The 72,089-nt window shown below is 40.0% G+C and overlaps 1 protein-coding gene across 3 annotated transcripts; it reads left to right on the forward strand.

The window, feature by feature from the left end:
- Window positions 1-902: 902 nt before the first annotated feature.
- fgf1 (fibroblast growth factor 1) lies at window positions 903-52,170 on the forward strand. Of its 3 annotated transcripts, none has more exons than XM_031897741.1 (4): window positions 903-1,161; window positions 41,450-41,654; window positions 46,858-46,961; window positions 48,360-52,170. In XM_031897741.1, the coding sequence occupies exons 2-4, from the start codon at window positions 41,486-41,488 to the stop codon at window positions 48,552-48,554; spliced, it is 468 nt and encodes a 155-aa protein (XP_031753601.1). In that variant the 5' UTR covers window positions 903-1,161; window positions 41,450-41,485; the 3' UTR covers window positions 48,555-52,170.
- Window positions 52,171-72,089: the final 19,919 nt, after the last annotated feature.

Here is a 72,089-nt window from a genome sequence, read left to right on the forward strand (position 1 = left end):
TGTTATCCAGAATGTTTTGGACCTGAGGTTTTCCAGATAAGAGGTCTTTCCATAATTTGGATTTTCTTATACCCCCATAGCCTTCATTAGGCTATGATAGATTAATTTAAACATTAATTAAGCCAGAAAGGATTGTTTTGCCTCCAGTAAGGATCAAGTACAAGCTACTATTATAGTTTTACAGAGAAAAGGAAAATCATTTTTTTAAATGTAAAATATTTGCCTTGGCCTTGGTTTAGTGCTATATTCTAGCTTTCTTAAAAGCTCTAGACTACAGCTGCTAAAAATATTTTATTTGTAGTTGAAGGCCAGACAAACATCTTTTAATGTATATACAGTAAATCTCCCTGACTATACGTGATTTTTAACCCTGAATGATTTTTGAATATTCACATAATATTCACATAAACCATGCCCAGTAAAAACTGAAACCTGTTTGACGAGTGATGCCCCAAGCTGAAAATAGTGGCTTTGGAGGATAGGCAGCCACATGAGTTAATCTTCCTGGCTTTTATAAATGAGCTCATATACCCTTGGGAGACATTTATGTCAACAGTAAACATTTTTACCTGTAATCACACTCCATTTCATCCTGGCATATAATTCCAATAATGTCATCCAGGAAGTATAAAATTGCCTTTAAATTGCCTAGAAGAAGATCACAACCTTGTAACCTGGGAATATTTCCAATCTAAAAATATCCACAGTCAGTTGAAGGCCAAAAAATAAATAGTTTTTTTTTTGTTTTGTTTGTTATCCTGCTTCACTGTTATGAGGCCAGAGTCTCAGCTTAGCTTTACCGCAGCCTGCACTGACCTGCTTTGCCCAGTGGGAGAAGCTGCCAGGCATGCGCGTCTCTGTGCCAGTCGCACTCTGGGAATATTAGTTAATGCAGTTTAGCATTTGCACAATTTGCTGGACTTTAGTTTGAAATCTGACTGGGGTCCAATAGATATTAAGAGTGAAACAGATCTTAATGGCAGATGGGAAAGGATAAACCTACGCAACTGCTTGAATTCTCCCACACCCAAGGTCATAATAATATTCTGGAAATTGTATATTATCCTGACTGCAGGAGCACCCTTTCTTAAATAGCCAAGATATTACGAAGATTCGGGCCTAAAGAACACAGCAAGAAAGCCTGAAGCCCACAAGTCTGAGGTAAGCAGTGATTTGGGGTTTTACCAAATTAAATGTATATCTTATATAAAGTTGATGTGAATTATAGCTGTTGCCATATGCAACAACTGAACGGCACAGCCATTCCGGATATAAATAAACACAAACGGGGAGATGAGGAAATTGTATCCTGTTGTACAGAGATGTTTCATTTTCCCAAGGACATAAGAAATGCGGGACGGGGAGGGGAGGCAGCAGGCTGCAGGCTTGTGCAGATAATCTAATAATTAAGTAACCGGTACTGATCATGTTATTTAATGCTACATTTACATGAAAGCCTTTGCTGTGTATACTCCTTCAGTTTCTTAGAAAAATAGAAAATGCAGTGAAAACAGATAAAATAAGATGATGAACTGTGATTACTGGCACTGTGGTTATTTAGACAGTGACAGCAGGACTACCTCATATCTTATTGTTACAGAATTGCATTGCTTGTCTGTAAGTGAGAGCTCTATTCTATGGTTACTGGTTAAAGGGATGATCCCTATAAGTAAATCATGATCCCACTACTACACGAAGTAACAGTCATTCCCTCATAGAAACTCTAGTCTACAATGTTACATTTACTATTGCTGAGTGCAACTTGAGTTCATTTATGCCAGAAACACTGTTGTCTTGGCTGAACTTAACTTTACATTAAGTACAGATTTACCAAATCCAGAGTTTGATTCAGCATTCAGTTGAATCTCAAAACTTTTTAAAGGCTTTGAATTTGGGAGACATGCCCAAAGTGTCCATTAGAACTACATCAAAACTCCTAAAATAATATGACTTTAAAGCTCTGGACAACAAAAAAAAGCAACAATTTTTGAGCACATTTTCATTTACACACATTAATATGAATATGATGGTTCAGAATCCGTTCAATAATCAGATAGATCTTTTGAGAAGGATATGGCATTTGGTTGAATCCAAAAATTATAGATTTGGCAGTCAATAGTAAAATAAAACACAAAAAATAAAAAAGGGTCTCTACCCTTTCTAAATTGGGTGTGTAAGTTGGTCATAGAAGGCAGCTGAGCCTATAAATGTATTACTACCAAAAGCAAAATCCCTAGCTCAATACTCTCGACCAACAAACATGATATAATGTAATGTTAAATGCTAATAAAAACACATTTCCATTCTAATGCCCCAAACCTGGCCTCTCTATATTGAAGACACATATCAGATGTATCATTAATGTAGGCAATACCTATATGCAGGGAATTCCAACTTTCTAGAAATGGCCATGCCAATGACATCCTTAAGTGCACTCAAAGTTAAGGCAACAAATAGTGCAATCGGTCATTTTTGCACTTTATTCATGAAGAGGGAGTAAAGGGAGGCACATAAGTACCCCGGTGCAGTAAATAAGAGAATCAGATCAGACCTTTACTTGCATTAGGTGACTAAGTCTGTAGCAAACTCATTTGCTTAAACAAAAGATACATTATGCCTTCCATGTCCATTAAGGTAAGAATAATTAGAGAAATAAAAATAAATATTCAGACTAATATCAAGTAAATATTTAAAGGAAATGCAAAAGTACAATCACTGGGGGTGCCCTGTTAGGAGAAAACCGCCCCAGCCTGGGGTAGCTACGAGAGAGTGATTCTCTTCTTTCTTCTGTCTTTGCGCCGCTTGCACATGCCCAGTAGAGTGAAAAGCCAAACTTTAACACAATAGCCGCCTTTTTTACTCTACTGAGCATGCGTCAGCCCCAGGATTCCAAAGATAGACAACCCTGGGCTGGTGCAGTTTTCTCCTAACCGGAATACCAACCTGGGGTATAAGGGTATAAGCGATTACACCCCCAGTGACTTTCTCTTTCTCCTCTAACACGCACAAAACATTCTGTCAGATTTTCGAATGGAAGCATTTCTTTTAATAAAAGGTTTCCCAGCTGCTTCTGTTACAGTTCTACAGCAAGACTGTTAAGATACAAAGAGTTGTTTAATATATACATGACTCAGCTTGCAGCTCTCTTTCTCTGATGTTATGTAAAATAAGGCATTACTTGGTAGAGATGGCTCCATGGAACGATGAATCAAGCAGGCGTTATGATCTAGGTGGGTCTTACCGACAGCTCTACTCCTCCCCTCCCTTGTCTCTGTCCCTCTGATACTTCCTTTAAATCTTCCTATAAAGGACACTTGATCTACTGTACAATCTCTGCATCGCATTCCACAGGTAGGTGACAGCTTATTTACGTGACGGTGCTTTGAATACAGAATGTGTAAAGCAGATTTGGGAAATGTAAGGGTTAAATAAGGTGTTATTAGAATTAGAAAGCAAAAATGAATTCTGATTCCATTCTGAAACCATCATGGTGTTAGAAACTATTATTATAAATCTTTAGTTAAACAGCCCTGAGCCACAAGCAAAATCGTTCTTGGAATGTGGGTGCAGGGAAGCAGGGAGGGCTGGAATCCTGCTGGATGTTTATTGTCAGAAAATGGCTGCATGTTCCGGTGCTTACTGGTACATAGCCCTCCCTCACCTATTTGGCAAACTTTACAGATCATTGCAGACAGTTTTGCAGTTTAGATTTCATACAGTAGAGATTTTACATGTTACAGAATGTCAGGACTTTCTTATTTAATGTAAAATGTAGGATACAAGGAGGAGGAAAGCAAACCATGCCCATTTCTGAAGGCCATTCCCTTTTTAACATCACTAAAAAAATAAAAAACAGAGAAGGTATTACATTTTTAAGAGAAGAGCCCTAAATTAACCCCTCATTTGTTGTTTTTCGAGATCTCTGATTGAAAACATGAGACATGAGCCAAACCAATGGCATCATATAATATTAAAAAGGGGATTGACAGGAGCCTCAGAGAATGTTGATTATGGGTCTTCCCAACTTAGACCAGTGATGGTCTCCTGTTACTTGCTAGTGCTAGGGCCAGTCTTGCCCCTTAAAGTGGAACTCCAGCTTCCAAAACAAAATTTGTTAAAGGAGAAGGAAAGGTAAAAACTAAGTAAGCTTTATCAGAAAGGTCTATGAAAATACAGCCATAAACACTCACAAAAATGCTGAGTTCTCTGTCAAAAGATTTATTGTGTCTGTAATTCATGTGCCAGATACACACAGCTCTCTTTTCTCTCCTGCTCCCCCTCCCTCAAGAATGCTAAAACTCACCCCCCCCCCTTAGGAATGTGGATCTGAGCCAATCAGCAGGAAGCTGACTCATAGGGGCTGATTTACTTACCCACGAACGGGTCGAATGGAGTCCGATTGCGTTTTTTTCGTAATGATCGGTATTTTGCGATTTTTTCGTATGTTTTGCGATTTTTTCGGATTCTTTACGAATTTTTCGTTACCAATACGATTTTTGCGTAAAAACGCGAGTTTTCGTATCCATTACGAAAGTTGCGTAAAAAGTTGCGCATTTTTCGTAGCGTTAAAACTTACGCGAAAAATGCGCAACTTTTCGCGTAAGTTTTAACGCTACGAAAAATGCGCAACTTTTTACGCAACTTTCGTAATGGATACGAAAAACTCGCGTTTTTACGCAAAAATCGTATTGGTAACGAAAAATTCGTAAAGAATCCGAAAAAATCGCAAAACATACGAAAAAGTCGCAAAATGTTCGTTTTCAAGTCGGAACTTTTCCAATTCGGGTCGGATTCGTGGGTTAGTAAATCAGCCCCATAGTCTTACTAACTGAGCATGTTCACTTGGTCTGGGTCTCGGTGCAGGAGTGAGGCATTATGGGAACTTTCTTTACACAGCTCAGCGTTTTTTCTTCCTGTTTGGCTTCTGATCATCTGAACAGGAGAAATATGGGGAGACTTAAGGGCACTATTGAGACAACTGAAGGTATGCCTGCAGCTTGAGATTAACTCTTTATTAGCCTTTCCTTCTCCTTTAAAGAGCCCAAGACAACACAGAAACCCCTAATATACTTATCACTGTTCCTTCAGAAAGTGTGAATAAATACCATTTTTTGATGCTGAAATTCAGTTGAAAAATAGTCATTCTCTTTCTGCATCATTTAAAATCCTGACAGGGAAGAACAGTCTAAAACATTAATGTTACAAATAGTAACAACTTCTCAACAGCTTGCGGACAGGAAGCAGGAACTACATAACCCACAATGCATTGCACTGTGATCTTCCTTTCCTTAAAGGACATGTAATCCCCACACAAAACAATTTAATCAGTGAACAGCTTTCTTGAAATATTTCAATAACTGCCACTCTGACTGTCCAGAGGTTAATAGTAAGGCTCTAACATCTCCTTAATCACTTAGATTTCCTTCTCCTCCTGTAACCCACTCGGCTCCACCCCTCGGAAATTTGCTTTGACTTCTGGCTTACCAGACATGCTCAGTTGTTCTAAACTCAGATTACTAAACATGCCCCCCAGTCTAGCAGCCAGTAAAAAGATGGCATTGCTGGTTCCCATAAAAAAAAATTTCTCGCAACCAACTCTCCTGAGCTCAGCTCAAACAAAGCAGAACTTTTATCAGAGACAGTTGTGCCTGTGTGAGCCTGTATTCTTGATGAAATGTATGCTGAATAAGAGTCTGTGTGTGCATGCTGTTTGCAGATTTAAATGTTTCTGATTATGTATCAGAGGAAAAATGGCCACCGGTTGAAAGCCGCTATTTACTTTAGGAAAATGTGATGGGGTTAGCAAGCGGAGGGGATAAATACAGTACAAATGATGCCATTTGGGTGGGGGAGATGTGCCCAACTGATATACATTGTAAGGCAAATGTAGGCTTCACATGTCCTTTAATGACATAACATGAACAGGGAATTTGGGGATTTGGAGGATGCAGGCTAAAGACAGGCTGAGGACAGTCTACTTAGGTAACTGTTCCAAACCATATTATTTAATAGATATATATATTGCAAAATTGTTTACTTTTCAAAAAGCTTAAGTTGTGTTTGGGTAAAGTTCTCCTCTAAGCTGCAAAGTTGGTGCATCCTTTCAGTGTTTTTCAAACAGTGACAGATTCCTTTGTAAGAGTGTAAGTGGACTCAGGGGCATTGCTAGCGGTGATTTGATAAAAGTTTGCCCCAATTCTAGTAACTCATAGCAGCCAGTTAGCAAGTATCTACTGGTAACCTGTTTCTTAGCAAACATCATTAGTGCTATTTAAATAAAAGATATCCATTAATCATGCAAATTCTCCAACAGGGCTAATTGATGTGCTCTAACATCACTTTATCTGTATAATTATTTATTGGTAGCAACGTATTGCTGACTTATGCACATAGCTTCGAAATGGTACAAATATGGCAACAGGGTTGCTACTTGCCCGGTTTTGACCCAGACAAGCCAGTTTTAGGGAGGGCTGTCCAGGTCAAAAACAGTGCCCGTTTTTTCCAATTAGCGAAACTGGGCAGGACTCTTTTAGACTGACATGCCCAGGACGTTATCAGCCCTGCCCCCAACATCACCACTGTGATGTCACTACTCACCCCCTGCCTGGGTTTCCGAGAATTGGAAGGTGGTAACCCTATATGTCGACCTATGGTCCAAGTCCCTGTTAAAGGTTACCCATAATAGTACAATTGTAGTATTTGATACTTTACTATTTTTACGAGAAAATGCCCCACACAAGCTATATGTTGTCTGCACAGGAAGCAACTCCAAGTGCTGGAAGCCACATTGGGACACACTCATGCACATAATGTGCAAACTCCCCAGCTCACTCACTATGCGTATACGCAACTACTATGGGGTAGTTGATCAATCCAAAGTCACATACATGCAGAAATGAGTAAGCTTGAGCACTTGGTCATTGTGTGCATGTGAGTGCTCCCAGCACAGGCGACAAATGTGAGTGCTCCCAGCACAGGTGACAAATGTGAGTGCTCCCAGCACAGGTGACAAATGTGAGTGCTCCCAGCACAGGTGACAAATGTGAGTGCTCCCAGCACAGGTGACAAATGTGAGTGCTCCCAGCACAGGCGACAAATGTGAGTGCTCCCAGCACAGGCGACAAATGTGAGTGCTCCCAGCACAGGTGACAAATGTGAGTGCTCCCAGCACAGGTGACAAATGTGAGTGCTCCCAGCACAGGTGACAAATGTGAGTGCTCCCAGCACAGGCAACAAAACATTATTTTTCCCCCAATAAGTGGGGTTTGTAATAGCCTGCACCTCCACAATTCAAATGGTGAAAAGCTACCACAATGCATAATCTTCAGACACACTTTTCCCTGTTGTGGGAATATTAATGCCACAGGCTTCTGACCACAGCAGCTTAACTTACCAAGGACTGGACTGAAGTAAATGATTTTTGTAATATGCCTCTCTCTGGTAATAAATGGTAAAAAATAGCAAAGGCATAAATTGGGGTTTTGTAAAATTATTTCTATGTTTTCCTTCCATCAAGTAGGGAGGGGAAGCAGCTCTGGTTTTGCAAAACTGACTTTGGCTTGACAATGAGCCAGAAGTATCATCTCTGCTGAGGGCTAAACTGAAACCAGCTTTGTGACAAACTCCTTATCAGCACTGATTGCAGCTGCAATAAGTTACACCTAAAGCTGTCTCAGCTAATTTCTAATGGTTTTTAATGCTCTAATAGTTTCACATAGTGCTGATTATGATTTTTATTTTGTCACAAGTGTTTATAAGTTTTGCTTTCTGGGTCATGGGCATTGCCATTGCCAAATGTATGCACTGCTATACTGTATTGCAATTTCTTTTTATTATTCTGGATATGAGGATATTCATGTCACCTTTGAGTTGCTTTAGCCAAGGATGTACTCCACAGCCAACCACTCTGCACAGGCAGCATTCATTTTAATCTTTGTCTGACTTTACCACCCAAAGCTTGGAAAGAGTTGTTCTGAAGATTTCTCCTTTGTGGGGCCCCAGCAGATTATCTGACTGTGGACTGCAGTCATGACTGATAGAGTTCACAACTGATTAAAAGCTATCACATTTATATCACTCTTATTTTGTTGTTCCACCTCAGTGTCACTGAGAAACACTGGGTCCAGATGTACAAGCTAGCAATGGGCCACATACAGTAATTACCTCTGAAGATTGGTCTGGTTGGCAAAATTCTAGCTACTGCCCATTTTGACATGGGGTCATGGATTCTTACATACAATACGAAGTGGGTATGCACCGAATCCTGGGTATTGTTCTGGATTCGGCAGAATCGTAGCCATTTTTTGCAGGATTCAGATTCAGCCAAATCAAATAACCGGACCAAACCCGAACCCTATGTATAAAACAAAAATTGCCGTACACTGGCATTTTCCGCTGCATTTTTAGCCACCACTTATTCCAGGGCAGAAGGAAGCTGTGATCTTTTGTCACCTGATCTCCTCCCCCATCTCCCACGTCCCATGCCAGGTTTTCTGTTACTGAAGGAAGAAATATGTATACAATTATTTTAGAGTTTTTCTAGGAAAATATATTAAGTTTTAAAAATGTGGCTGTGATGTTAAGTGGGTGTACGGCAGTGAGGGAGTGGCCAAAAAGTGGGCGTTTCGTCACCAGCCCTTCCTATCCACAGACTTCGCTTTGGAAATCTTGTAACAATAGATAACTTCAGTGATGGTTTGGGTGACTTTTTAGCAAGGAAGGAAAATGCAGGGTTACTAAATGAACTAAGTTTATCCAGAGACTACCCTGTTGCCATTCTGGAGTCAGGAACAAGTTTTTTACCTCTCTGAAGCAATTTAGATGGGGTTTCATGCCTTCCCCTGGATCATCTAGCACCTAGGCAGGTTTCATTTGAGCAATAAGGTTGAACTTTATGGACTTGTATTTTTTTCAGCTGTAATAACTAACTTATTATCAATTGAAAACTAAATATTTGCATCTTAAAATAATATGAACATGCAACAAACATGGTGCTTTGAAAGCCAGGCATTCTCTTTGTCCTTGGAAGCTCCAAGAGAAAGATGGAAGTTGAAATAAATGCTTGAAGATGGGCTCCTAATTTCTGTGCAATCACTGGGGGTGCCAAAATGTTAGGCACCTTCCAATGATTGCAATCACTTAACTGATACCCAACCAGCGATCCTCTTCTGTCTTCATGCTGATTGAACATGCACAGTAGAGCAAGAAATTTAACAAAAGACTATCAGGGGCACAGGTAAGTGACAATCACTGGGGGTGCCTAACTTTTGGTACCCCGGTGATTGTACCTTTCCTTCTCCTTTAATACATCTAAAACACCTTGTGCATTTTTGTGCTTTGCACCTTGACAGCGCACAGAGCATGTGCTGTGAATCAGCAGAAATGATGATGGGGAGCGACTAGGGGCATCTTTGGAGGCACAGATCTTCCCTCCAAAGGGTTGTGGTGGCCTATGATGGTACGGAGTCCCACAACATAATGTGCAGCATTTCTACCCTACTTCTTTTTTAAGCTTTGGTTCCCCTTTAATGGGTAATCATTGAGTGCAGAATACACTTGATGGATTATTCTTTAGATGAGATATCCAAGAAAGTTGTTTCAGCTATTGAGTTACATTTATAGGCCTGTGCATTCTCCATGCTTCATGATTTACATATTTGTAAATCCTTAGCAACTCTTATGCCATACCCTTTGGCTTTTTTTAAGAGAGTGATAATAAAATAAGAGAGACAATAGGGGGTTAATTTACTATGCACCTTTTTGCACTTTGCTTCCTACCCTGCACATAAATGAATTGCCATGTGATGGGTGGGAAGGACAGGACTGCCTTCCCTTGTATCTGCATAAAGGATAATTTCCCTAATAACTTGATCTCCTAGAAATTAAACTATAGCCTGTGTATGTGCAGACTAGATGTTTTATCTCACTCATTGCACATCGACAGCGAATCACTACAGAATCCAAAAGCTATAAAACAGCTAGTGTTGGAATGAAAGATATTATTTACACCTATGTTTTCGATCTAAAGGCATTTTATATATGTAATTTATCCCAGTATATATATCCTATTGTCTTTCACAATAAAGCACTTTCCAGCTGGACCCAGCCTTTTCCTCTCAGTTGGATCAGGCTCAGTCTTTCCTGATAAATGGCCCACCCAGGTTTTAGTATTAACAGTGACCTTCTCCCCACCTCACAATGCACAGCTCAGTCCAACAGACACTTCATTATGCTCAATGGGTTTTATAGAACATTACAGATGTTATACGTAAGCAGAACTCTAGTGAGAGAAAAAGCTAGCGAGCTGTTATATATATTATGGAGGGTTTTATTTTTAATGAAACTGGGAAAGCTGCATGACCTATGGAATGGTTACGAATGAAGCGTTTGCCAGGAAAATAACTGTTGCATCTAAATAATGAGTCAGCTGGGTAGAATATTCTTGAAAGTTATTAACAATGATCTGAACTAAAGAAAATCCTCCCACTTATAGTTTAGCATAACTGTAGAACTGCAGAGAACAATTTAGTTGCAGAAAGTAAAGTAACAGACTTTTTTGTTACGCCTGGTCCAGCACATACAGTATGAGTAAGTAGACATGTAGAACTATTCCAATCCTCCCAGCAAATTTCTCTTAAGAGCTCTGTCACCTAATGGTCCTATTTGTTTGTTGGTCTGGGTCTTTATGGTACACTGTATTTCTGGTTATTCAAAGCCCTGAGCAAACAGCAGTGCCCAAGCTGTTATTATGGCAAGCATTCTCTTCATGGTATTTATACCTCCTATTTTAGTGCTTAAGTCCTATGTTTGTTGGCAATGTGTATTTGTATCATTCTTTATGATCTTTTCTGCTACTGAAGAAAATCCTGTGAGATTTCCCCTTTTATAGCTACAGGAGTCCTGTGTTTCCGCTATATGGGAGAGCAGGTACACTATAATTTGGCATGCCTCCACCCAGGGTCAGGGCAAACTGGGCTGTAATACCCCATCCTGGAAACGTCTCTGATCTACAATCACACACAGAAATGCAGGACACTGTTCCTATAACTTGCATACAGTGTGCCAGCCAGGAACAACATAAATAATGCAGATTGTTTGGTCTCTGAATTGCTGGGTGATCCACACTTATGTGGCAGTTTCTTCAGAGCCCAGAGAAGGACTTTCTTTGGTTTTCCGTACCCTGAAAAGAGCTTGCTTTGTTCTTTAGAGCAGTGCTGTCCAACTTCTGTTGTACCAAGGGCCGGAATTTTTCCGACCTACGTGGTGGAGGGCCGATAATGGAAGCCAGTTTTGACCACTCCCCTTTTTGAAACCACACCCATTTGAAACCACACCCATGTTATCACATGACCATACCCATATTAATGGTTGTAGTACAGCAAAAACCTGCCATACTCTGCCTGCCCTACCCTGCCTGTGTGTGCCATACTCTGCCTTCCCTACCCTTCCTGTGTGTGCCATACTCTGCCTTCCCTACCCTGCCTGTGTGTGCCATACTCTGCCTTCCCTACCCTTCCTGCGTGTGCCATACTTTCACTGTGTTTGCCATTCTTGGCTGGTTTGTGCCATACTCTGCCTGTGTGTGCCATACTCTGCCTTCCCTACCCTGCCTGTGTGCCATACTTGGCGGGTTTGTGCCATACTTGGCCTGTGTGTGCCATACTCTGCCTGCCCTACCCTGCCTGTGTGTGCCATACTCTGCCTTCCCTACCCTGCCTGCGTGTGCCATACTTTCACTGTGTTTGCCATTCTTGGATGGTTTGTGCCATACTCTGCCTGTGTGTGCCATACTCTGCCTTCCCTACCCTGCCTGTGTATGCCATACTCTGCTTGCCCTATGATGCCTGTGTGTATGGCACACACAGGCAGCCTACAGTGACACAATGCTGGCACTGCTCCTACAGTCTGCACAATAACTATATATTAAAAAACTTTTTAATTGCAGTACCACCTCAGTATATGTTCTTTTTGTAGTGTGCAGGGATTATTTGTGGGTACTGCTCCTGAGGTGTGAACAGGGGAACAATATGGGTGATTACAGCCTGAGCCTGAGGTGTGAACACTGCAGGGGGTGAACAATGCAGAGATTAAAAGGTGTGAACAACACAGGGAATTACATATTTAAACAATACAGCCTGATTACAGCCTGAATCTGAGGTGAAAACCATGCAGGGGGGGCAGTTAATCATAGTACTGATACCATTTAAAGCTTACACAAGAGTAAGCCATCAAAGCAGCCAGACAGGTGGGGGGCCACACAGAGGGGGGCCCGCGGGCCGCCAGTTGGACAGCACTGCTTTAGAGCCCTGACAAGCACTACCTTCCCTTCCCCACCCTAAACAGAGTGTGCTTTTCTGCCACTGGGCTTTTCTACTGACTTTTTACATACAGTAATGTCTGGGACCTTATAGCACCTTTATCTCCCTTTGCTGCTTCTCTGTCTCCCAGCATTTCCTCGGCAGGCCTTCCTGCCTGTCAGCTCACAGCTCTGTGGGGACTGCACTCCCTCTTTGAACAGAATCAATGCAGAGGATGTGACACAGCTGTGAGGATATTCTTGAGAAGCTTTAACAGAGGTCTGGGCCTACACAAAAACCACATATGATAGAATTATAGCCAGGCTTTCACCATGCTTGTTTTTGTAGATGAAAGTTGTTTATAATTATAACTATATTGAGTCACTTTGAAGTGTGTTTACAGCCCAAAGAGTACATTAAATGATTCATTTCCAAGAAGACCCACAAACATTGCATCACTTGTTGTCTGGAACATGTTATCTCCGAAGATGTACTGATATGAACGAAAACATTGGACAATGATTGGTTGAGATATTAAGCAAGCAAAAACATTGGACATTGATTGGTTAACATATTGGACTTAGGGGAGCTGGGAATAATATGAAGTGAATTTGGAAGACTTATGTACAACCTATTGTAGATCTGTGTTCCCCATTGGTGCATTAAAGCTTATCTGCTTTATCAGTGTCCAATGTCCTGGTGGAAATTTGTAAGGAGAAGATTTTCTCCCACAATAAAATGCCTTACACAAACTACCTACATTTTTTTTAAAAAAAATACTAATAAACTCATTTCCACAAACGTCTGACATTTACTAAGTCTGAACTGAAAAAGTCTGAGCGGGAAAAAGTCGCAAAACTGCAACTTTTTTGAATTGCGGCACCGAAACCTCTACTTTTTCAAATTGTTGCACAAAAGACCAGCGTCTAAAATCTGAAAACAAAGCAAATAAGGATCATCCAGGGAAGGGACATCTGCAATCGTCTTCTACTTGACAACTTCTACAAGTTCTTCATTGACGTCTATGAGTTTTAGCTGCTGAATTGTCAGATTTGGTTTTTAGTGGTTTTGTTGCACAGTAAATTTTTTTAGCAACTTTTATTGCTAAAAAATCTGAAACAGAAAAAAAAAATCTAACCTTTAGTAAATGGCACCCTTGGTGTTGCCACCTGGTCAGTATTTTACCAGCCTGGCTAGTAAAAAAGATGTTTAATCCAAATTTTATTAGTAGGGAAGAATGATAAATAAATAGGAAGGCTAGTATTTTCTTCCAAAAAAGGTGGCACCCTTACCAACGTTAGCTGTGAATTTTGTCATATATATGGCTTGGGTTGTGGGTAGGGTTGCCACCTTTCTAAATTAATTTTACCGGCTGTGAGGGAGGGGGGGGGGCAAGCAAAAAAGGGGAGGACAGTGACGTAACAGGGGCAGGACAGTGACGTAACAGGGGCAGAGCTATAATGCAGGAGCAGATGGAGGACGAGTTATGCAGTGGCTTGGGGGAAAAATGTGGGCAGATCAGGGTCAGGCCAGGCGTTCATCTTAAGGGTATTACAAATTTACTGGCAACTACATCGCTGGCTAATTTGGAATACTAGTCCCAGCCTTGGCAGGTATTTTATTTTACTGGCCAGGCCAGTAAAATAAAGGCCAGGTGGGTTTGGGAACCTCCCTTTGAATCTTTTGTATTTTGTTTACTGTTACTAATCTGTCTTTAAAGGGAAAACTTCTGTATACCCACCTTTTGCACATAAGATAATTCAATAAAGCTTATGTAGAACAGGTTCAATTTCAACATTACCCCCTCCCCCACCTCTCCCACTCCTTATTGTGTTTTAAGGTAATGGATTCCTGACCTTTTCTGCTTCCATGGTGGGCTGTGCACAGATTTTCTGGAAAGCAGGGAGACTTAAAGTCCCAGAATCCATAACATCAACATGGGACAAGGTGTGGGTGGTGTTAAATGACTCTGGCAACCCAAGGGAGGGTGGGGAAAATGACCTGTCATAGATGCTTTTCTTGCATTCTGAGGAATCATCTATATGTATTGTGACACAGTCACTGGAAAGAGCCTGGAAGGAAGGTACATTCTCCCAGAATGCTCTATAAGACAGCAGGTGGGGGTAATAATAGAAGCTTTATTGAAACAGGCTGGGGGAGCCAGTGCAGGTGCTGTAGTCACTGACACCTGGTGGGATGATAAATGCGACTGGGCTGCGAATTTAAATGGTTATACACTTTTTAGGAGGGACAGAGAGATTAAAAAGGGTGGAGGGGTTTGTCTTTACGTAAAGTCAGATTTAAAGCCATGTAATAAAGACATTACCAATGAAAACGTCGAATCTCTTTGGGTAGAAATTTCAGTAGGGCTGAAGGTCACAAAGAAAATGATCATTGGTGTATGCTATAAACCACCCCGTATAGATGAGGGGGATGAGGCCCAGCTATTGTTGCAAATGGAGGAGACTTCAAAACTGGGTCAAGTTGTTGTTATGGGGGACTTTAATTATCCGGACATTGACTGGAGTAATGGGGTGGCTAAGTCAGAAAAAGCTAGTAGGTTTGTAAATATGCTAAATGACAACTTTTTATTTCAGGCAGTTCAAGAACCCACTAGGAATGACGCTATTTTGGACCTGGTGATTTCTAATAATAATGAACTTATCTCTAACATTTGTGTGGGTGAGCATTTGGGGAACAGTGATCACAACATGGTCACCTTTGAGATAATGCTGCAGAGACAGCTCTATAAGGGAGTAACTAATACGCTCAATTTTAGACGTGCAGACTTTGCCAGTATAAGGGCATCTCTGCAATGTGTCAACTGGGAAAGGCTTTTCATGGGGTTAGACACAGAAGGAAAATGGAACATCTTTAAAACATTGCTTTGTAGGTATACACAACAGTATATCCCCCTTGTAAGCAAGGAGAGGCATCGCAAAGCAAAACCTTTATGGCTGAATAAAAGTGTTATTGTCGAGGTTGGTAAGAAAAAACGTGCTTTTAAAGCATTCAAGTTAGCTGGGACAGCGGAAACTTTCATCAGGTACAAGGAAGCAAATAAAGCATGCAAAAAAGCTATCAAGCAAGCTAAAATAGAAATGGAAAGGGATATTGCAGCTAGGAGTAAAAAGAATCCTAAATTATTTTTTAATTATGTGAATAGTAAAAAAATGAAGCAAGAAGGGGTGGGAACTTTATTATCACGGGGGGGTACGTTGGTTGATGAGAACGGGGAAAAAGCTGAAATTTTGAACTCTTATTTTTCATCTGTCTATACATCTGAGGAGCCAGATAATGAAGGCTTCCCTTGTAATATGCCCAGTTCTAGTAATTTAGCTACTGGCGCGTGGGTCACTCGGGAGGAAATTCAAAAGAGACTTGAACATGTAAAGGTAAACAAAGGTCCAGGGCCGGATGGGATTCATCCCAGGGTATTAAATGAGCTGAGCGCTGTGATTGCCAAACCTCTTCACGTAATTTTTCAGGATTCATTGAGGTCTGGCATGGTGCCAAGAGACTGGCGGATTGCTAATGTGGTGCCGTTATTTAAAAAGGGATCCCGTTCTCAGCCTGAAAACTATAGGCCTGTTAGTCTGACATCAGTAGTAGGAAAACTTTTGGAAGGGGTAATAAGGGATAGGGTACTTGAATACATTGCAGTTCACAATACTATTAGTTTGTGCCAGCATGGTTTTATGCGTAACAGATCTTGCCAGACTAATTTAGTTGCCTTTTATGAGGAGGTGAGCAGGAACCTTGATGCTGGAATGGCAGTTGATGTCATCTACTTGGACTTTGCTAAAGCGTTTGATACAGTACCTCACAGAAGGTTAATGATCAAATTAAGGAATATTGGCCTAGAACATAATATTTGTAATTGGATAGAGAACTGGCTGAAGGATAGAGTACAAAGAGTGGTGGTAAATGGAACATTTTCTAATTGGACCAGTGTGGTTAGTGGAGTACCGCAGGGGTCAGTCCTTGGGCCTTTGCTTTTTAACTTGTTTATTAATGACCTGGAGGTGGGCATAGACAGTACTGTTTCTATTTTTGCTGATGACACTAAATTGTGCAAAACTATAAGTTCCATGCAGGATGCTGCCGCTTTGCAAAGCGATTTGACAAAATTAGATAACTGGGCAGCAAACTGGAAAATGAGGTTCAATGTTGATAAGTGCAAAGTTATGCACTTTGGTAGAAATAATATAAACGCAAACTATCTACTGAATGGTAGTGTGTTGGGGGTATCCTTAATGGAGAAGGATCTAGGGGTTTTTGTTGATAACAAGTTGTCTAATGCCAGGCAGTGTCATTCTGTGGCTACTAAAGCAAATAAAGTGCTGTCTTGTATAAAAAAGGGCATTGACTCAAGGGATGAGAACATAATTTTGCCCATTTATAGGTCCCTGGTAAGGCCTCACCTTGAGTATGCCGTGCAGTTTTGGGCTCCAGTCCTTAAGAAGGATATTAATGAGCTGGAGAGAGTGCAGAGACGTGCAACTAAACTGGTTAAGGGGATGGGAGATTTAAGCTATGAAGTTAGACTGTCAGGGTTGGGGTTGTTTTCTCTGGAAAAGAGGCGCTTGCGAGGGGACATGATTACTCTGTACAAGTACATTAGAGGGGATTATAGGCAGATGGGGGATGTTCTTTTTTCCCATAAAAACAATCAACGCACCAGAGGTCACCCCTTTAGATTAGAGGAAAGGAGCTTCCATTTGAAGCAGCGTAGGTGGTTTTTCACGGTGAGGGCAGTGAGGTTGTGGAATGCCCTTCCTAGAGATGTGGTAATGGCAGATTCTGTTAATGCCTTTAAGAGGGGCCTGGATGAGTTCTTGATCAATCAGAATATCCAAGGCTATTGTGATACTAATATCTACAGTTAGTACTAGTGGTTGTATTTATAGTTTATGTATGTGAGTGTATAGATTGGTAGGTGTGGGTTGTGGGTGCTGGTTTTACTTGGATGGGTTGAACTTGATGGACACTGGTCTTTTTTCAACCCTATGTAACTATGTAACTATGTAGTCACCACCTGAAAATAAAAAGCTGAGTAACTGTGAGGAAGCAATAGCCAGGAAGCAGGAACAGGAAGTAGCAAATTTAGAAAGCAGTAAGGAACAAAGTAACTTAGGTTGAAAAAAAACATCAGTCAAGTTAACTCCTTATTTCTATATAGCCCTGCTTAACTGCTAGTTAATCCAGAGGAAGGCAAAAAAACAAACAAACTAAAGTCTCTTCAATGTGTCTAAGATAGGGAAAAAAATCCTTCCTGACTCCAAGTTGGCAATCTTGATATCAACTGAGCGTCATGATTTCACATTGCGTCAAAACAATCCTACTGGGTAAAAAATTTCTCTTATATTTTTCTCTGTAATAATACCTATGTAAAATTTCTATGTAAACAGTACCTATTCCTTGATCCAAGCTAAGACATAATTAATTCTTATTGAAGGCAAAAAAATCCTATTGGGTACATTTAATGAATAAATTATTTTTAGCAGCCGTAAAGGTCAAGAAAACTTTAACTTCAACTTTAGATACCAACATTAGAAAGACCATTTTCCACAGTCCACTTTCAAAGATTTATATGTTCCTTGTCCATCGCGGCTGCCATTTTGGATAGGTATACATTATAAAGATGACAACTAAATGTGAATGCCTACTTGATCGCTGTGTGTTTGCCCCTTCCGTGTTTTGCGCATTACTATAGCAACCGCCAAATATGGTTGCTATTGGTGTGTGATCTGTAGTGGGAGGGGTATGCAGGTTTTTTGTTGGTGAGTGCTCCTGCTCTGAAAGCGCGCTCCCAAATACTTTCTACTGCACATGTGCTGCTCAGTGGTCTTTTCAAATGTGCATGTATGCCGGTCCTGGTCTTGGTGCAGGAGTGTAGATTATTGGCGTTTTTTTCTATGCGGCTTCTGATCTGGAAAACAGGCTGAATATGAGAAGAATTTAGGGCACCAATTACAGCACTGGTGGTATGCTCTAGATGAGGATTAACTCTTTAGTACCCTTTCCTTGTCCTTTAAGGTATGGTGAACCATTTCACGTAACAATCCCTTACGCAGAAACCTCATGTTCCAAGCATTCCAGATAATAGAGCCTGTGCCTACCAGTTTATTTGGTGTAGCCAGTGTTCCTATAACACACTGTAACTATTTCTATGTGATCCCTATTTCCTATACACACAAACATATCTAATTTATTTGGTTTTACTTTACTTTTCTGAATATATGATATATTATTGTCTGACACACTCATCAATATATGAGTTGCCTTATAGCAGTTTTTTCTAAAGGAAATGTTTGGGTAACTTTGTAAACACAATATTCTACAATGAAAAACAAAAAGCTACATGCAGAACCATGTTTATTTACACACAGTGCAACAAATGCCCCTTTCCTTGCATCCATTGCTGTCATGTGCAACTCTGTGCACCTGTGGAACGGAGTAAAAAAGTGTTGTAGCTGACTGCAAATGCACCTGCTATGAAAGAGGCAGCACAAAGGTATGTTCTTGCACACTTCATTTACTGTAATAGAGCATCCGGGGGAGCAAAGTACAGCCTTAAATAACAAAGCACAGTGCTCTGTACCAAACACCCAATCTGTACTATGCAATTTGTCAGCCCTCGGTGATCCAACACTTGCATCTAAGCTCTAAAATTACACATTATCTGTGAAGCCATATTTAAGGCAGTATGCCTTGCAGTTCTACAAAGAACACACAAGATGGCACTGTTTTAACATCATTATGTCTCCTGTTAAAAGAGTGGTTCTGACTGGGTTTCACTTTTGAGATGAAAAATAACAAAAGTGAAAAGTAATAAAGGTGTTAACTTTATGAGCTTAATAAGATAACAATTGTAGCAGGATTTGGGGTTTCAGCTTCATTGTAATCAGCTTGAAGAAGGTACTGGAGTGTTGAGATTATCATTTCAGTTGGTCGATAAAATATTGTCCATCTACAATGCTGGGATTACCATTTTAGTTAGACAATAAAATATTGTTGTTACTTTTCACTTTTGTTATCTTTTCATTTCAAAAGCGGTAACCATACACTGGTCCAGTAACTTCACAAAACTATTTAATGCTTAAATATGCTTAATGCTTAAATGCATTGTAAAGATTTGCGCTCTGGATTATACATGATAAAGACCCCTTTGTAGAATCTAAGCCATGTCAGACCAGTGTCTTACAGCTCTACTCACCTTTAATGGCTGCCTCCATGGCTACACAGCAGCTTATTTCTATGAATGAAATAGGTATAGGATCTATTATCCAGAATGTTTGGGACCTGGTAGGGATCCCCATACCTTTAGTCTGATAAAGTGTATAATTTATATAATATTTTATATATGGTGTGAATACACATAAAACTTGAATCAATTTTAATGCACCCACACTTGAACGTGCAGTTGTAGATGACCCTTAAAATAGCCCTATTTGTTAGCTTCATCTGAAATTACGTTTGTAGACACTCCAGCACTAATGCTGTTGGAACAATGTCATGCCACAAGGGGTACAGGGTAGTACAAAGAATGGGCACTCCAATACCAAATATTAAAAACTGCAATAGGAGCAACGTGATACACCTATGATAACTAATTAATATGTATTTTTCAAAATGCATCAGTTAATAGAGCTTCTCCAGCAGCATCCTGCATTCAAATCTGTTTTTCAAAAGCGCAACTGATTTTTTAATATTTAATTTTGAAATTTTACATGGGTCTCACCAAATTCTTAATTTCCCAGGGTGTCACAACCATGTGACCTGTGCTCTGATAAACTTCAGTCACACTTTACTGCTGCGCTGCAAGTTGGAGTGACGTCACCCCCTCCCAGCAGCCGATCAGCGGAACAATGGGAAGGGAGCAAGATAGCAGCTCCCAGTAGATATCAGAATAGCACTCAATAGTAAGAAATCCAAGTCTGGCTTGGGACTCCTCCAGTTACATGGGAGTAGGAGAAACAATAGGTTACCTGAAAGCAGTTCTAATGTGTAGCGCTGACTCCTTTTGAAAGCTCAGGCTCAGGCACAAAGCACTGAGATGGCGCCTACACACCAATATTACAGCTAAAAAACAGTGTAATTTAGAAATAAAAAGTACACCATAAAATACATGACAGAATCCCTTTATGTGATGTCATCTTATTTATAAGAATCTCTAAAAATGCAAGAGCAGTGACTAATGGCTAACCTCCCTTGGCTAATGTACCAAGCTTTGTTATTACCCTGCAAAGCACGTGAGTTACAGTATTTTCCTTCTGTACAGTAGATGCTAAACATATTCATGTTAGATTTGGCTGTTTAAAAGTGTTTTTTGTACATTATACCCAGATTACATCCAAAATATCATTACCTTAAAACAATAGTCATATTTTTTTTCATTTGCATTCCACTTCCATTTACTTCCATGCATTTGGTTTCACAGTTTCACAATTTTAGCATTTATGCATGCAGATAAACTCCAGACAGCAGCACCCTCTTCTGAACGAAAAGAAGTCTGCAGTTAGCTTAAAAATTTTCTCTTCAAAGGACTCATTTATGAAGCCAAACACAGGTGCAAACATGCTATTTTTGTGTGCTTAAACACCATTTATAAAGGCACTTGTGTCAGTACACCTTGAGCTATGCTTGCACCTTGCTTTTATACACCAACTAATTGTGCTTTGCTTAATAAGGCACAGAGCAGGGTGACCAGATCACTTGAAAGTTCAGGGACACGTCTAAAATCCAGCTAGCCTAGTAAAACTTATTTCAATTTATTTTAAATGCAGCCCTGCAGCATGTATTTATTAGATGTGTCCCTGAATTTTCAAGTGGTCTACCACTGCAGGCAGGACAGAAGCACCCTTGCATGCAGGGCATGCACCTTCAGGTGATCTTTCCATAATTTGAATCACTATACCTTAAAACTGCTTTAAAACATATAAATACTAATTAAACCCAGTAGGATTGTTTTGCCATCAACATGGATTTATTCTTGGCTCAGAATGTGATTCTACCTTAGCTAGTAGGAGTATTTGTTATATAAGGCCTTCTCTCACAGCTGGGCCCTAAAGATGCTGTGTGGTATTTAGAATGCCAGAAGTTTTTAAACATGAAACAGGTTTATTTAGCAACACAGGGCTAGTACTCACCTGTACCAATGATCTGCAGAGGTGGATGGGTTGTAGCAATATACAAGTACAAAGCTCAAATCTGGCACCACTGTGGAGATAGTTTGGCAGGCTAAAGATACACCTTTATGGAATTTCAGCTAGTGGTCTATGTCCCTTGCAGTAGGAAGCTCAGGGAACAGATACTACCCTAAGCCCCTTTCCTTTCTGTGGTCCCTTCACTTTAAGAGCAGTAGTGCCGTGGCAGAGCCAACTTCAGATATTAATTTCAATTTGAAGCTTAGTGCTGTTCTTTTTAGCTAAATCTGCCTAATTTACACTCCTGGAGTGTTCTATGATGGTGCTGTTTCTGTCTATTTACCTCATTCACAGGGTCCCTCTTCACTAAAGGGGTTGTCTCTCTAGGGCACCCTTCTTACTTGGGTTTTGTTGTCACAGGTACACCGGCAGATGGGGGCAGAGGAAGAGACCTCTGTTACTAGTGACTATATGAAAGTATGAAAGTTTAACAGAAAATGGTTAATAGAGGAATGACTATTAACCATAAATATACTGGTGTTGGGACAAAACAGTAGAGGGAAAATAGTATAATAGGGGATGGACCAAGCCATACGGTAATTTAACCATATAGGTCCCTACACTTACATGCAAAAACAAGGCAATGTTTTATTATTAAAGAGGAAAAGTAAATAATTTAAAAAAATGAGTTGTTTAAAATGGACTATAAGGGAGATGGCCGAGCTGTTTTAAAATTTGAAAAATGGGTTGGATAAGGTATACCGTCCCTGTATATGCAATATATATTAATATCTTTACATACATATCTTTACTTAACACTGCAGGGCACAGCAGTGTGTGGTAAAAGGAAGGAAACCAAAACATTACCCTGCAAATTAGAACTTTGTATAAATTAGAACATTGTTTAAATTAATGGGAGAAAATTCTTTTGATATCCAAAAGATGTTATAGATCAGTCATAGTGAGGTGGAAGGTGATACAATGAAGGGTTAATATTGGTGCAAACTTACATATAAATCTGAGGGTAAAAGGAATTACTGCAATTGTCAAGAATCTCCTCCTTACCTTAGGCCTACTTTATGGAACTGCTTCTTATTAAGCCACTCTCGTTCCCAAATGTCCAAACTAAGCTCCCCCTGCAGTAAATGTACATACCTAGTCAACAACTATTTTCATTTTTGTTCCTGTCTGATAAATGTTGGTGCAGTTCTGCATTAATGCATGTGTGGCCGCCAAGTGTTTATCCTACAAATGAAACAGTTTCTCAGGTTAAAAAAAAAAAAATCTTCACCGAGTGTCGGGGAAAGTGTAATGGAAGAATTCCAATGGCAGGAAGTGGAATATAATATAGTTCTGTCCAACTGTTGATACAGAGCCTCAGATTTTACATGTGCCAGAGTAGGATAATGGCAGCTTGAATGACATATTATTCCTCTGTCTACTTCCTTTTTTTATTTGGTTTTGTTCTAAATGGAAAGGGAAAACCACAGAACAGATTCCAGGAGAAAGGAATCTACTATTTTCACTGAATCTGAACTTTTTGTGAAGAAAAGAAGCAATGTTAGCACTAACAAAAGCATTCTTTCTCAAGGTTTCCTGAGCTAAAGCCTTTTAGATACCATGTCAAAGGGAAAAAAAAAAAATCACCATTTTTTTCTAATCATGCTTTTGTACTACATGTATTTATTTTTCTGTACAGGAAGTGTCCAAGAGTACAGAAAGGAGGTATCTTGTCCTTTGAGAGAGATGGGTTACAAGCAAAGAATATTCTTCAATAGCCCGGTACTTTATAAGAAACTGCTTCTAAAACTGAAGTTCTTCTTGTACAGTGGTTCTCTATCTGCTCTGCTATACAAGCCCACAATTCAAGGCAGAGCTCACAATATTTTGGGTGCAGTTTGAAATTCCTAAACAAATGCAAAAAAACATAGGGACTGATTTATCAGATACTGAACTGGGAGATATTTAAGGTTAATGTTAAGTTTCCCGAGGGTCAGGATGAATTGACACATTTATCAAAGCTGCTTGTCAGTTTGGCTACTGGAGTAACACTGGTCAGAGTTGCTCCATGACAGCACTGTACATTATTACCTCTCTGAATCTGTACTCACTAATGCATAACACATGCAAGGAGAAAGGATTATTATTTTATTATTAACATGTATTCATAAAGTGCCAACATACAGATTTACATACAAAGGTTATGATAACTGATAAGATAACTGATACAAGGTTACGAGGGCTGTGCCAAAAAGCTTGCAATTTAAACATCCAGGCAATTATATTCTGTGCTGAAAGGATTTGTTCCAGCTCTGGAAATAAACTGTTAAATCTGAAAGTGTCAATAAAGTTTTACTGACCCTTCATAAGTCAGCCGTTTCCATAGGCATTCAGTAAAAAACACTGTAATGACACAAATACATTGTATACATTTATTTATACATTATATATAATACAATTATTTTGGCCTGCCTGCCATCAGTGGTGTAATTACTCTGTGTTTGGCTCCCCCACAAAAAATCTTTTGGTGGGGCCCAGTGCGAACCTTACCCTTCCCCCATCCCCCAGCATGCATCCTCCGGCTCGCTCTCCTACCTAAGAACCGTCCAGGAGCGCGGATTTATGATTTATTTTATGAACCGCGTCAGTGACATTTTTTTTTAAAGGTAAAATTTTTTATTGTTTTTCATCTACAAAAGCAAAGTTAAAATCAAAAGGAAAATAAGTAAGAACAAATAAACACATTAATGTTGCTATACCTTAGGTTACAATTAGGCAGTGGTTGTGCGTTCTGGCTTAAGGGCAGATTGTTTATCTAGAGGGTGAGTTAGCAGGTTAGTCGTGGGTTCCATTGGCATCACTGGGTCTCAGGGTCCATGTTGCACCATGCGCCCCATATTTTCTCAAATTTGTCTGCTGCTCCTCTTGTTTCGTACGTGAGCTTTATGAGTGGCAGGGCATTGTCTATTAGTTGTCTCCAAAAGTTCACTGTGGGTAGGTTGTTGCCCATCCAATGCATAATCACTGTCTTTTTAGCATAAAACATAAGAGTGCGAAATCTGATTCTAGCTGCATTGGTGAAGAGGATCGTCAGTGACATTTTACAAATAACATCAAAACATATTATTATGCAAATATTAAACACATTTTATTAAGCAAAATGAATCATATATAGATTAGTATTACAGTATTTATCCCAGATGTGTAAAAGCAGAATTAAACATGACCTTTTTTTTTTGCAGTCAGGTCTTTGCAGAGCAAATTTATTACAAGAAAAACACAAACAGTAAAATCTTGTCCTTAGACCCACTTTAATGTGTTTACCAGCAACAGAAAACCTAGTGATCGTGCAAAAATCCAGGATGACATTAATACAATCTGTTTGGTTTGCTTAGCCAGTGGTGGGCAGCGGTGAGGATGTGGTTTATCCCCCCACCTACTCTGCGTTTCCTGCAAAAGCTTATATCACTGATGCGCAGTTGTCCACTTCATCAACAGGGGGTGGAGGTGCGGGTTGGGGGGTTAACAATTAGATTTAGAAAAAGACTTTGTAATCTTGCTTTCTTCTTTATGTAAAAGCATTTAAACCTTCTCTGTGTGAAAGAGTACTTTGTAGCGGTTGTAAATATTTATTTTAACATTTCTACTCCATTGCGTAACATAGACTAATTAAGATTCATGTGATGTTATGCTTTAACCAGGGATAGTTTTACTTCCCCCACACAAGCTGCAGCAAAGATCACTGAGTTTAGTATCATACTATGGCATCGGCGATATAGTGATGTGATAATGACTTCAGTCAGAAATAATGCCAAAAATATATAGCAGTAATGGGTTACTTCGTCTTCCCCTCCAGCCCCTGACCCCTGTTCCTCCATTCATTCCCTGTCACACACAGGGCCCTAGGTGCCTTTATATAAGATTTTTCTTTAAGAAAAAAAAAATCCCCCCAGCCTCCACCACAAGGGTCTAAGGAAATCTGCAGAGAGAGCTAGGGGGTGAGGGGCAGCACAATTTTAACCACCAGAAGTGATGTCACGCACACACTGCATGTGATGTCACTTCCACAACAAAGGGGGCGCATTTAGGCAGGCCCAGATTTGTGGCGAGGACACAAAGACCCAGTCCTAGAACGGCATGCCACCCAACCGCAAGTAAAAGTTGCACCCATACTGAGCACCAGGGACTGGATGTGCAAAAATCTTCAGTGCATCCTTTCCCCCTTGCTCTGTATGTGAGCGAAAAGGGGATGCGCACAATGGGGGGGAGGGGCATGTGAATGGGACAGTCTCTGGGCACCCCAAATGCAAATCCGGCACTGCATTTCCAGCAGAAATGGCTGTAGGGGTGGTTGAGCTAAAAAACTGACATTTTTGAGATGCTCAGTAGCTACAAGCAAGTGATCTTTATGGGAAAACTTTTCCCAGGGTCAAGGTCCAGAAACAGGGACTGATCATAACCCTAGCCTAATGGTAATCCTTCACTGCCATTCATTTAAGTTGTTTTGCAAGGTTTACAAAGCCAATTTCTGTTTCTACCTACAAAACATAAACTGTAGTACCATATTAGCCAGTGTCAAAAATAATTAAAAAAAAAACAAATACACAAATACAAGAGTATTGTAGAAATGATACGTATATCGGCTAACAATAAAAATACAATGCAAGTTTTTGGAGCTCTAAGGCCCCTTCGTCAGGCAAAAAGTATGTTGCCTGCCATCTTTTGAAAATTAAATACCAGCCTTCATGTGGGCCAGGAAAGGGGACAGAGTGGGCAGGGAAGGGGATGGACTGGATAGAGGAAGGAGCACAACGATCCTTATATGGGGGAATCCAGTTAGAGATGTAGCGAACTGTTCGCCGGCGAACTAATTCGCACGAAAATCGGGTGTTCGCAAGTTCGCAAACTTTTAGCGATGTTCGCAATTTTGGGTTCACCTTAGCTGGCACCAAATTTTGACCTCTCACCCCAGAGCCAGCAGATACATGGCAGCCAATCAGGCAGCTCTCCCTCCTGGACCACCCCCGGACCACTCTCTTCCATATATAAACCGAAGCCCAGCAGCCATTTTACATTCTGCCTGTGTGTGTTTGTTGAGTTAGCATAGGGAGAGAGCTGTGCAGGGATTTGAGGGGCAGTTTAGGTAGCTTTGCTGACTAGTAATCTACTTTCTACTGCTCTGTATGTAGCTGCTGTGGGCAGCTGTCCTGCTGATGTTATCTGCTGTAACCCAATAGTCCTTGTAAAAGCAGTTTATTACACAAGTTTAGAAATGTAGTGTGATTTCTGCCCTTTACAGCACAAAACGCAATGCTGTGTCAACAACGTATTTTCAGAGAAATTTTTGCCCTTGATCCCCCTCCGGCATGCCACTGTCCAGATCGTGGCACCCTTTAAACAACTTTAAAATCAGTTTTCTGGCCAGACATGGATTTTCTAGGTTTTAAAGTTCGCCTTCTCATTGAAGTCTATGGAGTTCGCAAAGTTCGCAAAAGTTTGCACTTTTTGGCAGAAGTTCGCGAACGGGTTCGCAAACTTTTTTTGTGAGGTTCGCTACATCTCTAAATCCAGTAGCAGAGGGGGACAGTGAATGGAGGGATTTAAACGAAATTACAAATTTGCTGGCAATTACATTGCTAGAAAATTTGTAATTCTGGCACTGGCCCTAGCTGGAGATTTACTGACTGGGCTGGTCAAATAATGGAACGGTGGCAACCCTAATAAATCAAATAAAAATAATGAATAACTGACATTACCTAATTGGCCATAATTAATAATGATAATAATAACTCAATTAATAACATTTATTGATAAAGCACAATGTATTGATAATGCATATAAAGTAATCATTAGTGCTGTCTTTTTGGCACCACAAAAACTCCAAAAGATTGTCCAAAATGGCAGTCAAAAATCTCACAACTCACCAAAATGAACACTGGCATGAGATTTTTCTCCTGCATAAATAACAATAGCTATTACAAGACAAGTCATGTTAATTCATTTTGGCAGGGAAAACATTACAGCCTTAAGATACAGGCAGTGTTAATTAACTTTAATAAATTGAGCCAAAGTGCTGGAAAAATCTGGTCTATACAACCACAGAACCAGTGGCTCCACATGACATGGGAAATCCAGCGAGGGCATTTAATATGACAGTGCAGCCAATAGTCAATATTGAGCATGACCACTGATATCAATGTAAATACAATCAAAATCTTCTGTTCTGTGTACAGTATATGTTTCACATCATCATCATATGTTTTGCCTGGAAATTCCTGTATATGTATTTCTTTCTGAAGGAATAAGAATAATAGTGATGTGTGTGGGAGAGTGCCAGAAATGCCAATGCAAAGATACTCAATTCACCCACCCAAGATCAAAACTAGGTGCAGCAGGCAAAAGAGGTACATGCCCAGCACCCCTGAACCTCATGCCTTCTGTCTACCTCAAAATCCAGCCCTGCCCTCTTCCACCCCGACCCTGCCGTTTGCTGCCCCTTCTCACCCCCTGCCTTGCTCCCTACTTCACTGCTTTGAATGATATCAGAGGACTTTTGGTGACAATTCTATGCATTTCATTGAAGGTTTAGGGTGCAAATTACTAGACCTATTACTGTAAGAAAACGGAAAAAGTGGGGTTTATATCAGGGAGACAAATACAGGGGAGCTGATAGGTCTGCTAACAGGATTAACAAGGCTAGGTGGGATTATGACCTTACTCCCTGTGTCCCTATCTGTCCCTCAGAGTAAGTGCAAAAATACAACTGCCAGTTTTGTCTACTCATAGAAAAATCTATTTCTGCTTTTTCCCACTGTAAAATTATGGGGGAGTCTCCTTCTAAAAATACATTTTACGTTTGTACAGAGAAGTCAAACTGAAATTATGAAAATAAAAATGTTGAAGTAAAGGGACAAGGCTCCACAAATTGCTTGGTAATTGCACCCCTTCAGAGAAACTCCTCTCTCTGCTTCTGAATGTTTGTTGCTTCAAGTTTCACGTAGTACTAATACATCAAAATATAGCAGTGGAACCTGTAATTAAAGGCATTATATGTTATTTCTAGGTTGACTGTTCTCTTTCCTCTACAAACCATTATATCCTTGCCAGACACATAATACCACCCTATACATGGGCCCCATGTGCAAAATTACTAAGCGTTGGGCTACAAATTTTGAGGAAAAAAAAACAGGGTTTGCTCCTGAGATACAAAGTGTAATTGGAAAAGGGGCCTCACAGCTCATTTCTTGTGGTTGTGTAGTGAGCTGGAAATGAAGCATATGATCTATAAATACTATGGTACAGTTAAAAACAGACTAAAACCAAAAACATGATGACACAATATGGGGTAATTACATAGTTTAAAATAAACCAGAAAATTATTTACACTATTGTAAGGTACAAATCCTCTCTTGGTCCTACAATTTTACTCTTAATGATATATTTTGCTAAATGCGTTACCTCCCCCATATGCAAAAGGAGCAGGTCAAATGAATATGGTGCAATCTGGAATAGACATTGATTTAGAAAGGTGTTTTGCTTCTACCACTGGATCACATGCTTGCATGAAGCAGTTTAAATGCATTAGTCAGCTCCATGCGCATACAAATAAATCACTTAAAAGGCCCTTCAGTGGTGTAACTACCACAAGGGGGGGCAAATGGTACAACCGCACCCATGCCTGCCCCCACGTGGGGCCTGTCAGGGAGACCATAATCCACGTAAAGAGGACAGTGATGTCAAGTGGGCAGGGCTATGACATTGCAGGGCTATGACATTGCATGGCAGGGCTATGACATGACAATCTGTGATTGCCCAATCTCCACGTCAATAAGTCCTGCCTGGTTTTCTAAACTGAGGAAAACTGGAAGGTAGTTTTTACCCAGACAGCCCTTCCAAAAACCGGGCTGTCAAAACTGGACAGGTGGCAAGCCTAGGGGGCTGATTTACTAACCCACGAATTCGAATCCGAATTGGAAAAATTCAGATTGGAAAACGAACATTTTGCGACTTTTTCGTATTTTTTGCGATTTTCTCGGCGCCTTTACAACTTTTCGGAAATTATCGCGACTTTTTTGTTACCAATACGATTTGCGCGAAAAAACGCGAGTTTTTCGTAGCCATTCCGAAAGTTGCGAATTTTTCGTAGCGTTAAAACTTGCGCGAAAAGTTGCGCTTTTTTCATAGCGTTAAAACTTAAAAGGCGCAACGTTTTGCGCAAGTTTTAACACTACGAAAAAATCGCAACTTTTTGTGCAAGTTTTAACGCTACGAAAAAATCGCAACTTTCGGAATGGCTACGAAAAACTCGCGTTTTTCGGCAAAAATCGTATTGGTAACGAAAAAGTCGCGATAATTTTCCGAAAAAATCGCAAAATACCGATCATTACGAAAAAAACGCAATCGGACGCATTCGGCCCATTCGTGAGTAAGTAAATGGGCCCCTAGGTATGATAGTGTCCTGACACAGGTGTGGGATGGAAGACCATGGGGTTAGGGTAGGGGGAATCTAGTAATGCCACTAGGGCCCTAGGTGCAAGTGCATTTAATACACTTTAGACGGTTGTCTTAAAGGGATCTATCATGTGCATGCAGTAATTATTTTACCTCATCAGTTTTTATATCTAAACAAATGTTAAATGTCAAATGTTACTTCTACAGAATGAATCCTCAAACCGTTTGTAAAATTTAAACATGGCCAAGTGTTCAACCTGAAACGATGGAAGGTTAAACCAGTGTACCATTGCAATTGTTATCCTGTATATAGTATATACTTTATATACTTTTATATACTTTATTGCAGGAGTAATGCCAGCGCACACAGGGTTTCATACAAATGTATATAAAAATATATTTATTGAGAAAAAAAGAGCAAAATAAACATAGCAAGCCTCAATGTTTCAGTCCCCACTGGGACTTTCATCAGAAGGCAAACACTGAAGCACCTTTTATATACTTTATATATTTTTACATGTTTCAGTCCCATCTAATTAGTAAAAGCACTGTAAAGACTTACAGAAGAATTCTGGGCAGGACGCAGGGATGGAACTAGGGGTAGGCAGAATAGGAACCTGCCTAGGGCGCCACAGAGTAGGGGGTACTGTCATGTACCTCCTCAGCTTTCTGCCTGCCCCTACATAGTTACATAGGGTTGAAAAAAGACCAGTGTCCATCAAGTTCAACCCATCCAAGTAAACCCAGCACACCTAACCCACACCTACCAATCTATACACTCACATACATAAACTATAAATACAACCACTAATACTAACTGTAGATATTAGTATCACAATAGCCTTGGATATTCTGATTGTTCAAGAACTCATCCAGGCCCCTCTTAAAGGCATTAACAGAATCTGCCATTACCACATCTCTAGGAAGGGCATTCCACAGCCTCACTGCCCTCACCGTGAAAAACCACCTACGATGCTTCAAATGGAAGCTCTGTTCCTCTAATCTAAAGGGGTGACCTCTGGTGCGTTGATTGTTTTTATGGGAAAAAAGAACATCCCCCATCTGCCTATAATCCCCTCTAATGTACTTGTACAGAGTAATCATGTCCCCTCGCAAGCGCCTCTTTTCCAGAGAAAACAACCTCAACCTCGACAGTCTCACCTCATAGCTTAAATCTCCCATCCCCTTAACCAGTTTAGTTGCAGTCTCTGCACTCTCTCCAGCTCATTAATATCCCTCTTAAGGACTGGAGCCCAAAACTGCACTGCATACTCAAGGTGAGGCCTTACCAGGGACCTATAAAGGGGCAAAATTATGTTCTCATCCCTTGAGTCAATGCCCTTTTTTATACAAGACAGCACTTTATTTGCTTTAGTAGCCACAGAATGACACTGCCTGGAATTAGACAACTTGTTATCAACAAAAACCCCTAGATCCTTCTCCATTAAGGAAACCCCCAACACACTACCATTCAGTAGATAGTTTGCGTTTATATTATTTCTACCAAAATGCATAACTTTGCACTTGTCAACATTGAACCTCATTTTCCAGTTTGCTGCCCAGTTTTCTAATTTTGTCAAATCGCTCTGCAAAGCGGCAGCATCCTGCATGGAACTTATATTTTTGCACAATTTTGTGTCATCAGCAAAAATAGAAACAGTACTGTCTATGCCCTCCTCCAGGTCATTAATAAACAAGTTAAAAAGCAAAGGACCAAGGACTGACCCCTGCGGTACTCCACTAACCACACTGGTCCAATTAGAAAATGTTCCATTGCCCCTAACTCCGGCCAGCTGAAAGACTGGCAATGTGATACGCTCCCCACTTTTAACAATCACACATCGCATCACCCCCGCCACTCGTTAGCCCACCACTCGTCATCCCATCACTGGTCAACCCACCTTCTTTCCGCTCCTCACCTCACTGCATTGGGTGGGGAACAACCAGGATGGCAAGATATATGCAGTTTGCATCTAGTTTTTGTCACATTTTGTTTACAAGAATATAAATTGAGATGAACTCTCTATATTCCAAGAGACAGAATTCACTTGTAGGGATCCCTACAGGGATACTGAATGGATCAATGTGAAAACTATGTCATTCTAACTAAAACATTGTGAGATATTAAGTGATGTAATATCAGAGATTTAGGAATTTGGATTAACTCCAAGGCTGGAGGCACTGGGCACTGCACTGTTTTCAGGCCAGAAGATGGTGCTTTCAGAAGGTTAGCATTGCAATTAATGAGAGGTGGCAGCAGTGGTTTCAGGCACTTCTTGTCAGCATTGAAAGTGCTCTGTCTGCTGTACACTGCAGGAAGCTACAGAGATTTTTTTTCTGTCTGCATGAAGTCTAAACCATGCAACTGCTTTTTTTTACTGTTAAAAAACAAACTTCATGTCAAACTAGGATTGTATTTGTCCATGGGCCAGAAAATGAGTCACAAAAGAGTTTCTGCAAAATGATTTATTCTCGGCAATATAAGAAGCACACATTTTACCAGTAGGAATTGTCTGTGTGCACCACACTAATTGCGTAGAAAAGGAAGAAAAGCAGAGAACTGAGATCTGCATGGGTGAGACAAAAAATGGGAAAGAAACACAGCCAGTCTTAAGGCTATCTAAAGAGTTATTAATGTTCCTGTGCCCACTGTACACAGTGTTATCAAAACATTCGCAGCCAAGGCAATATAGCTAATATTCCTGGACATGGAGGCAAAAAAATAAAATATTAAAAACTGCAGAGAAGAATTGTGGTGAAAGAACCTTGATTAACTGCCAGACAGATGCAAGTTGACCTACAGACACAGGATACAATAGTTTCAACCTGAGCCATCCATCACCTACTCAATAGAATGGCGGCTTTATGGTAGGAGACTCATGAAGACCCAAATGCTGAGAGAGAAATATAATAAAACCCCAACCTGAGTTTGCCAAATCACAACTCAACAAGCCAAGACCCTTCCAGGTAAATTTCCTGTAGACATATCAGATAACAATAGAGAACCCAGTGCTGGAGTGCAGGGTCTCTGTTGCAGATTATGGGACTTCCAGTAGGTCGATGACCCCAAGCACATTTATAAAACACCCATGAATGGTTAAAGACAAAATGCTGGTCAAGTAGCAGTGAGTTCAGATCTTAATTGTGGACAGATCAGAAAACTGCAGTCAAGGGATGGCATCCTTCAAATCTGGGATACCCTGAGCAGTTTGCAAAAGTCCAAACTGATGATGTAGACATCTGATGCATGGCTATATAAAGATATTGATTTAATTGTGTCTTCCCAATATGCAGGGAACATGACATCCAACTTGAAAATAGTATTGAATAGTGCAGAGATAACCAATGCTAGATAAAGACCCAATATAGTGAGTATAGTACTTTCCCAGCAAGAAAGAAGCTGCCACTTTATGAGACAATAAGCAAAATTTTCCAGCCAGGACACAATTACTTATGCAAAGGTTTTACAAGGCTATTTCTGTTCTTTGGGGTAGTAAATTAAAACACAAGCTTTTATTTTTTGCAGAAAAATGGAACAGGCCAACATAAAATTATTTAACATTACTTTTATGTGGAAACCTCTGGCACAAAAGGCCAATAATTTATAGGTTACAGCTCTCCAGACAAGAGCTGTTTTCAAAAACATATGCTATGGTTTTGTTCTTTTATAAATAGCTTGGAGTTGCTGTGTTTTTCAATAAAATATAAAATAATTTTGATTTTTATTAAAACTTCCTTATTTATTATGAGTTGCTGACATCTAAAAACCATTTGGATCAAAGGATGCCTGTACCTTGGAGCATTTGTGATTGGCCTTAGGGCAGAACTACTCCAGATATTGATCTAGCAGGGACAGATCTCATCCTATAAGCTACATGTAATTGCACTACTCAAAAAATAGATTAGTTGATTGTGAAATCTAAGCTGTATACTTCCTCAAAGACTCGCCATTAAAAATTGCGCAATCGTTGAAAGGGAACACTGCTTTATTTATGCTAATACCTCATCCCTGTAGTGCCAGAGTCTATGATAGACATATATATTGGAAGGGTCTATGATGGATATGATGGTGACACACTTTGAATGTCAGATCACACACTATCTGGTATGGTTGTTGGTACCCAAGTAAGTTACCCCAGTTATTTCAAGTCTAGAAGGCGAGGAGGAAGGAGCTTGCTTCTAAATCCTTTAGATGTGAAACTTGATTTTTTTTAAAAAAAGTTTTTAATTTTTAACAATGACAGAACAAGATCAAACTTTGCCTGAGTCATATTTTCTGTCCAGATCAATTGGTAATACATATACGGATCCTGTTATTGGGTGACTTTTTAGGATATATTCACTTTAAAATAGCATATTTACTAGTAGGAATGCTGATAGGGAAGTATTACAGGTACTGGAAGACAAGCCACCGCCCTTCTGAAATGAGACAAAAGGATACCCCCAAGGAACAGGAAAAAGCTCCACAAAAAGTAAGGCTCCCCAAATAACGGTGAAGTTCCATTAACCAACCTTGGAACCATTTATAGTAAATGTTTGGCCAAACCCCCAAATCTATCATAAGGAATTTGGCCGTATCCCAATCCCGGGATGGATTTCAGCCTGAAAACACTCGAGTGAAAAGGAAACCAGGTCTTGATAACAAACTTCTCCTTCATCTGTCGTCAAATCAGCCATCGGTGAGTTCTGCAGATTATCAGAAACGCCCATGTGTTTCATATAAGGGCTGGGCATACCTGACATGCAGAGAGGCACTATTGTATAGTTAAGCATTAACACTAGAAAGTTTACATTTAAAGGATGTTACCAAAAGAATCAAGTATATTGTGTGTAGACAGACTTACTTTTTGCATCAGCTTTAGAGTATAGGTACTTTTGGACACTTTGAGCACCACATTTTTAGTTGGCCAAACTGTTGCACGATAGTTACCAAAACTCCTGTATAGAATTCATTGAAATCATAAGTTTATAGAAAGCAGGTTCAGACATTTGGTGCTGCTGCATTTTTGGGATACTCAATGCCCTTTTTTAGGTGTAAAAGTTGGGACCAAACAGGGGTGCTGCTGCCATGAGGCAAGATGAGAAGCTCGTCTCAGACACTAGTGATGGACAAAATAATTCAGCAGGCATGGATTCGCAACTTTTTTTTCTTAAGCTCAAAAACTGATAAATTAGGCTGACCAGATCATTTGAAAATTCAGGGACCCATCTAATAAATACATGTTGCAGGGCAGCACAGAGTGTTTTTAAAATACATTGACCCTCAACAGATAAGCTTTTAAGAAGTAGAGATAATAATTTTAGCTGTCATGGAGTTTTTTTGGCTTAGAGCCTTATCCAAGAGATTTACAAACTTCTCAAACTGCAACAACCTTCAAAAATTTAGAAATTGAAGGAACCCACACATAATCCAGTCAGACTCTGCGTGACGCAAATTGTGCTACAAATGCTCTGACTCTTAGCCAAAGAGACTGGTATCATAGTCTGACAGACAGAGCCTCTTCAGGCTGTACATGCTTAACATTACAGTATAAAGAAACCAGACAGAAATGTGCAAAGTTGTGGGAAGATTCCTGGAATACAAATACAGCGAATCCTTTCTGCATGAACATTGTAGCCCAGATATAGTTACATAGTTACATAGGGTTGAAAAAAGACCAGTGTCCATCAAGTTCAACCCATCCAAGTAAACCCAGCACACCTAACCCACACCTACCAATCTATACACTCACATACATAAACTATAAATACAACCACTAGTACTAACTGTAGATATGTAGATATGTGTTAAAAAGGGAAGATTACGCAATCAGTATGAGCAATTTGTACAAATAAGGAATGCTTTTTGAACTATGAGCATTTTATCAATGCCACTGTTTGGTATCTGTGAACCTATAAACTGGAGACCGACACAGGCATCTGAATGAAAATGAAAAACATTTGTTTTGGTATAAATAGAAGTAACGCATAGGCAGAATCAACTCTCGTACTGATGTTCATTATAGGATCATTGATTTTAAATATGTCAGTGTTAGTCTGGCTGCCAATACAGCATGGTCAATAAGTTACAATAAGATTGTAAGCTCTACGGGGCAGGGACCTCCTTCCTACTGTGTCTCATACCACATGGCACTTATATATATATATATATATATATATATATATATATATATATATATATATATATATATATATATAGAGTCCAGAGTGGGAAGCACTCCAAAAAATTATCAATACCTTGGTGCTAAAGCAGAGTAATCTTCATATGGAGTAAGTGTCAGCACTCAAAGGGTTTTCATACCTTGTCAAAAAAGTAATCAAAGCTGATATGTTGCAAAGGTGAGTATTTATTACCAACGTTTCAGTCCTCACTGGGACTTTCGTCAGGGAATATTTCCCTGACGAAAGTCCCAGTGAGGACTGAAACGTTGGTAATAAATACTCACCTTTGCAACATATCAGCTTTGATGACTTTTTTGACAAGGTATGAAAACCCTTTGAGTGCTGACACTTACTCCATATATATATATATATATATATATATATATATATATATATATATATATACACATATATGTATTTATTGTATTTATTTATTATATCACTTGTCCTCCCTGTGTGTAATTTTGTATTCTGTAAGACTGTACAGCGCTGCGTACCCTTGTGGCGCTTTATAAATAAAGTTATACATCATACATGAAGCAGGATCCTTCAGTTTTAAGGTGGCCATACACGCACTGATAGGTTTTTATGCAGAAAAGCCCAAACTTAACAAACGGCATATTTTATAACCTTGAAGTGGGGGCATCCTGCAAACAGTTACTCACATATTTCAGTATCACAATTACCAAGGTACATACATTATCATTTTCCGTGTGTAAAACAAATAAGAGGAAGCACTTTTCACTTGGTCAGCCTTTTGGAAGTTGTTACCTCTGGTGGTTGTGAAAACAAATAGAATTAGTGGCTTTTAAATAGTACAAGATCTATTCATGGAGAGGAAGTCCTAAAGTGGCTAGCAGCTGACTCATACATCTGGATACCATATAATATGCAGCTATAAAATCACCAAGAAACCTTACGTACCTGTCACTATGGGAGACAGCATATGAGGGATAAATCACTAGGTTTCATGCCTAATTAGCAGTGTGTGTGTAGATATATATATATATATATATATATATATATATATACAGTTATGGGATCCCTTATTCGGAAACTCGTTATCCAGAAAGCTCCGAATTACGGGAAGCCTGTCTCCCATAGACTCCATTTTAATCAAATAATTTAGAATTTTAAAACTGATTTCCTTTTTCACTGTAGTAATAAAACAGTACCTTGTAATTGATCCCAACTAAGCTATAAATAATCCTTATTGGATGCAAAACAATCCTATTGGGTTTAATTAATGCTTTATTGATTTTTGTTAGTAGACTTAAGGTATGGAGATACCCCGAGCATTCTGGATAACGGGTCCTATACCTGTGTGTGTATATATATATATATATATATAGAAACAACAACAAGAGATCCTCTGCACTCACCCATTATCAATATATAGAACATTAAGACATTCGGTGCATTTAAGCTACTAAGAAATGCCCTTCCCTTTAAGCAAAACAGGGATTGTTTGTCCATATATTGCAATATACTTCAAGCTGGCCAACTGCGTCAAAGTCATCCCTTTTGACCAGTTCCTACACTGACTTATGCGATTCATTAAGAATTCTACTTAATGAATCGCATAAGTCAGTGTAGGAACTGGTCAAAAGGGATGACTTTGACGCAGTTGGCCAGCTTGAAGTATATTGCAATATATGGACAAACAATCCCTGTTTTGCTTAAAGGGAAGGGCATTTCTTAGTAGCTTAAATGCACCGAATGTCTTAATGTTCTATATATTGATAATGGGTGAGTGCAGAGGATCTCTTGTTGTTGTTTCTATGTATTTCGTGGTCACAACCTCATTGCACCCCCGCCTAATGGTTTAAAATTTAGTGGTTGAGCACAACTTTCCCTTTTTTTGCTATAGCTTATATATATATATATATATATAAATTATTAGGGCGTGTGTTTGTAGTGTATATTGTATTTCATCTATCTATCTATATATACATACACACATTATGCTAGTTAACACCACCCCAATGTCCTATTCCAAGCAACTTTAAAACTGGTTTTCATTGTTTATTTTTTATAGTTTTTGAATGATATAAAAAAACATCTTCAAATCAGGGGTCACTGAAAACTGTTGTTCTGCAATTTTATTATTATTCATTTTTATTACTTTCTATTCAGACCCTCTCTTATTCATATTCCAGTCTCTCATTTATACCACTGCCTGATTGCTACAACCCTAGCAACCGTATAGCTGCTGAACTACCAAACTGGAGAGCTGCTGAATAAAAAGCTAAGCAACTGAAAAACCACAAATGAAAACACATAAAGATTTTAGAGTACACATCCAGCAGTAAATACCGGTAACACATAACCCAGAAGGTCATTCACTTATATCTGGTGACTTTATCCCCAGTATATGCGATCCCACTGTGCTGTCTTGCTCCCTGGCACACTACCTGCCCCGGAAGCTCACCCAGTTGTGTCCCTAAACTAGCGGTTTAGTCAATGTGAGATTATAACCCTTCTATCCTCCTTGATGGAGTAAAGGAATGTTTATTAGCAGCTTTAAGGGCTTAAGGAATATTTTAGTAAATTACTGAAAAAACCCTTATCCAGTTAGAAATCCCCAGGTCCCAAGCTACAGGTCCTATACCTGTACAGAAATAAATAAATAAGGATAATAATAATAATAATAAGTAAAAAATAACATGGAGGAACGGTTGGAGGCTGCTGAACCTCTGGCCACATATTGTGCCAAACAGATTTTGGCTTAGAATAAGTGATAAGCTGGTGTCTCTTGTGCTTACCCCTAGTTCCGGCCCTAGTTATAGGATATAATACCCATGGTGCCCAGATATAAAATAATGTTTTCATCAGTAAATCCTATGAACAGTTGAAAATGACCATAGTTCCGCGCTTGAGACAAATGAGCCATACCATTTTATTTGCTGTTGTTCAACATTTTTTCCTTTAAAGTATGTATTTTGTTAAAAAAGAAAAAATGACCTTATGAGGACAGAAAAAGATTTCCAGTTATGAGTTGTTTCTTAATCAAGCCAGTGTTTTTACCCGATTAAGAAAAGGTCAATATGAATAGCACTAACCTGCACCTAGCGCACCAGGCATCACCATATAAAGCAGACTTAGCTGCCTATGGGACATAGCCTTATGCAATATAGTTCTTTCTGCTGTATGACGCAGTTTGCTTGGGAAGTTACAAAACTTTTGAAAAACTTTTGTTATTTTCCATTGTAATTATAATTAGAAAAAGTCCTGAGAGAAAATGTGCGTAGAAAAGCAGCCAGCCCATAGTGTTGTACAATAGCAGCTCGTACTCAGCACAATCAGGAAAAACCCTGTCAGCAACATGTTCCAACACTACAGGCCTTGCCAGCTCTTCAAAAGCAGCCCTGCGTCCGGAGCGTACGTGTTAAATAAACTGTGCCTTTTGCTGATGTGAACTACATGGCAATTTTGTTTTACTCATAGTTTCTCAGAGCATGTCACCATCCAAACTGTACTACTGCACAACAGGAAATGACGTGCATACAAATATTCAGCTTTACAAAAGATAAATTACAGGAACTTATTCATATCATACATTATTAATAAACACTTACAGGGTCACATTTAGAGTTCTTTATATTCATTTCTTGATTGTATAACTGAAACAGAACAGGGTGTTCTGGTCCTGCTGTCTGCCACAAACACCCCCCCCCCCCATGTGTGTTTCTCTTTGCTTGGACCAAAGCAGGAGGCAAGGTTCCTAGTGCAGAGAGCGCAGTTCCACTTCCTACACTGTAAGAGATGCACAAGAGATAACATTTATTCTTTATCAGCTCCTTTAAGAGATATAAATCAATTAACTGCACACAAAAACAGCAAATAAAACTATTTATTCCACTTACCAAATTCAGCCTGTGCTAGAGTCCTGCATTGAGCCCTTTTCTGAAACTCGCATACATCCCATACCCACAACCCACAAGCCACAACCCGGTCCCACAACCCGCAATTTGACCCACATTGATCCGCTACCCATATGCAACCTGCTTACTTGCATCCTGGACCTGGTTGATAGACTGACCCACTGCCCTGATATCCTCAGTGCCCTCCTGTCAGCTGCTAAGGACAAGGCAGGTGGGCAAGCAATCACAAGCAAGGCCATGGTGGGCGGGACAGTGCCCGTGCCTGATAATGGCTAACTAAAGGTGGCCATACACGTAGCAATTATGATCTTTCCTGTGACCATTGGTCATTCGTTTCCCCCACTGATGTTCAGGGTTTAATCGTCAGATATGGAGGTAGAAACAATAGGAATTCTACCTCCACCTGCCGTTTCAGCCCTAAATGTAGATTTTGCTCGGAAACCTTCAACAGCGCCCGATAAAAATATTTTAACCTGGCCAATCAACAAGACGACTGATATCCGCAGCCTTTGTGATATCAGTTGTCTCATCAATCCACCATACATGCACCAAATATCATACGAAACAAGGTTTTGTACACTAATATCAGTGTTTGTATAGCCAGCTTAACCCTGACCACTTACCCGGACTGGCCCCAATCTAGGAGGCAGGGACAGTGAGAATAGAGTGAGGCACTCCACTTGAAAATCATTCTCTATAAGGTGATACCTGCCACTTTCCAGTTGCAACCGGAAAGCATGTTGGTTATTGCACAGGTACCCAACCAGATGCCGAACTCTAGACTGTTCAAATGTGGATTAAATGGGGTATAAGTACCGCACTTCGGTCAAAATGCATGGCAACATTGAGGCCCCTCCTTATGCATGACACTTGCCTTAGCCTGGTGATTGGTTGTGATAAATTTATCAGGAATGTACATATAAGTGTAAGGTAATTTAATGCAGATATTGTGCAGCATGTAGACATTTATAGTGACTCTCTTATACATTTATTTGCTGTTGGTTTTACTTCTAATGTAGTTCTAAGTAGTCATTATAGACTTTATTTTCTTCGGCTCTCCAGTGCAGGATTTACACTTGCTATATGATTTCAGGCATACTGCCCTTTGTAAATAGGCTGATATATGTACAGTGTGATAAAGACCTACAAAGCATGGGCCCACTGTATTGGTGACCCATAGAGAGAACATTAAGGATAGAACCTATTCTGTTAACGTTCAAAGCCTTTTATGACAAGAAACACTAAACTATGACAGTCTGACTATTATGGGTTTTTAGAATAGTTAGGCTATAGCCAACTTCTAAAGCCAACTACATATCACAGCATTCTCTACTTTTACTCATTTACTGAGTTAACATGGATGCAAATTTAGCATTTTGTCTAAACAACATGCAAAGAATGGCAAGCACACATGTCTCTGGCAGATGCCAGACATTACTAGCAGAGTACTGGTTCAATAAAATGTTGCTTTTATTTCTTGTTTAGGGAATGTCTTTGTATCTTGCAGGACTAAAAGCCCACCACAGCTGGGGAAGTTTTAACAATGGCAGAGGGAGACATCACAACATTCAACCCCATTGCAGAGTCCTTCAGTCTTCCAATTGGCAACTACAAGAAACCAAAACTTCTGTACTGTAATAATGGAGGGTATTTTTTGCGCATCCTCCCAGATGGGGTTGTGGATGGAACAAGAGACAGAGATGACCTTTACAGTAAGAACTGCATACGTCATACTTATTATGGGGTGGATTTGCATATGTATGTATATCTTTATTTATAAAGCGATACTTATGTACGCATCGCTGCACAGTAGAATAGTTTAATACAACAGGGGGTTATTAAAATAATAAAAAATACAAAGTATAACAATAAATACAAATAAATACAAGTTACAGTTGCAATAAGTTAATAATCAAAGAGACAAGAGGATAGAGGTCCCTACCCCAAAGAGCTTACAATCCAAAAGGGAGGGTAACTAACAGACACAAATAGGCAAATATAAGTACTGTAGGTTACAGTGGGTGACACTGCAATATAAGTGCTAGTACCCAGATCAGGTGCTGTGCGAGTGCCCCAAGAGGTAGTCTTTGAGTTTAGTTCTGAAAAGACTGAGGGAGGATTCTCTCTGGAGGGACTCAGGGAGGGCATTCCAAATGTAAGGGGCAGTAAGGCAGAAAGGTTTAAGGCGGGAAATGGCAGTAGTAGTGGGGGGGCAAGCAAGCTGTTGCTCTGTGAGGAGCGGAAGAGTCGGCCAGAAACGTATGGAAATATATGTTCCTGGCTGATATAATTTAACTATTTGCGACATTGTAGGGCATCAAAGAGCTCATATAATAATTATTGACAACGTTTGCAGTCTGTAACGTGGTAACAAAGATTTATCGCAGGCGACTAATCTCCCCGTGTACCACTGCCCTAAAAAGTGAAAGGCAGGGGTTTATTTTCTACCCTGTTAGACCTGAAAGAAGAATTCCTTTCAGGGGGCTGATGAACATCAACTTAATGCTGAAAGTGACTGCTTTATACACTGCTTTGCCTTGGGCAAGGAAGTCGCTTTTAAACAATACTGTTAGAGTGCCCTGGGCATCTACTTACTATAGAAAACCAAGAAACTGCTGTTTAGAAAAAAACTGGATATTACTTTCACTGGGGGGTGGGCTAATAGTCCTAATGAGACATATTTATCTTGAGCTAGACTATTCATCACTGACCTTTGCCTCCATGCTGCCACAAAAGCCCCTTCCTATTTCTGACAATCTGCCTTGGATAAAATAGAAGCTGAAATTGATACCATAAGCCTAGGGCTTTCCCCTGCTTTGCCATCTCAACAGATTATGCACTCTCTTTCACTTATGAATACATAAAGGGGCTCAGTCTCTAAAAAGAAGATTTGAAACACGTATTAATAGCACCTAATTGAAACTATAGATACATATATATTTTTAAATATAGATTTTGTATAATTATTCCCAGTAAAAAGGAAATTCTCCAACCACTTCAGAAAGCAGGGTTGAAGCTGTAAACATGACTTCAGAAAGGTAATCCCTATTAGTGCGTGTTTTTCTCTTGACACAGCATTCATTGTATGTTTTTTTCCAGGCACTTCAGCACTACATTATTCTGAATTAAATAAGTTAACCTCAAATGCTTACATTTGGCTATTTCTTAATAGTTGCAAACATTATGCGAGAGGGAAAAACCGCAGAAAATGTATACATTGTTTTAGAAGGACAGCCAATGTCGTTTATATTTCCTCTGGTGCCACATTAATTCATTTAAGATGTGTTGATTTTGTTAATTAACTCTGAGGAAACACGGTCAGACACAGGAAGCATATTCTCCAAACTGACCTCTGTACCGTACAACTTACCAAGCCTTTTACATGCTCGCTGGCAAGGACATAGCAAGCTGAAATCTTATAATCGGACTTGAAAAATGAGGACGTCAGGAATGTGCACTGAAGACTTGGATCCCTTCTGAAGCGCGCATTTAGAACTTCATAATGGTCATGTTGTCTACGTCTTTAAAAAGTACCTTGTAAAAATCTAGACTTTCGAGATGATTTGACGCCTATAAATGTGATCTTTTTTAGAATGCACCTAAAAAGAAGTTTAGGGCATTTCTGAAATTCATTTCCAGTTTACTCTGAGATTAAAGGCCAACATTTTTAGAGTCTGATAACTAACAGAAGGGCAATAAGCATTTCTAACACTGAAACGTTTGTTTTTGCCATTGGCAATTAAATGAAAAAGAATACCGCCTAACAATGTCGGTTTTACAATATATATTGTATAATATTATATTGCATAAAACAGCTCATATGAAAAACCCTGCTTCATTTAAATAAACCATTTTGGTAAAAATATACTATTTTAGTAGTATGTGCCAATGGGTATTCCTAAATAGAAAATTGCCATTTAAGTATGTAAGAACAAAGGGCTGCCCCCTGGGATCACATGATTGATAGTGTACACAAGCCAAGGGCACACATACAGTGGCTTGCAAAAGTATTCGGCCCCCTTGAACTTTTCCACATTTTGTCACATTACAGCCACAAACATGAATCAATTTTATTGGAATTCCACGTGAAAGACCAATACAAAGTGGTGTACACGTGAGAAGTGGAAGGAAAATCATACATGATTCCAAACATTTTTTTACAAATAAATAACTGCAAAGTGGGGTGTGCGTAATTATTCAGCCCCATGAGTCAATACTTTGTAGAACCACCTTTTGCTGCAATTCCAGCTGCCAGGCTTTTAGGGTATGTCTCTACCAGCTTTGCACATCTAGAGACTGAAATCCTTGCCCATTCTTCTTTGCAAAACAGCTCCAGCTCAGTCAGATTAGATGGACAGCGTTTGTGAACGCAGTTTTCAGATCTTGCCACAGATTCTCCTTTGGATTTAGATCTGGACTTTGACTGGGCCATTCTAACACATGGATATGTTTTGTTTTAAACCATTCCATTGTTGCCCTGGCTTTATGTTTAGGGTCGTTGTCCTGCTGGGAGGTGAACCTCCGGCCCAGTCTCCAAGAGGTTTTCTTCCAAGATTGCCCTGTATTTGGCTCCATCCATCTTCCCATCAACTCTGACCAGCTTCCCTGTCCCTGCTGAAGAGAAGCAGAAGTGGGGATGTGTGTGTTCAGAGTGATGTGCAGTGTTAGTTTTCCGCCACACATAGCGTTTTGCATTTTGGCCAAAAAGTTCCATTTTGGTCTCATCTGACCAGAGCACCTTCTTCCACATGTTTGCTGTGTCCCCCACATGGCTTGTGGCAACCTGCAAACGGGACTTCTTATGGTTTTCTGTTAACAATGGCTTTCTTCTTGCCACTCTTCCATAAAGGCCAACTTTGTGCAGTGCACAACTAATAGTTGTCCTATGGACAGATTCCCCCACCTGAGCTGTAGATCTCTGCAGCTCGTCCAGAGTCACCATGGGCCTCTTGGCTGCATTTCTGATCAGCGCTCTCCTTGTTCGACCTGTGAGTTTAGGTGGACGGCCTTGTCTTGGTAGGTTTACAGTTGTGCCATACTCCTTCCATTTCTGAATGATCGCTTGAACAGTGCTCCATGGGATGTTCAAGGCTTTGGAAATCTTTTTGTAGCCTAAGCCTGCTTTAAATTTCTCTATAACTTTATCCCTGACCTGTCTGGTGTGTTCTTTGGACTTCATGGTGTTGTTGCTCCCAATATTCTCTTAGACAACCTCTGAGGCTGTCACAGAGCAGCTGTATTTGTACTGACATTAGATTACACACAGGTGCACTCTATTTAGTCATTAGCACTCATCAGGCAATGTCTATGGGCAACTGACTGCACTCAGACCAAAGGGGGCTGAATAATTACGCACACCCCACTTTGCAGTTATTTATTTGTAAAAAAATGTTTGGAATCATGTATGATTTTCGTTCCACTTCTCACGTGTACACCACTTTGTATTGGTCTTTCACGTGGAATTCCAATAAAATTGATTCATGTTTGTGGCTGTAATGTGACAAAATGTGGAAAAGTTCAAGGGGACCGAATACTTTTGCAAGCCACTGTACATGTTAGGTCACATCAGCCAATGAATAGGCAAAGTTCTGTCTTTTAAGAAGGCCATACATGTTCAGATTTTAGTCTTCTTCCGAAAAATATTTTATATATAGATTGTAGGTTTAAATGCAATGATCTAAAACTAACAGTCAGACTGAAATAGAAAATAAGAGGATGTTCTGAGCATAAACTAATTGGCAGACACCAATCGTATGAAAGTAATGTCCCAGAAATGCACTGTAGGTCCCACAATGATATTGTCAGATACACAATACATGCACAGATTTGATCAAAATTTTCTAACCTGGTCGATCGACTAATCAAGTGATCACCATGATACAAAAATTATCGAGGCGATAATTCGGAGTTACTGATAATTCCAAAAACTATGTTTCGTATGATTAGATTGGTGCGTATATGGCCAGCTTAATGCCCACACTTCCTCCTGTTGCAGTTAGAACCTCATTATTTCCTGTCAGGCAGGGCTGCCATCAGGGGGGCACAGGGGGGACAGTTGTCCCGGGCCCGGGCGATTTTACCATTAAAGGGGGCCTGGCCGTGCTATCCAGAAAATTTTGTTGTAAGGGGCCCCTTGATTTCTGATGGCGTCCCTGCTGTCAGGTGATCTCTGGGGGAGCACACAGACCATCATATTCTTGTCCAACGAGCCTCAGTAGGTACCAGCGCCGGAACTAGGGGTAGGCAGACGAGGGAGCTGCCTAGGGCGCAAAGATTGGGGGGCGCCAGACAGGAGCCTCTCCTGCCTACCCCTAGTCCTGCTACTTGTCATTGCCCCGCCGCTTGTAATTAGCGGTCGAGGCAATGAACGATTGGATCGCACCCCCCCTTGCGTTTGCTTTGGCGCGCATGCGCCGTTCGGGGAGAAGGGGAGTGGCTGAATGTTTAAGCACACACCAGGGGGTGGGGGTGCAGGTGGGGTGGCCGATCGGGTTGCCTAGGGTGCCCAGTCGGCTTGGCCCGCCCCTGGTAGGTACCAGTGTGTGATCAGCCCAATTTGGCCCAGCGGGTGGGTGGAAATTGGAACCCAGATCCACAACTGTAGCAGTTGATTATAAGTACTTTTTCTCAAATAGGTATTTACTTGTTATAAGCTTTGTTATATAATTGACAAAGAATTATACTCCTACTGCGAGCAACTCATGAATAATGCTTTTCAGGTCAATTTTGTCAGCAACTCGCAGCATCGGGTTGTATTTTGCAGCTGGAAAAAAAATGTTACAATTAGGAAGTCACAGATTGCTAAATATATAGATAAACAATAAGGCACCCGTATAACTTTATTGAGTTTAAGTATGGTTCCCATGTAAAATGTTATTGTTTGTAAAGTAATCATCTTTATTGTTTTATTTTCAGTTACACTGAAGTTAAGCGCACAAAGCCAAGGGGAGGTGCATATCAAAAGCACAGAGACAGGGAGTTACTTAGCCATGGACTCCAGCGGACAGTTGTATGGAACTGTAAGTGGGAAAATTTGAATTCATGTTTTCATTAGTGATCTAGAGTCATTACACTTATATAGTACTATAAGCTAAAACTAGGATAATGCCTGCTTCCTTCATATGGGTATTTGTTGTAACATGTCGCTGAAGACTGAACAGACATCTGGGATTCCTGAACATCAGATATCTAACTGACTGGACCATTGCATAACTGAGTTTTTCATTGAGGATTAAGGTGGTCAAACCATGTACAGTATCCATCTGTTCTGCCCACAGGCCAATCAAATATGGCTGCTTTTACATTGCTCTGGGTTAGATTTCTGCCCCACACCTTATACTTCTGTCTCACTGCCCAGAGCAGACCTGGAGATAACAGGATTTATAGAAGCTGAGTGTGTTAGTTAAATTATTTGAAAACAAATCCCTTTATCTTGACTGGACTATATTGCTTGTACGCAAGTAAAGTTTCTCTCAAATTTTAAAATATTTAGAGAAATGTAAAGCAATGAAAACAACAGAAATCTACAAATTAAACCTCTTAAGGAAAACCCCAAGTTTCTGAAAATAGCCCATATCATTTGATTATTTCAATATATGTAAATCTTTTGGGATACGTTCTATGTTACATGGTGTAATTAAACCCCACTAAAGAATCAAGGTGTTTGCTCTGTTAAGTAAACAATAGTAAAATATTAGTATTGGTCCCATTTACTAAAGAGGTGCAAAAGGCTATGCTCCAAAAGCATATTTACTAAATGGATAGTAGGATGCAAAGTGTAAAAAGTAGGAGCAATTTATTATAATTAATAATTGGGCAGCGCTGTATTCAAAGCGGCACATAGACATCCCCCTCCACCTCCAACCACACCTCAGTGATCTTGCACTTCTGCCCAGGTTCATTGTAAATGACCAAATGATAAGCCCATATTTGTGAAGCACATATATTAATCATCTATAGTTAATGTATAAAGTACCCTTTGAAAGCATCATTCCCTATATCATTTAGCAATATCTATATCACAATTCCTTCCTTATAATGAAGAAACAAGCTATATAGCCATGACTAGACAGAAAATCTACATCTGTACACTTCTGTGACCTTCAGGATTTATCAGCTTTGTGTTAGAGAACAGGTATGTCAGATGCAGAAGAAAAAGGACAGAATATTGCAAGAATAGCCTACTCTGAGGCAAAGAACCAAGAAAGGAAATTCAAAAAAAGCACATTTTCAATAAATACCAGACAGAACCACAGCAGGATGCTAAGAGTATGGCTGGGTATACAGGCTGACCGACAGCAAGCATTTTCAAAGCCAGGTCTATTTCAGTGTTCTGAACTGACAGTGCTAAATATAAAACCAATGGTTTATTTTCCAACAAGTAATAAAGTTTCTCTTCCCACTCTTTTTCTCCCAAGCTCACACCAAATGAAGAAAGCCTGTTTCTGGAGACATTAGAAGAGAATCACTATAACACATACAAGTCAAAGAAGTATGCAGAAAATAACTGGTTTGTGGGGATAAAGAAGAACGGGGCAAGCAAAAAGGGATCAAGGACTCACTATGGACAAAAAGCCATCCTTTTTCTGCCGCTGCCAGCATCACCTGACTAGGAAACTGGAGCCAAACGCAGGCAGAATGACTGACATTATTCCACGTTCTTTGGGGTACAGGGGTGTAAATCATTTAATTCCTCAGCTGTTTCTGAATTATAACTTCCAACATTGGCAGGACCAGTAATAGAGATGTGGGGATTGCAGGAAGGCTAGGCCCCAAGTCTAAGTAATTTAGGGATGTCTAAACCATGATCCCCCAGCTGCAGTTGAACTACGACTCCCAGTAACCTCTTCCTGCAACCTTTGGTTTGCAGATGGATGGCAGTTCAACAGCAGGAGGGCCACATGTAAGACATCCCCAACATATATTATATTACAATATTAAAAAATATTGAACAGTCATTATATAATGTTATACATCCTTTGTGTTTTATCAATATTTTTCTCCTCTCTCCCTTTAATATTTGAGGTCCCAGGACAACAGTCCTTCCTGCCCTATCCTAAAACCAGCGTGTAAGATATGAAGGAAGCAATAGTAGTAACTGCAACAGGTGGAGAACCACATATGCTTGCTGTATACAGTAATGTTATGATATAAAGGGAAAGTTCACCTTTAATAAGCTGACCTATTAGAATGATCTTTATTTCTAAATGTTTTTAAAAAAAATTGGCTTCCTAAAATGATATCTGGTACCTGGGGGTAATAAACAACCTAGAAATAGATTGTTTTTTTTTTTTGTTTACCCATCTGTTGAGACTCTCACCTACTCACTTTCTTTCAAACCAATGTCTGTTTGCTAGAATAAGTAAAGCTGCCCATACACATACAATAAAATCAAACAATTGTAGGTATGTGCTAGAATGTTCCCAACCATTGTCCATGTACATGGATATATGCCATTTTGTTGATTCGGAAGGGTTTAAAATTTGATCTGTCGGTGCATTATGTTGGCTAGTACAAGTGAAGGAGCAGTAGATGAGAAAGTAAAGATAAGCCATAGCTCCTCTCCACTTCTTGCTGTTCTGATCATGTGGCCCATTGGCCCTGGACAATAGATAGGTGGCCATGACATGCATTATCCCTCATTTAGTATTCAGCCATTCATTTCATGGGTCAGATAAAGTACAGGCAGACATGTCAACTAAGCCCTAATTAAAACCCCATTCACCCAGTCACACATAAACATGCTGTCAGTAATTTCCACCCAAATCCTTACTTACCCACGCCCCTGAAATACATAGAAAGTTCACCCAAAAATATCTGAAGCAAATTTGCAAGTCACACAGTCAGTGGGGCAAAACCCTAGGTCAGGGCAGGTTGAGGGCTTGGTAGGTGGAGCTAGACGCACCTGGATTTGTTATATTCTGGAGTGGCATCTATATACAGGATCCAAGAAAATGAAAGCCTCAGATAAAAGACAGTATTTTCAGAGAGACCTCACCTCCACCCATACCACGCCAGTTTGTACTGCCAAATCTGCTCCATCCAAAAGCCAGAGTAGCACAGTAGTGCTGCTGGATCTTCTCTTGTAAGTGATTGCAGACATGGAGCATGCACAATGGGAGCCAAGCCATTATCCATCACATACCCATTCTAAGTGTTTGCAATCACTTGCAGAAGATTCAGTGGTGTGTGATGGCACCCTTCAGTTACATTTTAGGTGAAGCTCTTATTCTCTTTAACACTAATTTAAAGGTGAACTATCCTTTCAGGACCAAATCCAATCCGACTGATAGCGTTCCCTGGAAAACCACCAATAACAGAGAAATGCATTTCATCTACATTGTATTTATATTTATATTCATTTATATTCATGCACACAGAGTTGTTGTTGTTATATCTACTGAATCAATGCACCACGAATGGCTTATGCTTTGTGCACATTTCATATGTTTATTTATAACTGATGTACCAATTCCTACTTTAATGAAGTTGTATTTAGGAATCAGTACTCTTCAGGGTTTGGGTATAGTATGACCATTCATGGATGCTGTTTGGGAGGAGATAACACGAAACAGATGTTTATTCAAGTGAATATTCAGTTTTTTTGGTGTTTGCATGTACATAAAGAGAAAATGCACCTTTTATAAGAAGTAGGAAATCACTGAAGCATGGCTTGTGGAAAAGATTATTTCCTGGTACCAGCTTTCAATATAGGCGGCATTTACAAACAACCCAGATCTAAGTTGTACAGCACTAAAGGGTGCAAAATCAAGCTCCTTTGTGCTTATTTGCCCAGCAATTGCATTTGGGGTATTAGTGCCTTGTGTTGGATTAAGAATTCAGGGCAAGATGCAGACCATGTTGGTGGAGTGCAAGTCAGCCCAGTACTTACCCCCTGCCATAGCTGGCTTGCACCCATCTATTTCTCTTTCTATCCTGCCTTACAATTCATAAATGGCTCCTTGTATCTCTCACATCCATGTTTTATTTTCATTCTACCTTCAGTATTCTTCTCCTTCCTTCGTTGCTTGCCTGTTGCAAGTTTCCCCTGCTGCCCTTGGCTACTGGCTACTTTGCCACCACTGGTTACACTAAAAATGATTTTAGCCTTTTTCTTGTTCCTCCTCTGTTGGGTACTACTTTCTAGCAAGTGTTTGGATGATCCTCTGATGACTTCTGAATTCAGGGTTAAAGGGGTGGTTCCCTTTAACTTTACTTTAGTTTTTGTACGTTATAAAATGTACTATTCGTAGCAGCTTTGCAATTGGTGTTTATTAGTCACATCTTTGGCTAAATTTGCATTTTTTTTCTGCACTTTGCAGCTTTCAAATGGGGGTCACTGAACCTGACGGCCAAAAAACTATTGTTTTGTGAGGTTACCATGTTATTATTATTGTTGTTACATTCAATTCCTTGTTATTTTATTAAGTCCTCACTTATTTATATTCCAGTCTCTAATTCAAACCACTGCCTGGTTGCTAATGTAAACCCTAGCAACCAAACAGCTGCTTAAATTTCAAACTAGAGAACTTCTTAACAAAAAGCGAAATAACTGAAAAACTACAAAAAATAAAAAATGAAAACTAGTTGCAAATTGTCTCAGTAATATCAATGTCTATGGCATACTAAAAGTTAATTTAAAGGTGAACAACCCCTTTAAGCATTTACCTTTGTTTGCTATGATTATTGTTACTATAATAATATTTTTTAAAATTGTTTCTGACATATTAGCAGTTTTAATTTGTTACTACTGGGCATTCGCACCAAATTTCTGCATTTCGCCATTGGTAAATCGTTTCGCGTAACTTCCATAAAAATTTGGTGCAGAAAAATTTGGCGCATGTAAGAAAATTTAGTTGCGTGTCAAATTGGGTGCGGTCACATCAAAATTGGGCATGGTCGTGGGTGCGGGTGACCAAGCGTGAATTTTCTCAAATTTTCTTGCCGTTGCCGAAACAGACAGATTTGCTCATCACTACTGAACAGTTCTCTCATCAGCAATCCTAAGGTCACCTGACTATGCAGTTCTACTAGTGTATAGACAGTTGGAATTGTTGGCACTTCGACTTTTAAAGAGAATTATTGAGCCACAAGTGCATAGTAGAGAAGCAGCTGTTTATGCAGGATATAAGGACAGAGGGGTTTGGGAATAGATACAGAATTTGAGTTTATGGAGGAGATAGATCCTGTAGAATGAAAATCAGTTTGGTAGGAGTGAAGGTAAATATAGAGATGAACAAAAGGCCCAAGGGGTGAAACTGGTGGTACCCTAGCAGCATACTTCCCAACATTTTGAAAATGGAAAGAGGGACAAAAAGAAATGCTGCGCGTAGCGTGGCAAAATTGTTTGACGCAACCACACCCCCTAAATACCACTCCCATTTGACTAAATTTGGCAGGTTATTTAAAGTTTGAACAGATTAGTTTGAGTCCTGTTTTATGTGTTATTACAGTTTTGCTGAAAAAGTTGAAATTGCCCTTTAAGCTGCAAGTCTCAGTTCTCCCAAGAGACCTGTTTAGCTTATTAGTTACAATTGTATCTCAGTGCAGGAGCCTTTCTGGGCTCTCTGCCAAAAGCCCACTTATTTAGGCTAATGCCAGGCGAGCCGTAGAGCGGATACTTTCGGCATGCGGAAAAGCGCTTGCTGAAAATACCACCCTACGCCTCCTACATGTGCCTGCACCCGAATAAATGAGATACGCTCGGGTGCAGGCACATGTAGCTGAAATACGCATGTGGATCTCATTCGCGTTTTTATGCGTATATCAGCAACATGTGCCTGCACCCGAGCATATCTCATTCATTCGGGTGCAGGCACATGTAGGAGGCGTAGGGCGGAATTTTCAGCAATCGCTTTTCCTCTTGCCGAAAATATTCGCCCTACGGATCGTCTGGCATTAGCCTTAATTAAAAGCGAGAAACATTGTATCTAAGTGCAGGTGACGCTCGTTAAGATTTCTGGGGTCTCTGCCAAAAGCTACTTTTAATTAAATTTGTATCTTTTTTTAGCTTCAGTGCAGGAGATCAAAGGGAAATGAGGGACTTTTCAGTAAGAATCCGGGACTGCGGGTTGGCCTGTCAAAAGAAGGACTGTCCCATGAAAATCGGGACAGTTGGGAGCTATGCGGTAGACAGATCTAGTGGGATACAGGAAAAGCCTAAATAGGAAACTTGAGATTTAAGAGGGAACCAAGAAAGCACTAATAGATGCTTATACAGGGGTCAATAAAAGCTGGCAACTTGGTGCAATGCAACAGGCTCGTCCAACCAATATCTGGCTGAAAATCATCCAGCTACTAAGTTTGATTTTGTGGTTGGATGGCAATGCCGTAGTGTAATGTGTCTATGCTTTAACATGGGAATTGGAGCATTCTGTCCATTTGCTCCAATATCATTAGCATCCTTTGCATCGTAGGTGAAAATTCATAGCCTACAGTCCAACAATCAATGTGACCACATAATTTACATTGCTTGTGTTATCATTGTTAAATGTACTTGTATAATTAATAGGAACATGTTAAATATTTATTGTATTTTATTTAAACCGTATACAGTAAAATGCAAAATAAAATTTCAAGCAATATGAAGCTAAGAGGATGGTATCATAATTTAAACAAGCCAGCAGCCCTCATATAACACACATCCACCCCTACTCCACCCCATCTGCCAGTGTGCCCACCCCATGTGTCCCCTGCTTCCTGCCAGCTCTTATATAGAAGAGCTATGGAGGAAGGATTTCTATAGACACAACAGATAGTCTGGGCCACCACACTTCCTGGCCCCCCCCGCAGGGTCTATAGATAGTTATGCCACAGAACTGCAGAAGGTGCTGCTGCATCAGCCACTGGGGTAGAATCACAAAGCCAGGGCAGTCCTTGTTTCCCTGAGGTTGCATTGCTTACCACCATGTGCAGCCCCACATACTCTCATGGGCTTCCACAGCCAGACCCCCTACTTGAACAGGTGCTTCGTGTAAGTGCTTCATCACTTGCACGCCTGCCACCATAATAAATGTGCCCTAGTAATATATAATAGGTACTTAGTTTATAAGAACAATAACCTGGACTCTGGCTCTATTAATTGTAAATGCCATTTCTCACACAATTATCGTTAACCTGCACTGGTACACACGAGGCGGCTACAAGCTTGGATGGAACAGCAGCCCTGCAGCCAGATCATTCCTCTCCACTGTAAGGTGGCTGGAAATAGTAATGAATCTGCCAACTATAGCAAAGGGAGTGAGCTGTTTTAATCATTTTAAGTGGAGTTTGGACACATTTTTGGAGAGCAGGAGAGAGCAAAGAATTGATACTATTTTAAAGCTTGAGGATATTGGTCATATCCTGCATGTTTTTGTGTCCAAGAAAATTTTTGAGGCCTGGCATCCCGCAGGTCTTATTGTTCCCACAGGGCAGGGCCTACTGATTACTGAACCATATAACAAAGGGCCTACAGCAAGGTGGTATAAACAGCAAACATTCCTTCAAAAAGTCCTTTAGACCAGGGCTATTTTTGCTATAGTGGCAAAGGTGACAAAAAGTTGCCCAAGATATTCAGCTCTTTTAGTGAGTACAACTGCCCCACACCAGGTCCAAAACTAAATTAAATTGTCACTTGTAGGATACTGGAAAATATATTATTCCTCTGTGTTTTCCAATTATTTGTCTCTGTAATAATAAAACACTACTTCATACTTGATCCCATCTAAGATATAATTAATCCTTTTAGGAAGCAAAATTACAGCAAGACCCCCTTATCCAGAAAATTCTGCATAACAGGTCCCATACCTGTGCAATAATATTGCCTATTTACAATATGCTAGGCATCTTTGTAGAGTGCCATATGAGCATCTCTGGAAATGGAATGTATAAAGTAAGTGCCACATACTTAGTGCCACATTTTCTATATAAGCTCCCATGGCACCACACAGGATTCCATTGCAAGGGGGAGGTGGGTTGCCCATCACAATGCAGTTTATTTAAGGTACATGAGCCAATCATGCCAGTTCTAGACTGGTAAAAAGAGTAAAAGAATGAACCTATAAGAAAAGGCTATCAAGGCTGGGCTTCAGGGGTGGGTCAAGCCAACCGGGCACCCTAGGCCACCCAGTCAACCACCTCGTCCCTGCACCTTCCCTCCCTCCAACAAGGAAGGGGGGTCATTGCCCCTACCACGTAATGACAACTGAAGGGGGCAATGACAAGGGAGCGTGGACCAGGGGTATTCTCGAGCGGTTCTTGCCTGGCATCCCCAATCGTTGCACCATAGGCAGTTGTCTCTTCTGCCTATCCCTAGTTCCGGCCCTGTTGGGGTTGTTTTTGCTGCAGAAAAGACGCTTGCAGGGAGACATGATTAGTAAATTAGAGGAGGATCTATTTCTCCTGCAGAAATCAACAAAGAGACTGCCCTTTAGCCTTGAGGATTTGAATTTCCATTTAAAGCAGTAAAGGTGGTTCTTCATAGTGAGGGCAGTGAGGTTGGGGAATGCCCTGCTAGTTGATGTTGTGATGGCAGATTCTATTAAGGGGCTTGGATTGTTTTTCTTAACAAGCAAATTAAAGGAAAACTATACCCCCACACAATGCAAATATAAAATATATTGCATAAACAAGCTCATATGTAAAACCCTGCTTCATCTAAATAAACCATTTTCATAAAAATATACTTTTTTAGTAATATGTGCTATTGGGTAATCCTAAATAGAAAATTGCCATTTTAAGAATTAAGGTCCGCCCCCTGGGATCATAGGATTCACAGTGCACACAAACAAGCCAAGGCACACATACATGCTGGGCCCCATCAGTCAATTAATGGGCAGAGTTCTGCCTTTTGCTTCCACACTACTTCCTGTTACAGTTAGAGCTGCATTATTTCTGGTCATGTGATCTCTGAGGGAGAACCCAGCCCATCACTAAATGGTGGCTCAAGGGAAAGTATGTAAAAGGGCAATATTTACTGACATATATATTCCAGTTTGGCGAGATTCTTTAATAAATAATTTAACATAATATAAACTATCTTTTGGTTAAGTATTCATTCTGGGGGTATAGTTTTCCTTTAAGCTATTGAGTAGGCTATTAAAGGAACAGTAACACTAAAAAATGAAAGAGCTTTAAAGTAATAAAAATATAATGCACTGTTGCCCTGCACTGGTAAAACTGGTGTGTTTGCTACAGTAACACTACTATAATTTATATAATAAGCTGCTGTGTAGCCACGGGGGCAGCCATTCAAGCTGGAAAAAGGAGAAAAGGCACAGGTTACATAGCAGATAACAGATAAGCTCTGTAGAATACAATAGTGTTTTATCTGCTATGTGCCTGTGCCTTTTCTCCTTTGAATGGCTGCCTCCATGGCTACACAGCAGCTTATTTATATAAATTATAGTAGACTTTTTGAAGTAAACACACAGCTTTTACCAGTGCAGGGCAGCAGCACATTATATTTTAGTCGCTTTTATACACTTTCATTTTTTTGGTGTTACTGTTCCTTTAAGATCTAAGGATCTACGGTTAGTTAAGTATAGGTACTGCTATATATAGTTTATATATTTGAGTGTACAGATAGGTTGGTATAAGTGTGTGTGTATATATGTGCACTGGGGTTCACTGAGGCTTAAACTTGATGGACTTTGGTCTTTCTTTTTACTTGGTCTTTCTTTTTACTCATTAGCATCACACTACTTAAATTTTATCTCCCATATGAAATAAAAGGCACTACATTTGCCCACAAGCAGTAACCCATAGCAACTAATAAGATGTTTGCTTTTAAATAGATGACCAGTAAATTCCTCCTGCTGATTGGTTGCTATTGGTTACTGCTCCTGGACAGACTTAGGGGGTTATGTAATGAAAGATGCTAAGTTTGCCCAGGAGCAGAAACCCATAGCAACCAATTAATAGGATTCATTTACTGGTCACCTGTTAAAAAGCAAGCATCTTATTGGTTCCTGCTCCTTTGCAATTTTAGAGCTGTTTTTACATATGGGGTACAGTGGCTTGCAAAAGTATTCGGCCCCCTTGAACTTTTCCACATTTTGTCACATTACAGCCACAAACATGAATCAATTTTATTGGAATTCCACGTGAAAGTGGTGTACACGTGAGAAGTAGAACGAAAATCATACATGATTCCAAACATTTTTTACAAATAAATAACTGCAAAGTGGGGCGTGCGTAATTATTCAGCCCCCTTTGGTCTGAGTGCAGTCAGTTGCCCATAGACATTGCCTGATGAGTGCTAATGACTAAATAGAGTGCACCTGTGTGTAATCTAATGTCAGTACAAATACAGCTGCTCTGTGACGGCCTCAGAGGTTGTCTAAGAGAATATTGGGAGCAACAACACCATGAAGTCCAAAGAACACACCAGACAGGTCAGGGATAAAGTTATTGAGAAATTTAAAGCAGGCTTAGGCTACAAAAAGATTTCCAAAGCCTTGAACATCCCACGGAGCACTGTTCCACCGATCATTCATAAATGGAAGGAGTATGGCACAACTGTAAACCTACCAAGACAAGGCCGTCCACCTAAACTCACAGGCCGAACAAGGAGAGCGCTGATCAGAAATGCAGCCAAGAGGCCCATGGTGACTCTGGGGGAGCTGCAGAGATCTACAGCTCAGGTGGGGGAATCTGTCCATAGGACAACTATTAGTCGTGCACTGCACAAAGTTGGCCTTTATGGAAGAGTGGCAAGAAGAAAGCCATTGTTAACAGAAAACCATAAGAAGTCCCGTTTGCAGTTTGCCACAAGCCATGTGGGGGACACAGCAAACATGTGGAAGAAGGTGCTCTGGTCAGATGAGACCAAAATGGAACTTTTTGGCCAAAATGCAAAACGCTATGTGTGGCGGAAATCTAACACTGCACATCACTCTGAACACACCATCCCCACTGTCAAATATGGTGGTGGCAGCATCATGCTCTGGGGGGGCTTCTCTTCAGCAGGGACAGGGAAGCTGGTCAGAGTTGATGGGAAGATGGATGGAGCCAAATACAGGGCAATCTTGGAAGAAAACCTCTTGGAGTCTGCAAAAGACTTGAGACTGGGGCGGAGGTTCACCTTCCAGCAGGACAACCACCCTAAACATAAAGCCAGGGCAACAATGGAATGGTTTAAAAGAAAACACATCCATGTGTTAGAATGGCCCAGTCAAAGTCCAGATCTAAATCCAATGGAGAATCTGTGGCAAGATCTGAAAACTGCTGTTACCAAACGCTGTCCATCTAATCTGACTGAGCTGGAGCTGTTTTGCAAAGAAGAATGGGCAAGGATTTCAGTCTGTAGATGTGCAAAGCTGGTAGAGACATACCCTAAAAGCCTGGCAGCTGTAATTGCAGCTAAAGGTGGTTCTACAAAGTATTGACTCAGGGGGCTGAATAATTACGCACACCCCACTTTGCAGTTATTTATTTGTAAAAAATGTTTGGAATCATGTATGATTTTTGTTCCACTTCTCACGTGTACACCACTTTGTATTGGTCTTTCACGTGGAATTCCAATAAAACTGATTCATGTTTGTGGCTGTAATGTGACAAAATGTGGAAAATTTAAAGGGGGCCGAATACTTTTGCAAGCCACTGTATGTGCCTTTTATTACATATGGGGGTCAATCTCTTACTGTCTTCCACTGAAAATCATTTTTTTCTTTGAACGTATATTTAGATTTCTTTTAAAAACATTTTTTGGTAGAAACAATTAATGATTTGCAAGTCTGGTGGTTTAGAACACAACTTAATATACAAATCTATACAACCATAAATTTGAAATCCAGTATATGTTCATTTAAACGGTGGTTTGGCGCTGTAAAACGTATTTCCTTGAGTATTGTTTTACTTAAACTCGCTACAAAAACACATTTTAGTTCCATGAATTTAAGGTATTTAAGAAGAATGTTAGTCTTGCTTATTTCTAGGCTTTTCTGTAGCTTGTCTCATATTGTAGGATTCCTGGCTATTCTGGAAACAATGCCTTTGTACACGATACTCAGTCAATATGGGTGACTAATGTGAATGTACAACTTGCACAAAGTGTCACTATGCCCATGATGATGTTACATGCAGGGGCGGAGCTACATGTCAGCAGTGCAATGATTGGTGCAAGTGACCCAAAATGAATTCAGCAGGATTGGAAGGATTCAACTCTGTTCAAAAGTGGTCAACCAGTGGTTTGCAGTGGCCTTGGTACAGTGCTGCAAAGGAAAACCATATCTTGGATATAGGTAGTAAAATAAGACGGTTAAAATTAAAACCTATGCAAATAGTTAGCCTATTTTAGTTATTTGACTTTGGCTTGCCATTTTATAGACACAGTCCATAAAGGAAAATCCCAGTTAAACATGTAATTAAACTGCAGTGTGTAGAGTGTTGAATGCACTTTTTGGGCCAGAAAGAACCTTTATCAGGATTCCAAGTCTAATTGCACAATTGCAGATTAGGGTATTCCTGCAGAGAACTTGCCAGCTGTAATGTTGCCAGAAAACATAGGAATAGTCCCAAAACCTGATGCCTTCCAAAGATTTGACCAGTAGATTTATGCTTTATCCGACTGCAAACCACAATGAGTTGGAGATCTGACTTGCCCTATAGGGGTGAGAGGCAAATTAGAGACATGAGTCTGGTATAGCTGCCAAGGTAACATTAGTCTGTTTACCGTAGGGTTTTTTAAAAGGAGCTTAACCGATTGGATGCTGCAGTTTACATTACAATTTTACATTTTAGGATACACCCTTGCAGCAGCAGCAGGAGAGGAAGAACGAAACCCTTAATACACTGTCTGTTGTGTTTTCTTGTGAGATACTAAAGTGTTTTTCCTCTACATTTCCACTTCGGTTTTAAAATAGCCAAAAGGGATAAGTCTTCCTTCCAGAAATGAGGCGTTTCCTTTAAGCAATGCAATTCCTGTCATTACTTTCATACTCTGAAAGGCACACTTTGTTCCTGGATAAACATGAATATGGGACATTCTGCATCCCGGGCCTATCTGTTCCAAAACTAGCAGTGTGGCTTTCGGAGTCCTCCTAGGTTTATTTGCTACTAATGGGAAAGTCAAAAATCTGGGATCCAACAAAAAAGACTGATGAGGAATTTAGCAACACTCAGAACTCCATTTGCCAAAAGGAGTAATATGTAACTCATGAGTGATGTCAGAATAAGGAGTCATGGGCGAACAGTAAATGCCATATTATTCAGCATAACTACAAGGATTGACATTGTAGACAAAACAAAATGCACACACAGATTGACAGGATATTAAAATCCAATGAGAATGGAAGGGTTTTGTTTTTCATAACAAGCAGAGCAGGGATAGTTGTTTGTAGCACCTTCCATGTCATTGGCCTTGTCATAGCCCTGAGCATACCGGGCATGCTGAAGAAGCAAGGAGTAGTGATGGGCGAAATGTTTCGCCAGGCATGGATTCGCGGCGAATTTCCGTGTTTCGCCATTGGCGGAGTGTTTCACAAAATGGATGGAAAAATTCACTGCACGTACAAAAATTACCAGCGTCAAAAAAGAATAGTTGCGCGACTAAATAATAGCTGCGGGCGACAAAGTAAGAGCTGCTTGCGAAGAAATAATAGGCGCGGGTGACAAAAGAATAGCCGTGTGACAAAATAATAGTCAAGGGCGACAATTTTTCAATGTTTCGTGGATCTTTTGAAAGATTCGCAAATTTTTCAGTGAAGCGAAACGGAACAGATTCGCTCATCACTAGCAAGGAGCATCAGTCATACACATCTTAAAAGGAAACTATACGTAGGGTTGCCACCTTTGCTGTTCTAGACTGGACAAATGGGTTCCAAACTGTCTGTCTGGATCTCAAAAGTCTGAAACATGGACATTACTCTGCAGCTAGCCAGTCATGGACTGCAGTGTCCTCACCCTGCCCCCTAATGCTACAAAGCTGTCCCTACACATCATTGTCCTGCCCATGAGGTCACCGGCTGTATCCCTGACTTTACTCACCTGTCAGGACTTTCAACCACAGGAAGGTGGCAGCTGGAGCAGATGCAGTTCTTCGCCCTAAATGGATTTTTAAACCTGTCAGATAGATGATATCTACTGGATAGGCCACGGGAGAGGGCCCACACACAGTAGATTACAGCAACAAAGAAAAAGTTGCTCTGGCCAACTACATCAATGTAATCTCCGGTCTGGCCAGTGGCCAATAAGAAGGGCAACCATTTGGGAGTTTTCAAAGGTAAAACTAAGTCCCTTTGTAAAGTGTATGATGAATCAGATGAAAGAGAGAATAGGACTGGCTAGACCGAGGATGACTTTGATGTAATTGGCCAGCTTGAATATATTGCAATAAATGGACAAACAATCCCTATTTTGTTTAAATGGGAAGGCATTTCTTTGTAGCTTAATGCACAGAATGCCTAACCCCCATATGTAATATAAGGCACAAAGTTTGCCCAGGAGCAGTAGCCCATAGCAACCAATAAGATGTTTATTCTTAAACAGGTGGCCAGTAAATGCTACCTGCTGATTTGTTGCTATGGGTTACTGCTACTGGGAAAGCTTAGTGCCTTATTTAACATAACCCCATTAATGTCTTATATATACATATTGATAATGGGTGAGTGCCGAGGACCTCTTTTGTCTGTATAGGCAAGTACAGCAAACATTTTTTGAAAGGCTTGAAGTCACATGCTTGAAGGGTTTAGAACCAAATCCCAGTTGTTTGGCCGGTACTGCTGGTAAATGAAATAGTTGCTTTTTTCCCTGGGTAATAGTTAATGTATTTAACAAATATGAACCCCTTATTTTTGTGGGTTATTCCAAATTTTCAGCATCTATAGATGAACTTTATATGAAAGCGGAGGCACTGAGGGGATTCTCACCTGCTTGGTGTTCACCACTTCTCATCTGATATCCCTTCCTTTCCGCCTTTGGTGTATATATATTCTCTGTTCGCCTCCCTCTCCTGTGTTTCACTATAGAACTTTTTTTGTGACAACTTTTCATTTTCAGGGATCCTGCATAAACATCACAGGGCCCTACCTGTGTGTTTTAAACTCTTGGCCCCCTACAGCAATTTCTGGGTATGCTTTCTCTATTGTTATTCCTCACCAGCTGGTAGAACATTGTGGCTACCTGAATTGACAAAAAATGTACTAGTCTACAAAACAGTTGGCTAATTGGTTCAGATTGCTGTTTTTGGTAAAGAATGTTTTAGTGAGCCTATTCCTCAACTGTTTCCTCATTTCTGCTTGGCTAACCCTTGCTTCATTCTATTTTTTTATGAAATTCAATATATTTCTTATACACATTCCTATTAGGTTACCGCTGAGGCCCCATTTCCTTTTTTTGAGTCCAGACCCTTCTGCTTGGGTTGAAATATCAGCTCTTTCTATTTACTCTCCTTTTATAGAGTTCGGAGTATGTAAACCACTCGCAGCACATTGTATTGGATGCTTGGGCCGAGCTGCATTATTATCAGAATAAAGTACAGTGTTTCCCTGGCTTCCATCTGCTGCTGCCATCTCTGCACAATGTCAGGTTTTAACTCCAACAGGAAGGAAGGCATAATCCAGCCGAGCATATTGTGTGTCAGGGACTGTTTTCACTTACCAGTTGGCAGAACTGATGCAGAACTGATCCACAACTGCTGAGCACTGAAAATAAAACTGCCAACCATCAACTTGCAAAGCTCCTCTTTAACCCTGTCCAGATAGACATCTAATGATCAAGGTTATAGTGAATTCTGCATATACATTTAAAAAAATAAATGTTATTTTCATTTCTAGATTGAGAAAAGATAGGCAGAGACAGGCAGTCAGTTTTTATATACGTTCACAGTAGGGCGTTTGAGTTTTAGGGATAGGTTTTAAATAGTGATATAATAGTGACAATCAGCTTCGCTGAAAAATTTGCAATATGGCGAAAAATTAGCAAAATGTGGGTGTCGTGCAACTTTTTTTGATGCGACAGCACCTACTTTGATGCGACCGTGAATTTTTTTGATGTGCAACAAATTTTTTGCAGCAAATTTTCACGGAAGTTTTGCAAAACAATTCGCCAGTGACAAAATGCGGAAATTCACTGCGAATCCATGCCTGGTGCAAAACATTTGCTCATCACTATTTTTAAATTCCAGCTGGGATTTTTTGGGCAGGTTTCAGAGTTTCTCTGCTGTGTTATGTGCCACCCCTACGTACCCAATGGGGCACTGTGTTAGATATATTTTATATGCAGCTCTTGTTGTGATTTAGATAAACCTGTATCAATTATAAGGACAGATGAGATACTTCCAAAGGTATATAAGTGGGCAATCATACAGGAAGACCAACAATGGGTAAATTGTAGGCCAAGAATGGATAAAGCAGGGCACTGATAATTCCCTCTGCAGAGAAAGTTCTGCCTAAAGGCAAGCTCATTCCTCATGCCAGAACAGCACAATGTGCAGATGTTGCTTCATGCCTTCCAGGTGGGGATCCAATGGCCACAATGGCAGGCTGCCCAGGCAATTATAGTTCAAATGGAAGAATGACTCAGACCACCCAGATATGGGGCATGAAAGGAAAGGCATAGGGTGGACTGGCTAAATAAGTTTCTGATGTCCATCCAGCATGGGACAGAATTTTTGACCACTGTAAGGGAAACCATGACCAATGTGGGAATGCTGACAGCCCCACACACCCATTAAGTTCTATCATCTTTAATCCTTAGCTGAAATACTTCCCAGGTCTTGGCTGTTTCTAGCCTCAAGCTTTGCTGCAAATGATACCATTCCTGCAACATATTATTACCATATATATACATATATGCAGAGAACATTTATGCTGCCCATTGTAGAGAATGTTTAATCATTTAAAGCCATTTCTTATAAGGTAGCTCTTACATCCACAACTATATAACTGAGGATGATCTATTCTAGCTATCGAAAACCGTTTTCCTTTAATAAGGAATAATAATACATTTCCAGTAGAGAGGAGGAAAGCAGTACTTTCGTGGCCAGTTAAACACACATACAATGCACATTTTATACCTTGTGACCTATTTGTACATTAGGCCATGATGCGCCCTCATCTGCTTGTAGGAAGGCCCAGGCAAACTGTGAGTTCTGCCAGAGGGGCTGCTGTAAGATGCCATAGACAGTCACTATTTATTGGGTCTCTAGGGGAGGACTGTTTGGGTCTCTGTGTACTCTAACCCCAAAAAGTTTTTTAAGTATATTAATAGTAAAAAGATGCAGGTTGAGGGTGTGGCCCCATTAAGTTATAGTAACAATATGATTACAGCGGATACAGAAAAGGCAGATGTGCTTAGCCAGTTCTTTTCTTCTGTGTATACAGTAGAGGAGCCAGAGGGCCAAGTCCCACCCAATAGCTTCACTGTTGCCTCAGCTCCAACTACACAGTGGTTGGCACAGGATATGGTGCTTAAAGGGTTACACACGATAAATGTAAACAAGGCACCTGGGCCAGATGGAATACACCCTCGGGTACTGAGAGAGCTAGGGGCAGAATTACTGTGGCCCTTGTTTCTGATATTCTCAGACTCTCTTTCATCAGGTATGGTACCTAGGGATTGGAAGAAGGCGAATGTCATTCCTATATTTAAAAAGGGAGTAAGATCTCAGCCTGGCAATTATAGGCCTGTAAGTTTGACATCCATGGTGGGCAAGTTATTTGAAGGCTTGTTAAAAGATCACATACAAAATTATGTAGTGGAGAATGGCATTATGAGCAGTAATCAGCATAGCTTTATGAAGGACAGGTCATGTCAGACCAATTTAATTGCTTTTTATGATGAGGTAAGTAAGAAGCTGGACAGTGGGGATGCAGTAGATATAATCTATTTGGATTTTGCCAAAGCATTTGATACCGTTCCTCACAAACGACTGCTTTCTAAGCTAAGGTCTATTGGTCTTAGTGAAGTCGTTTGCACATGGATAGAAAACTGGCTACAGGATCGGGTACAGAGGGTGGTTGTTAATGGCACATTCTCTACTTGGAATAAGGTTCTCAGTGGGGTCCCTCAGGGTTCTGTACTGGGTCCACTTTTGTTTAATTTGTTCATAAATAACTTAGGGGAGGGTATTATGAGTAATGTATCAGTGTTTGCAGATGACACAAAACTCTGCAGACCAGGCATTTCTATTTAGGATGTGGCATCCTTGCAGCAGGATCTTGACCAACTGGCAATCTGGGCGGCTAAGTGGCAGATGAGATTTAATGTGGATAAATGTAAGGTCATGCACCTGGGATGTAAAAATATGCAAGCCCCGTATACCCTTAATGGGACTGCACTAGGCAAATCCATAATGGAGAAGGACCTTGGAGTCCTTGTAGATAATAAACTTGGCTGTAGCAAGCAATGCCAGGCAGCAGCTGCAAGGGCAAACAAGGTTTTGAGCTGTATTAAAAGGGGTATAGATTCACGGGAGGAGGGGGTTATTCTTCCCCTTTACAGAGCACTGGTAAGGCCCCATCTAGAATATGCCGTGCAGTTTTGGTCTCCAGTGCTCAAACGGGACATTATTGAGTTAGAGAGGGCCCAGAGAAGGGCAACTAAGCTGGTAAAGGGTATGGAAAGTCTCAGTTATAAAGAAAGACTGGCCAAGTTGGGTCTGTTTACACTGGAGAAGAGGTGCTTAAGGGGTGACATGATAACTATGTATACATATATAAGGGGATCATATAATAACCTTTCTAATGTTTTATTTACCAGTAGGTCCTTCCAACAGACACGAGGCACCCACTCCGTTTAGAAGAAGGGAGATTCCATTTAAATATTCTGAAAGATTATTTCCCCCGAATCAGTCGTACTGGCTGATACATTATATATCTTTAAGAAGGGGCTGGATGGATTCTTAGCAAGTGAGGGAATACAGGATTATGGGAGATAGCTCTTAGTACTAGTTGATCCAGGGACTGGTCCGATTGCCATCTTGGAGTCAGGAAGGAATTTTTTCCCCTCTGCGGCAAATTAGAGAGGCTTCAGATGGGGTTTTTTGCCTTCCTCTGGATCAACTAGTAGTTAGGCAGGTTATATATAGGCATTATGGTTGATGGACACATGTCTTTTTTCAACCTAACTTACTATGTTACTATGAGGGGCCTATTTTGAATGCCAGTGCCTGTTTGCAAGTACAATTCCCCCCCCCCCCCCCCCATCATATAGATGAGACTCACTCCTAAGGCCTGACTGTAAATTGAATCAAGCTTGATGGAAATCATTTTGATCCATTTTCTGCTTCAGTTATGCCTTAAAGCAAATGCAGATGGAAAGAACCAAAGTGCTGCCATATTGAAAAAGTGTACAGATCTTGGTAAGAATGGTTTGATTTTAGCCGATCACATTAAAAAAAAATTTACTTCAAGGTCCTCTGCCGCCACATTATTTAATAACTGACATTGTTTTACTTATTGAAATTCAACATCAAGAAGATCCTATACAGAGATATTTACTAAAAGTACTACTATAATTACTCATGTCATTGAACTGAGTGTCACTATATCCTTTTTTTGTTGATATATATTATTTTGTGTTATAGAAGTTAAGGGATCCAATGCCATCCAGATGCACAGAGAATGTACTTTCTGTCTCTACCAGTGATTCAATGAAACAGAAGACAAAGGCGAGTGCGCTGCTCACACTCACACAATACGGGCACAGCTGAGGCACAGGTGTAAGTTATTTGGCAATGACCTGCCCATTCCAGCAGGGCTACAAAACTCTGGTGCTCTCCAGATGTTGGAAATGTCATGCAGTTATTCTGAAAAAAAGAAAGGTCCTTTTATTAAAGGAATCATATGAATATCTGTATCTCCAACAGCAAGCTAGGCTTTGCGTAATTCCCAAATGAGTTCTATGAGCCATCTAACACATCCGTTAAACTCCTAAACAGCCCTTGGGCCAATGAACACCGTAAAGTGAAAATATTTAATTTGCCTTTGAGTGAATAATTCTCTGTCCAGCACCTACAGATAACGAAAAATTGTTCCATGTTAATCCCCACTAAAACCATTGTTTAATGAACAGTTTATCTGCTATGCCAATGTGTGCCATACGGGCCTACTGGAACTTGACCAGCAGTGGGGTAACTGTAAACACATGCAAAACTCTATTAGTATCAGTGGCCCTTTAATAAAGGAAAAGCAGGACAAGAATAACATTAGAAAGAGACCACATTTAGTTAGAAACTATCATTTCCGAAATCAAAGAATTCTTCATTGTAAACTTTTACTTAAGAAATGGCAGTAGTTCAATAGTATAAGGGCTTCACCTTTCTGTCTTCAGTCTTGTTGCTCCCTGTTTTCTGTAGCTGCATGAATACCTAAAGCCATCATTGGTCTCATCAGAACTCTTCAATACAAGGCATGGACATTCTAATTTTTTACCTGTGAGCCAATATCAAATATAAAAAGAGTTGCTCACAAGCCAGTGGTTGGGGATCACTGTTCTAAAATACCTTCTAAAGCTCCCTGAACAGCTTCCCATCTTTGCAGACCTTTTTTTTTTTCAATATCTTTCTTTCATTTGCAGAGAAAATCACTTTAACAAATTTAAAAAGTCCATTTCATGGAAGTTTTAGTTCAGGGTGCTCTTCTGAAAATTGTATTTGTCTAGTTTTAACATAAAGCAGTTTTCACTCTGCTAATATAATGAATCTGAAATAGCAGTGCAACCTGCCAACCAGATACAGAAAATTGTAAGTGGGTGAGTTTAAGCCTATAGGATAAATCCATGTGAATGGGATTTTCTTGGTGCTCATTGAGATTAGTTCCCAGAATTCCTTTTGTTTAGTGAGAAAGGAAAAGTCTTTTTATGCTGCTGCCTAGAACTGACCAGGGAGACGTCAGATGACTCTTCTCTGTCCACGAATTCAAATTTCTGAGCAGAGCAACATTACATTAAAGACTTTCCGCTTCTCACTAATTTAATTTGTCTGCAGACTGTGTTTCTAAATCTCTGCCTGCCAATCTGGAAAGAGCACCACCCTAGCTAGATAGTTAAGCAGTGTTGCCATTGTAGAGCTTGTGCTGATCATATTTGTGCCTCTTGTTTCAGTTAAGACATATGTACTGTATTTCCAGGTTGTAAAATTAGTATACAGAAGCTTCTCAGTAGACTGCTAATTGGTTTTGATTGTGCTTATATGAATGAAAATGGAATGTGACTGTATTTTCACTTTTAGATTTTGCCCTGTTTAGTGCAAGAAATAACAAAAAACCTACATATATCCTTGTTAAAACAATAGGTAAAAACTATGTATAGTTTTACCCCTATTCTGTGAACTAATTGGACTAATACTGATCTTCACTTTGGCAGCAGGTTTGCAGATGTTACAACCTCACATGATCACATGATATTTTCTATTATGACCCCCAATACATTTGAAGCTACGGGTTTATTTTATATTAATTGTGCACTTCTAGGTTACAAATTGAGGTAAAGTATTATGATTTTGTTACTAGTGTATGTCTATCACCAACTTTTCTTAGAACTGCCCCTAAAAAATACTGGAAAGATTTAAGTATATTTCTCTTTCATCTTGAAATAATACAAAAATATTTGCTAAAAAAAAAACCTGCAGTCGGCCTGATGGTTACAATCATAAAACTGTCTATTGCAGGTATGGTTTGGAAAATAGCAGTTTTATGGCTTTGGATTCCTAGAATGAAATGTTTTATGTGAACAGGATGAAGCAAAAGTTCAGGAATCTGGAGAAAGGATTGTATCCATTGATCCAAGAACAAGATATACAGCTAAAAATATGGAATGTTCCACAGAAACCTACATAAGAATTCAATGTTCTTGCAAGTATTTCCGACTGTGCTGCATGCTATATATATTTACTGTACATATGTATATGGACAATTAAGACTTGATATTTTGTACAAAGCATTTTAATACACATCCTTCCACTTCGCTTTCCAGTGTGATGTTTTTTGGGGTTGTCAGCAGTCTCCTAATAGAACCCCTTTTTTCAATAATGGACACAAAAAACCTGTTTGTAAAATGCTTGCACCCAGCAACTACGGCCCTTGCATGGGCAACTAATCTCCCCGAAATGCCATCCCACCAGCTAGAATGTAAATCGCCAGTGGGATGGCACATGCGGCACCGAAATCGTCAAAGTTTCCTCTCAAGGCAACTTCAGCGAGTCTGGCAAATCACCGCGCCACGTATGCCATCCCACCGGCGATTTACATTATAGCCAGTGGGATGGCATTTTGGGGAGATTAGTCACCCGCGACAAGGGAGATTTGTCGCGGGCGACTAATCTCCCCATCTGTCATGGCCCTAAAGAGAAAGCATGCATTAAAAAATGTTTAACTTCCACGTTTATGTGACAAAAAGGTCACATGATTTTAAGGATTCTGAATCCTAAATGGCATCCCCAATATAATATATTATAATATAAATCTCAACAGTGCGTAAAAAAATATTTTTTAAAGTAAATTTCAGCTGGCACAATTGCACTGGAATTGATATAACATGCTGAATTGCAGGGAATTTCTGCAGTTTTCCCTTAGTATTTATTAATAAATGAATCCCACCTGCTCTTGGGCAGGCAATGGTAACATAGCTCATTTCTATACTCACAGCCAGATGGCGCTTTTACGGCTAGACCGGAAAAAAAAATCCCTGCACACTAGAAATGGCTAAGGGAGTGCAACCAATATTTAGTAAAAAAGGGGTTTACTGGGTTCTATGAGAAACAACATAAAACTTTTTTTTTTGGACAATGAAGGAAAATGTTATTTTAATCAACTGTCCAATAACATTAATATAAACTTATTTGTGAATAGTGTCGGACTGGGATGCCAGGGGCCCATCAGAAAACCTTCAAAACTCTTCAAACTATTCTTCATCCACTTTTCACTCACAGCCTCGATATTTTCCTAGTTTTTTTTCTTTACATAATATAATCTATTCTTCTTTATATTTAGTCGATTTGTTTCCATTGAGAAATAGGGAATGACCATGAATTAGGCCAAATGGTTAGAAGCAGGAGGGCCTACTGACACCTGGGCGCACCGGGAGTTTTCCTGGTATCCCTGTGGGCCAGTCTGACACTGTTTGTGAATGTTTATCCCTTTTTGTTCTCTGGGTCTGACTCTTGAAACTGAGTAGCAGAAGTCAATTCTTCCCCAGATCTGTTAATCATCTGGCTTTTGCTACTGAGTCAGAACCAGAAGAAAATAAAAAATAAAGATCCAGACAAAAATTTTGAAATAAATGTATATCAGAAAGTCGGCAACGCCCTTTATGAGTGTCTTCCACTGTTATAGAAACACCATGTGTACCTTCCTATTCTCTCATATAGTAGATCTTCCATTTTTCTCATTCATACCTCAGGAGTCAGATATGTGTTTCCTGAAGAAAATCAGGCTTCAAAGCAGAGCGGCAATCTTCAGGTTGTGGGTGCAGGAAAAGCATGACTACAAAATGAGGTGCTTTTAGGTTATTGTTTTCAAAGATTTCCAAGAACTCCAGAAATATTTGACATATGTGCGGGTGACTCCAATACTGGCTGCTGTAAGTGGAACAAAGGATTTTGGGTTCTGTCGTGTTACATGGAATATTACAAGCATTCCTTTTAACTTTTGTGCAGATGAGCAGCTCCGAATCGGCATGCATCAAACCAGTTCCAGACTCCACAGAATTCCAGCGTAGGATTCAGACATCAGGAGACCTGCTGGGTAACTCAAGCTGACAAACATAGCTTCACAGAGATGCCGTTTTGTTGGTGACATGCTATTTAAAATACACAAATGAGGTCTTAGTGTTTAAAGGGGACCTGTCACCCACCCTTATAAAGCTGTAAAGTCCTTTGCAAATTAAACATGAAACCCAGATTTATCCATATCTGTAATAAATGTATTTTAAAACCTCATCTGTCAATCATATATTGCCTGTCCCGCCTCTCTGTCTTTGGCAGAGAGACAGGGTAGGCAATATATGATTCCTACATGTCACCTAGATGGCGCATACACCAAGATTTTGGGGTTATACAAAACTTTCCTCCACAAAATGGTGTATGCCTGCTTGCTGTTATTGTAAATTTCAAGACTGAAGGAAACAAAATTAAAAACACTTATATAGCGTAAGTAAAGCTGAACTTTCTTAATTTGATAGTAATGGATTTTGAATTGTTTCTTTAGGGTGACAGGTCCCCTTTAACTACCCCACATACTGGGGATCTGAAGCAGCCATTATTTTTTTATGGACAAAAATTGTGTGAGAAATTAAGAAATTATAACAGCCCCTAGAAATAAGGGACCAGCAGTGCTGAAAAGAACACATGCACATATACACAAACAAGAGCTGGTTACTTCTTAATATTTTCTTAAGAATGTACAGGTATAGGACCTGTTATCCAGAATGCTCGGGACCTGGGGTTTTCCAGATAAGGGATCTTTCTGTAATTTGGATCTCCATAACTTATGTCTGCTAAAAAATATTTTAAATATTAGATAAACCCAATAGGCTTGCTTTGCCTCCAATAAGGATTAATTATATCTTAAGTGGGATCAAGTACAAGGTACTGTTTTATTATTACAGAGAAAAAGGAAATCATTTTTAAAAATTATCATTATTTGCTTATATAGGTATGGGATACGTTATCTGGAAACCCATTATTCAGAAAGCTCTGAATTACAGAAAGCCTTTCTCCCATAGACTCCATTTAAATCTAATAATTTAGATTTTTAAAATTGGTTTCCTTTTTCTCCGTAGTAATAACACAGTACTTTTTATTTGGTCCCAACTAAGATATAATTAATTCTTATTGGAGGCAAAACAAACCTATTGGGTTTAGTTAATGTTTTATTAAGTTTTTTTAGTATCAATAAGGTATGGAGATCCAAATTACAGAAAGACCCCTTATCTGGAATACCCTTGGTCCCGTGTATTCTGGATAACGGGTCCTATACCTGAAATGGAGTCTATGGGAGATGGCCTTTCCGTAATTTGGTGCTTTCTGGATAATTGGTTTCCGGAAAGGGACCCCATACCTTTATTAGCATTAAATACATGTGATCCAGCAAAAAGACTGCCTGCATTTTTGTAGTTAAATTTTAATTCTCATTTATTTGCTCTGGCTGTTCAGTGGGCAGTTCTGCCCTTCTTTCATCATACATCCCCAGTCCAATAAATATCTGAACAGCACTTTTATTTAAAGAGAT

This window comes from Xenopus tropicalis, chromosome 3 (assembly GCF_000004195.4).
Source record: "Xenopus tropicalis strain Nigerian chromosome 3, UCB_Xtro_10.0, whole genome shotgun sequence".
Lineage (NCBI taxonomy): Eukaryota > Metazoa > Chordata > Amphibia > Anura > Pipidae > Xenopus > Xenopus tropicalis.

Bases quoted from the DNA above. Each gene is read 5' to 3' on its own strand.
- fgf1 (XM_031897741.1), top strand. From the start codon at position 41,486: ATGGCAGAGGGAGACATCACAACATTCAACCCCATTGCAGAGTCCTTC. The intron at 41,655-46,857 runs GTAAGAACTGCA...TTTTATTTTCAG, and splicing joins AGACAGAGATGACCTTTACA to TTACACTGAAGTTAAGCGCA. The intron at 46,962-48,359 runs GTAAGTGGGAAA...TTTTCTCCCAAG, and splicing joins GCGGACAGTTGTATGGAACT to CTCACACCAAATGAAGAAAG.